The sequence below is a fragment of the Rhinopithecus roxellana genome, chromosome 3 (genome assembly GCF_007565055.1).
Source record: "Rhinopithecus roxellana isolate Shanxi Qingling chromosome 3, ASM756505v1, whole genome shotgun sequence".
Taxonomy (NCBI): domain Eukaryota; kingdom Metazoa; phylum Chordata; class Mammalia; order Primates; family Cercopithecidae; genus Rhinopithecus; species Rhinopithecus roxellana.
In genome coordinates this window covers 31,744,835-31,814,029 of record NC_044551.1, presented here as the reverse complement: position 1 = coordinate 31,814,029, position 69,195 = coordinate 31,744,835, and the positions used below count along the sequence as shown (strand labels likewise).

Genomic DNA, 69,195 nt, shown 5'->3' with positions numbered 1-69,195 from the left:
TGCTCCTGGCAGTAGGTCTGCTCCCCATCAATGTGGGGCACATCTTCTGCAAGAGCCCAGGTTTATGTCCAGTTGCCTCAGTGGTTCAGAGCAGTGATCTTCACACGAACCCTTGATGAATGACCAGATGACCCACTGGGAAACAACGAGAATTGAATATTTATTTGCACCTATTTTATCTGAAATATGGGAACATATATACGACTCATGATTAATATACAGCCTGACAATGGTACAGGTATCTATTTTATGCCTGGAGGTATCTATTTTATTTTGTATTGATTTATTTTTTTAGACAAAGTGTCACTCTGTAGCCCAGGCTGGAGTGCAGTGGCACAATCTCAGCTCACTTCAACCTCCACCTCCCGAATTCAAGTGATTCTCCTGCCTCAGCCTCCCAAGTAGCTGGGATTATAGGCATGCGCCTCCATACCTGGCTAATTTTTGTATTTTTTGTAGAGATGGGGTTTCAGCATGTTGACCAGGCTGGTCTCGAACTCCGGACCTCAAGTGATCTGCCCACCTTGGCTTCCCAACGTGCTGGGATTACAGGCATCAGCCACCGCGCCCAGCCGAGGTATCTATTTTATACCTGGAGGTGCTACACTAGAAACTATTTTACTGATAGGATGTTCAATCAAAAAGGTCTGGTCACTACCAGATGTGAGAAATGAGTTGCTGAGCCCCAGCACGTGCACTGCTGTTTGCGGCTCTTTCCTCTCCATGCACTTGCTTTCTTGCACCCTAGCTGCACCAGAAGGAGGGCAAAGTGAGAGAAAGCACAGGACCCTGACAAATCCACTCTTGCATAGAAGATGTGTGTCCAGGGGGTCACCCTCTCATCTGAGGGCTCGAAGGCTGTTTTATTACAGTCCTTTGGAGATCCTCAAGACCCAACCATCTTGATCCAGTTCTAAATTTTAAAAAGGAAAGATCATAGATGGAGTGTGATCTCCAGTTTTTCTTAGTAGTTATTGATAATTCAGAATTTGTTTTTCTTTTTCTTTTTTTTTTTTTTTTTGAGACAGAGTCTCGCTCTGTTGCCAAGGCTGGAGCGCAGTGGCCAGATCTCAGCTCGCTGCAAGCTCCCTCTCCCAGGTTTGTGCCATTCTCCTGCCTCAGCCTCCAGAGTAGCTGGGACTACAGGCGTCTGCCACCCCGCCCGGCTAGGTTTTTGTATTTTTTAGTAGAGACGGGGTTTCACCGTGTTAGCCAGGATGGTCTCGATCTCTTGACCTCGTGATCCGCCCGTCTCGGCCTCCCAAAGTGCTGGGATTACAGGCTTGAGCCACCGCGCCCGGCCCAGAATTTGTTTTTCTAATAAAATGGTTTACAAGGGCAGGCACTACGGCTCATGCCTATTATAATCCCAGCATTTTGGAAGGCCGAAATGAGAGGATCGGAAGTGAAGAGGATGGAAGCAGGAGGATTGCTCAAGCCCAGAAGGTCAAGACCAGCCTGGGCAACAAAGTGAGACTCCATGTCTATAAAAAAATACAAAAAAAAAATTAGCCAGGTGTGGTGGCATAGGCCTGCAGTACCAACTACTCGGGAGGCTGAGCTGGGAGGATCATTTGAGCCCTGGAAGGTCGAGGCTGCAGTGAGCCATGTTGGTGGCACTGCACTCCAGCCTGGGCAACAGAGAAAGACCCTGTCTCAAAAAAAAAAAAAAGGTTTACTGTAGTTCATTTTTCTTAGACAAGACCTACTTAATAATATTCAAAGTGGCAGACACAGAGATTTGCAATGACAATTTGTAGATTATAATGCTGTTACAATACCAGTGACCCAGTGATCAAATGAAACAAAAGTAGAATGAGAATAGTTTATTTTGGGCCAGGTGCGGTGGCTCACACCTGTAATCCCAGCACTTTGGGAGGCTGAGGTGGGTGGATCACGAGTTCTGGAGTTCGAAACCAGCCTGGCCAACGTGGTGAAACCCCGTCTCTACCAAAAATACAAAAATTAGCCAGGTGTGGTGGTGCACGCCTGTAGTCCTAGCTACTCAGGAGGCTGAGGCAGGAGAATCGCTTCAACCCGGGAGGTGGAGCTTGCAGTGAGTGGAGATCGCACCACTGCACTCCAGCCTGGGCGACAGAGTGAGACTCTGTCTCAAAAAAAAAAAAAGGTTTATTTTAAACCTTGTGGTACTTAGAGAAAACTGTGACAATGAGAAATAGAAGCTTTTGTGAAGACTTTGAAAGGGCCTTCTCGTCTCTTTTGAGGACATGAAAGATGTACAGAACTAGCTTTTTCTTGTCCAAGTTCACTGCAAAACTCACAGCTCTTCTCGTCCTAATGCTAGAGAATCACTAGTACACTCCTTTGACTTAGATCCTTGATTAGTATCCATTTTGGGTTGGTGAACAAGGAAAGAACAACTACAGTCGTCCTCGGTATCTGTTGGGGATTGGTTCCAGGTCCCCAGTAGATACCACAATCCACAGATGCCCAAGGCCCGGATATAAAATGGTGCAGGATCTGCACATAACCTGTGTGTCTCCTCCCATACACTTTATTATTTATTTATTTATTTTTGAGATGGAGTCTTGCTTTGTCACCGAGGCTGGAGTGCAGTGGTGCAATCTCAGGCTCACTGCAACCTCCACCTCCCAGGTTCAAGTGATTCTCCTGCCTCCGTCTCCTGAGTAGCTGAGATTACAGGCACGCACCACCATGTCCAGCTAATTTTTGCACTTTTAGTAGAGACGGGGTTTCACCATGTTGGCCAGGCTGGTCTCGAACTCCTGACCTCAAGCGATCCGCCCCCCTCGGCCTCCTAAAGTGCTGGGATTACAGGTATGAGCTACCACATCCGGCCTGTTATTTATTTTTTATTTATGTATTTTCCTCAGAGATTCCTGTTCTGAAACTCCCATATATTTACGTCATCTCTAGATTATTTATAATATCTAATATAATGCAAATGCTATGTAAATAGTTGTACCGTATTTTTATTTATACCATTTTTGTTGTTGCAATTTTTTTTTCTGAATATTTTCCATCAGCTTTTGGTTAAATCTGAGGTTACGGAACCCACAGATACAGAGGGCTGAGTGTATTTATTTGAAGTGACAGTAACTTTATTCACCAAAGTAGTTCATTTATTCATATAGGGATCTGCTTATATTTAATCTTTTCTTGTCTCATTTGAAAAGAATGTTCTTAATCCACCTCTGAGACATAATTCAGCTTGTGCTCAGAATTGCATACAAATATCGGTTCCTAAGGGTAAAAAAGAAAAAAGTGCCAATAAGCCCACCAGATAAGGGACCCATTCATACGTTGCTGGAACGCTGTTTAGTTCCCAATGAAGAGATGAAGGGGGTCTTTTCTGATGTTTCCCTTTGAGATCCAGGAGAAACGATATTTTCCTACATATTCGAGCAGCACCCACAGGTCAGATTTATCGCCTAGGCTAGGCTGCTCTACCAAAGAACTTAGCATCCATGGGGCAATGTAGAAATTTATGAATATTTTAAGTTCCATCAACACATCACAAAGGTGCTGAAACAGATTGGGAATACATAAAACATAGCTGTTACCACTTGCGGAGCATGACAGTGATGGGAAAGAAGTAACAGAATGAGAAATAGCTCTCTGCAGTTTTGCACCTACCTGAACACACACTAACAGCAAAACGCACACACATTTGTTTTATAGGCAGACTGTAAGCAACTAATAATAATGAAAACAACGGTGACATCATAATGCTATCAACCATTTCCCTTCAGTCTCTCTCTTTCCTGCCACTCTCACCATACCCGGCATCCCTGTATCTCTCCCCTCACTGCCTTCTGCATCCACCCACTCGAAAAGGACACAAGGTGGAAAACAACCGGTAAAACTGGAAAGAAGAGCTTTCGGTCGTTCGAGACCCTGCTGTTCATCTGCAAAAGTCACTTTCCTTGGAGAGACCTTCCCTGATGACTTACAAAGAGCTACCCCAGACACTCTCTATCACATTCTCCTGTTTTTTTTTTTTTGTTTGTTTGTTTGTTTGTTTTCTTTCTTTCTTTCTTTCTTTTTGAGATGAAGTTTCACTCTTGTTGCCCACGCTGGAGTGCAATGGTGAGCTCTTGGCTCCCTGCAACCTCCATCTCCTGGGTTCAAGCGATTCTCCTGCCTCAGCCTCCCAAGCAGCTGGGACTACAGGCACCCACCACCACACCCAGCTAATTTTTGTGTTTTTAGTAGAGACGGGTTTCACCATGTTGGCCAGGCTGATCTTGAACTGACCTCGTGATGTGCCCACCTCTGTCTCCCAAAGTGCTGGGATTACAGGCATGAGCCACTGCACCTGGCCTCCTCTTTTTTTTTTTTTTTTTTCATGGCGCTTTGCATCATCTAAATTCTTATTTATATTTTCTAAGTGGATGGTCCGTCTCCCCCAGTAGAATGTAAATGCCATGAGAGCGGGAACTTGTCTGTCCCGTTCACCCAGTTTGTCCAGGCTAGAACACTGCCTGGTCCTAGAAGGAGCTTAGCAAATCAATGTTGACGGGATAAATACCGTGGAATATGCAAAACATAGGGAAAATAAGAGCAGAAAAAAATTACAACATTTAGAATTGGAAGGAACCCAAGAAGAGCTGTTTGGTAGATTCTGATGTTTGCAAGGATATTCAAAGAGACACTACAGGCAATCCACAACAGTGTCTAGTAAGTAGATAATAAACACTCAATAAATGGTGGCTAGTATTTTATTTTATTTTTTGAGTTAGGAATCTTGCTGTGTCACCCAGACTGGAGTGCACTGGTGTGCTGACAGCTCACTGCAGCCTTGAACTCCTGGGCTCAAGCAATCCTCACACCTCAGCCTCCCAAATAGCTGAGACTGCAGGTGCCCATCACAGTGTTCAGATGGTTTTTTTTTTAACTTTTTGTAGAGATGGGGATCTCACTATGTTGTCCAGGTTAGTCTTGAACTCCTGGCCTCAAGTGATCCTCCCACCTCAACCTCCCAAAGCACTGGAATTATGGGCATGAGCCTCTACACCCGGCTGGTTATTATGTTTCAAAAAATTTATTATGTGGCCACGTGCAGTGGCTCGTGCCCGTATTTCCAGCACTTTGGGAGGCCAAGGCAGGCAGATCACCTGAGGTCAGGGGTTCAAGACCAGCCTGGCCAACATGGTGAAACCCCGTCTCTATTAAAAACACAAAAATTAGCTAGGTGTGGTGGCACATGCCTGTAATTCCAGCTACTCAGGAGGCTGAGGCAGGAGAATTGCTTGAATCTGCAAGGCGGAGGTTGGAGATTGTGCCAGTGCACTCCAGCCTGGGCGACGAGTGAGATTCTGTCTAAAAAAAAAAAAAAAGAAATTATTATTCTGAGCCAGAAAAATGACCTGGCCTCAGAATTTGACAGTGTTCTTTCCCAACTCAACACAAGGATTTGGTTCGTCTTACTTAACCCTGATCCCAGTAATAAAATTCTACTCTGAGCCTGAAAGCCGCCCCAGTCCCACCCCCAGCAATAGTCCCAGCAGCTCTGTGCATTAGCAATACAGGGCTAGTGCTGCGATTCACAGTCTCCTTTGAGAATATTGGGTGGAAAATCCCTGCAGTGTTGGCCCTGGCTGTCTTTGTTCGCACTGTTTGCTTTGAAGACCTTAACTTGGTGCTGAGAAATCAATAAGCAGTGATGCTGCTGCCCCATTATGTGTCTCCTTCTGAGTCTCCTGTGGGAGGCTCACCTTACTCCAACACACTGATAAGTAGTGAAGTGCCCAACTCTGTCTGCAAATTAGGGCTCTTGTAAGTAATCAAGGAAGACCAAGTTTTGCTTGCTGTGGATTTTCCATCCAGAGTGTCATTAGGTAAAACGAAAGTACACATTACAGGTTTGGGTAATGAACGAGCCTCAAGTTAGCTTTGCCGTGATAGGGTTATCAGTCATTACAAAATTATTATTTAGGAAAGCACTTTTTACAGGAGATTTTCATTTAATTTTTGCCCCTTGATGTTTGTATATAAAAATGACTAATCCATTAGACGTTGCTATTGTATTTGTGCATCTATCACTACTGGGCCTTTTTTTTTGGTAATTGGTTTATTAATTATAGCATCTTAATGATCTGTTTAAAATAAATAAACCATTTGCACCATTTCAAAGGTATTTTGTGAGGCTCAGCTGATATTAAAATAGCACCAGCCTTATGTGCTTTTTCAGCAAGTGACCTAATTAGTTAATAAAGTAATTGAATATTAAAAAGGATGTTGCAAGTGATTAAAATTTAAGAGCCTTCAGAATGTTATTAAAGCTATAAATCATACATCACTGTTTTAATTTGCATAGCTACAGAATCACTAATGGCCCCACGTGTACACGGGGCTTGGCAATTAGTCCTTTAACAAAATGTTGGTGATGTCGAGGTACCAAATTCTTTCAACCTCTTTTGATAGCTAAATAGAAATCTGCTTTTGCCAAATTACATATCTAACTGTTGAAATTGCTTCTTGCTCCCTTCGACAGGTATGTACATTCATTCACCCAACAACAAGTTTCTGTGAAAACCTTTCGTGCTCAAGTGACTGTGCTAGGTATCGGGTAGAACAGTGAGAAAGACACAATCCTTGTGGAGGTTGCATTTTGGAACTGGTTGGGCAGAGACACTAGTCGTGTAGTCCCCAAATTCATGCATAATTACAAAGAAGGTGATGAGGGGTTGTGAAAAAAAGTGTCAGATTCTTCAAGAGGATTTTTCTGGGAAAATATGACCTTGTCTGATAGATTAGGAACCGAACACTTAATTTCAGTCGAGGGGACTGGGACTTTACACAGTAGAGGACTCTTGTTCAAGCAGGAAATGCTTGATGAATCTGTCAAGAAGGTGTAGGAAGGACTGGCTGGAGTAGTTTCTTACCAACAGCCATCATGCCTTCCCGCCTACGGGATTCCCAATTTTGTTTGGGTATAGGGCATGGCTAGGGCAGGGCTATGCCTAGGGAATGTAGGCTGAGGCCCAGGGATGAATGACGAATGCTCTAACCAGTTATTTTAATCCCATTCCTCTTTGCCTGTGGCTGCTTTAAGGTGGATGTATTCCGGGAAATCTAAGAGGCTTTGTGGAATAATTTCCCTTCCTGGTAAAAAAGAGATACACAGGGAGGACACTCCTTTCTTCCATACCTTTGGATGTTATCATGAGTGAAGGTGATGACTGGAGCTATGGCAGCCTTATTGAGACCATGAAGGGGAAGACAAAACAAGCAAACAAAATGCCACACACAGCCGGGTGCGGTGGCTACACCTGTAATCCCAGCACTTTGTGAGGCCGAAGCAGGCAGATTGCTTGAGTCCAGGACTTCAAGGCCAGCCTGGCAACATGGCAAGACCCCTGACTCTACAAAAAAATACAAAAATTAGCCAGGCATGGTGGTGTATGCTTATAGTAGCAGCTACTTGGGAGGCTGAGGCAGGAGGATCACTGGTGCCTAAGAGGCAGAGGCTGCAGTGAGCCGTGATTCCACCACTGCACTGCAGCCTGGGTGACAGAGCAAGACTCTGTCTAAAAAAAGAACAAGAAAACAACCCCCACCCTCCTCACCCCCCGCCACACACACACATTCCTTAAACCTGAGCCTTGATATTGTTTGGTTGCTGAACCAACTATGACAACTTTGGATGTCTTAATGTATGAAATAGTAAGTTTTAGTTGGGTACTCTGTTTCTTAAAGCCTAAAGCATCTCAACTGAACCAGAGAGGTCAAAAATGAAGACTCTAACTTCTTCTTCAAGTCACTTTAAAAAAAAAAGACTCTAGAAGCTGAAAGACAAATTAAGAGGCTCATATAATTGTCCAGGTGAGCAGTAGTAAAATAATAAATTATGGTGGGGTGGGACAGGAGGAATGGAAAGTCAAGTCAAGAGCAGAGCTAAGGCATCGTGGACACAGAATCAACAGAATTTGCCGCTTTAGCTATCAGGGTACCAGGCAATAGCAACTCTCATTCACTGAGTATTTCCTACATGCCAAGCATCATTCTGAGTGCTTTCCAATTCAGTGTCTCATGGAATCATTTCAACAGCTCTATAAAGTATTACTCATTGTCACCATGATTGAATTCTGTTTTTGTCGTGGCTTGATTTCCCACATCAAACTCCAGTAGCCTCTCCTACCACCAGTGGGCACAAGCAGACGAGTTTCTCCAGTCTTCAGACTTCCTGAGACAGCTGCTGGCTATAGTACTGCTGTCAACATTTTTTGCTTCACATGGAAAATAATAACATTTTAAGTCACACACTGGAATAAATTGAAGAGGACTTGGGGTATCTATATGGGACTTGGCAAAAGCCTTCACTATATAAGAAAATAAAGCTCAAAATGTAAAGAACACATTAAACACTAAAGTTTTACAAAATCCCCCCAAAATAACCTCTTCAATTTTTAATAAGAAATTTGCATTTACTTTTATTTAATTTATTATTATTATTTTTGAGACGGAGTCTTGCTCCGTTGTCAGGATGGAGTGCAGTGGTGTGATCTCGGCTCATTGCAACCTCCGCCTCCCGGGTTCAAGCGATTCTCCTGCCTCAGCCTCCCGAGTAGCTGGGAATATAGGCGCGCGCTACCACGCCCAGCTAAGTTTTTGTATTTTTAGTGGAGACGGGGTTTTACCATGTTAGCCAGGATAGGCTCAATCTCCTGACCTTGGAATCCGCCCACCTCGGCCTCCCAAAGTTTTGGGATTACAGGCGTGAGCTACCACACCCGGCTTGCATTTGCTTTTATGAACATAGCTTTTTTTTTTTTTTTTTTTTTCTTTTTAAGACGGAGTCTTGCTCTGTCACCAAGGCTGGAGTGAGTGGCATGATCTCAACTCACTGCAACCTCTGCCTCCCAGGTTCAAGTGATTCTCCTGCCTCAGCCTCCAGAGTAGCTGGGACTATGGGCACGCGCACCACCATGCCTGGCTAATTTTTGTGTTTTTAGTAGGGACAGGGTTTCACCATGTTGGCCAGGCTGGTCTCGAACTCTTGACCTCAAGTGATCCACCTGCCTCGGCCTCCCAAAGTGCTGGGATTACAGGCGTGAGCCACCGCGCCAGCACATAGCTTTTTAATATCTGATTTTATGTTTAAAACAGCAATTCCTAATCAGACTTCTTTTAATCCCATCAAGACTTTTTAACAATGGTCTCTTCAAGCTCTTGGTAGTCACCACTAAGATAAACTTTGTTCATACATGTAAGTCATGTAAAAAAAGTAAAACATTTTTTGAAATCATCCCAAATTTTACAACATCTGAGTCATATTTTAAGAAACAAATAGTTTTCTTTTCTTTCATTGACAACTGCAGTGTTGAAATTCCTGCAATCATGTGAATGACTTTCAAATCGAATGGAACTTTCTGAAAGCATTTCAAAATCATGACAATGCTTTAATGTGTAGACCACTCACACATAGTTACTAAGCATAGCCAGTTTGGATACCACAGAAAGGGCACGCCAGTCACAAACAGCTGAAAGACTCTGATATATGTGGTGACAGGTTCAATGCTGTGCCTGCCAAGAAGTGTCCCCATCCCTGGCACTGTTGAACTTCCGACTGGTTCCACGTTGGCCTAACGCTGTGCTTCTTGTAGGGCCAGCTTCACTGACTTGCAACCTAGACAGTTGCACAGGACCCTGTGCTTGGAAAGACCCTATGCTTAGTTTAATGTTCTGATGCCACCATCTTGAAATTCTTAATAATTTTTGAACAAGAGGCCCTGCATTTTCCTTTTTCACTGGGCTCTGCAGTTTATGTAGCTGATGCCCAGCATCTTGGACAACTGGAATACGAACTCCTTCAGTAGCTACCCTGCGCCCTCGCTCATGATGGGCAGTGGCATGTGCTACCACAAGTGAAGCAACTTCTTAGCCGCTGCATTCAACTCATTGACATGGAGCGTAACAATGGGGATGTCATCAGGCTCTGCAGGTTCCATGTTCACAGGACCGTGGGCCACAACTTTGTACCTTCCTCCATTTGGCCACCTTCAAGGGACCCTGATGTAGCTGTTGATTCTTGTGGCTAGAAATAACTGACCCAGAGGTTCCAGCTGCCCCAAGAGGCGAGACATCAATATCATACCCCATGGTGCACCGACTTGCCATTTGGACCATCCCGTGTAGGATGCATCCCCAAGCATGTTACTTAAGATCTCTGTGACCTGAGATAGGTCTACTGAGTCCTTGCTACAGTGTGTTTCAAAATGAAGACTAAGTATTGGATTTTGAATACCTACTCCACCCAAGAGAGGCTGGATATGAGACATGATCCCTGAGGGTTCTAGCTGAGGACTGAAATGAAAGGTAATGCTGGAAGGAAATGTTTAGAATCCTTCTGGGTTCTTCCTCTGGCATGTGGGGGGTTAAAACAGTTTCTTTTAAATATTTGTTTGAGTTGGAATCTCTTATTCGTAGTTTGGTGTTATAACTTCACTTTGGTCTCTATTATACACAGACATATATATATGTATATTTTCAACCTACATTATTTAAATACAAGCAAAAACAGTTCCAAGCCAGTGAAGACAAATGACTCCCAGCACAGGGGAGGGCAGCTTCTGCCAAAATACTTTGCATGGAGCAACAGATGTGCTCAGATTGGCTCTGGGGACAGGCAAGGAGATGGGGGCAAGAGGACTTGGCTGAGGCATAATTGGACCTGACAACGGTAGATAAGAGGCTGTAGCACTGGACCCCAGATTCTTCCCCCCAGAATACCCAATTAGCTCATCACTTTCTGCCTTCAGAGGCAAAGATCAGAAGTATGCATCAGTCTTAGCACAAAGCCATACCAAGAGAACCCTCATAGATTATTTTTCAATCAATCAACACTATGTTTCTACTATTTTACATACATTCATACACAACGCTCCCTGATTACACAATCTTACTGTTCCAGCAACTATCGTGCAAGAGAACTTTGTAGATGTTAACATCATGGAGTCCTTTGCCTGGTCTTCACTGTGTGTGTCTGTGTGTGTATGTGTGCTTATGTGTGTGGGCATGTGTATGTGTGAGTGTGCGTATGTATGTGCTTGTACATATGTATGTGTGCATATGTATTGCGTGTGTGCTTGTGTGTACGTGTGTATGTGCGTGTGTGTGCATGCGTATGTATGTGTGCACATGTGCATTCATGCGTGCAATCCTTTACGGAAGCTCTTGCGGTTAGTCATCGGGTTCATGAGCAAAGGAAGAAAAGCTATGACTACTTTCCCACCTCTTAACATTCTGATTTTCTAGTCTATGTAAGTCCTTCTGGCACTTATAAAATAGCCTGGCCCTCTTGCTACCAATTAGTGGCTTTTCAAGGATGATGAGAAAGCTATAAAAGTGGGATAATAAGAGGAGTGGCTGCAGTGGGAATCATAAGATAGTGGAGACACAAGAAGGAAAGTGGAGCTATTCACCTTCTGGCCTTTGTACTTCCCAGACCACTTTGTGTTTTTTGCCAAATGTTCTGTCTTATGGAATATTCGATCCCAGATCTTTATGGGAGGCAAAGCTCCTGGCAGGGTTCGTCTCTGGGCCTGGGGTAGGGAGGGGAGGACCCTTGGGACCTCACATGCAGACTGTGGCTCAGCTCCAAATGAGGCTGCACACCAGTCACACACACGCAGAGAGGACTGAACGCTGTCCATTGTTCCAGCTGGATTTTAAAAATACACCAGAACTTTTACAACTCTGCTTTGACGTGTCTTCATTTTTTAATGTATTGGAAATCTGAAATAATGGAAGTGGCTAGGCTGTCTCTCAACCTCGTGTCTGTGTTTTCAAGTTTATTCATCTTCCAGGGCACATTTTCATAATGGGATTGGATGTAACATGCCCAGTTAATTAGGGAATACATTTTTATTACCAACACCACTCTTGGTTATATCTTGATCTCCATAAGGAACTGGCTGACCAGGGGAGATGAGCGTCAACTGGCTTATGACTGAAGGAGAACAAAGATGTTGTGCAGTCAACATCTGCTTTGCATGTTTGTGCTTTGTTTATCATAAAACATATGATAATGATAGGATGTGTAAGAAGCACCGTGTTAATGAGTGCCAGTGGAGGGTGTGAACAAAAGCCATGGATGTTGAGCAAAAGCGAGAGATAAATTAAACCCTGGATTTTGTTCAGAGTTTAGTTTTTATAGCTACACATTTATGGCTAGTAGAAAGGTTCTTGGTATTGAAATTGCTTTAAGAATAATAATTTCATCGCTTCAAGTGTGAAACTTCCCAGTCACTGATCCCAGCTCTTCCCACTAAAGCAAGTGTTTTATAATATTGTTTTTGTGGATGGTACCATTTTATTGCCAGTGTGAATAGTATGTAACATATGCAGATTATATACATGCAACATTTATTAACACGCACTGCATTGATCACAGTGGCCCAGAAACTGTTTGCAGATGGCACAAAGACATTTTAATTTCAATAGTTATATATTTATTTTAACGTGGACTTTCATTTAGGGGAAGTTTCCCAATTTTCCATTGGCGGTAGTGATGTACAGCTTCCCTGTGAGGCAGCAGCCTTACACGTGTGGCACTGGTTACTTTGAAAAGTGAGTCACTTTTAAAATTGGTAACTTTTTAAGAGTGAGTCAATTTATAGAATTTATTGAACAATCTTGAATATATAAAAATGCACTGGTCTGCTTAGGATAAGGCAAAAATCATGAAGGTGCTCTGTCAATGACCCAAGTTTTGGAACAATGGGCTATGTAATAAGAAGATATAGGCTTTGTGTTGGGTTTGTGATAGTGATGATAGCTACACTAAGCCATCCTAGTGACCACTGCCACATGTGTAAGGCTGCTGCCTGATGCCCCGGGAGCGTGCCTTCCATGAGACACTAATTGGCCCACACAGGAGAGAAACCATGACCTTGTCCTCATTAGCCACATGCTCAGACCAGCTGAGCTAGCTCACTCTGGGTCACTGGGGTCCCATGTAGGAAATTACCATTCCAGTGCCCTGTGACCCCCTCATAACCCCGACTAATGAATGTCCTGTGGAGCCTAACGTCATTCCTGGGGGAAACACTCAGCTCTCCCAGCAGTGGAGAAGTTGGTAACATTCTGAAGTTTTAACCCAGGGAGAGCCAATTGAGGAAACATGGAGAACTCAGGAAGCCTAGAAACAATCTTTCAAACACCTGCCTGCTGGGAAAAAGGGAGGAAAACATCCAGCTCTGTCCATCTGTTTGCCAGGTCTGGTCTCAGGACACAGAATAGAAGCACAGGGAAGTTAAGAAAGCCGTGAGCATGGCACAGCGTATTCATCAAGCATAAATGATATTAGGTGATTGCTGTATGGGCTGAGTACTTTATACCAACAAATCTATGAAGAAGGTGGTACTATCCCTATATTAGGGATCAGGAGTTTCCTGAGGTAGTAAGTGAAAGAGCTCGGGATCCTCCCAGGATTCCCATCCTTTGGAAATTAATACAAGTTGAAGGGCAATTTTACAAGCTGGACAGACAGCTTGCCAAATGCCTCCTTTAGCTCTTAGGAGAAAGATACAGTCGTTCAAGTAATTTTTTTTTTTTTTCTGTAGCTTTAGGCACTTCCATAGTTTAGCCTTGAGAAGAGTTTCTTTAATTAGACTATTTTGTAGTCAAGGCTGGGACAAAGCATCCTTCCCAAGTGTTGGGGAAGATTGGAAAGGGATGGTGAGTGCATTTCTCAATGCATACTGAAGAGCTGGGGAGACCACCAGTCACTTCATCTTCTTTTCAACAAGACTATGGGATCAATACCCCTTCCAGGACCAAACTAACAAGTGTGCAAAGACCTCCTAGCACTCACTTGGCAGCCACTCTTCTGAGAGCCACAGCTGGCCTGCTGCCCCTGGGGGTGCTCACCTCCCTGGTTCTATCAAGAAACCAGGAAGCCCCGGGTGCACGTGCCCACTCCCAGCCAAAGAGCAGCGTGAATTAGAAGGGACTAGACACTTGTAGTAAACCACCACGCCGCATTTTATTTTCCGAGACAGTCTTGCTCTGTCGCCCAGGGTGGAGTGCAGTGGGACGATCTCGGCTCACTGCAACCTCCGCCTCCCACATTCAAGCAACTCTCCTGCCTCAGCCTCCCGAGTAGCTGGGATTACAGGCATGCATCACCACGCCAGGCTATTTTTTTGGGGGGGTATTTTTTAGTAGAGACGGGGTTTCACCATGTTGGCCAGGCTGGTCTTGAACTCTTGACTTTGTGGTCTGCTCGCCTTGGCCTCTCAAAGCGCTGGGATTACAGGCATGAGCCACTGCGCCCAGCCACGCTGCATTTTAATTCAGCTTTCTGATTAGTTTAGGGAGATGGCTCAGCTTACTCTCAAAATTTTCTGGCTAATGTCTGAGAAATCTAATATTTTAAATGTGCAATTGGCTGGCAATAAACTTAAGAGTCAGTGAGACCTAGATAGACTGCTGAATTCACTATTTATTAGCAGAGAGATTTTAGCAAGTTACATAACCTCTCTGAGCTTTGGTTTCCTCACATATATCAAGGGGATAGAGTCTTCCTCTCATGGTGGTATCTCAACAAGCTAATGCATGTAATATGCTTAATGCAGGGCTGAAATGTTATAAACGGATTGTATCTCTTATTGCATGATCTGTTTTCTGCCCCTTCACACAGCATGACTAAGTGAAGTGTGGTGCAAGTTGCCAAGGATCAAAGTGGCTCTTTATTATAACCTTATTTTTAGTTAAACATTTGAAGACCAGTATCTATTTATTATCTCACATACTGTATTCCTCTACACCACAGGAATAGGCTGCTGATAAATTATGCCTGAGGTAGGGAGGGAAAGCCTTTTTGAGGGTCTTGGTGTGATGTGCCGGAAGTCTGACTAGCACTGCCCACCCCCCACTTCTGCCCCCCAGTATCTCAACCTAAAACAGGTTTTCCTGTTTATTATAAAATTCCCTCTGGCTCAAGAGCATATTTGCTTACGATCTTGGAGTGGAGGCTCAATTCTGGCCATAAAATCGTAAGGGAGCTGCAACCTTTCTCACAAATGAGCTTTCAGGCAACACTGGGTAGAACTGAATTGTTTCAAAGTGAGACAGTTGCTAAGAAACAAGGGTTTTAAGAGAGGCTTCCCAGGGCAATCCCTTGCCAGCAGGTGGGAAGAGGCTGGATGGAGTTGACGGTTTCTGAGATGAGGAGTCTCAGAACGGAAGAGTAGTGAGAGACCCCTTAAAACAGCAGACACTAAGAAATCCCTCTTTGCCACTCTTCCCCAAGCACATTAACTACCTGAACGCCATCAGGCAGGCTTCCTGAGCTTCGAATTAGGTAAATTCAATATTGAAAAGAAACGTTTATATTGCCACTTGGGTTGATTATAGCTTGTTTTTCCTTAATGAACTCAGTCCTGACTGGTGAGCATTTAAGGATAAATTGTAGCAGTGACTGGAGACCTAGAGACTTAGGTCCTTCTGGGACCTCTAGGTAAGCAGTTTTCTTTAACCCACTGCCACCTAGTGGTAACTGAGCAGACTGAAAACTCTTCGTCTATAACTTAAGAACGGTTGGCATTTGTTTTCTGCTTGCCACTCCTATCTTGGAAGCACAGGGAGAGTGATCGATGTGTCTCTTTCCACTGGCCTCCGTCTCTGCCAACATTTAACTGTCACTGTACATTTACAATGTCAAGCTAGCTGACTCTTCTGTCATTATTTTGATTAATGAGGACATTCTCATTTAATCAGAAGTATCTGAGATTCAAAACAAACAAGCAAGGACCAGACACAGAGCACACGGGTCCTGCCTCCCTTTGCGCTGCAGCGGTTAGAAATTTCAAGTGTGTCAGCTGGGCTCAAGTTACTGGATCCTTTAAAGTGAGAAGCTGGGTCTTGACAGTTAACTTGAGGTTTCACCCTCTAAGAATAAGTGTGACTTTTACTGTCGTCCTTACCAGGCGATTCAGTTCTGGAAGCACACAGAAGAGATGGAGTAAGCAGTGCGGCACACCTGGGACAGCACACCTTCCCGTGCATGCACCGTGGAAAGCTGGTGGCAAATTCAAATATTTCTGGAAGAATGTGAAGATCGATTTGCCAAATGTGGTGAAACACCCAGAGGGGAGCAGGGTGAATGGTGATTTCCGCAGATCACCAACAGAATGAACCAGTGCTAGTGAGCTATTAGGTAGAATAAATTCACAGGGCAATGACCACTGCTTGCAGTTTAGAAGAGATCATTCAGAATGTGGGCCAAGTTCCTATCCTAAGCATGAACTTCAGGTACTTCAAAGAAAAAAGCTACCTCAAGAGTGGTGATTTATTTTTATTTTATTTATTTTTATTTTTTGAGATGGAGCCTTGTTCTATTGTCCAGGCTGGAGTGCAGTGGTGCGATCTCAGCTCACTGCAACCTTTGCCTTCCGGGTTCAAGTGATTCTCCTGCCTCAGCCTCCTGAGTAGCTGGGACTACAGGTGCGCACCACCACGCCTGGCTAATTTTGTTTTTGTTTCTTTCTTTTCTTTTCTTTTCAACAGAGTGTTGCTCTGTGGCCCAACCTGGGGTGCAGTGGTGTGATCTCAGCTCACTGCAACTTCCACCTCCCGGGTTCAGGCGATTCTCCTGCTTCGGCCTTCCGAGCAGCCAGGATTACTTCGCCACCACACTTGGTTACTTTTTGTATTTTTAGTAGAGACAGGGTTTCACCATGTTGGCCAGGCTGTTCTCGAACTCCCAACCTCAGGTGATCCACCTGCCTCGGCCTCCCAAAGTGCTGGGATTATAGGCGTGATCCACCGTTCCCGGCAAGAGTGGTGATTTAGATGTGTGGGCTTTGGTAAAGAAAAGGTACAAGGTTACAATAATGCAAACGCAGAAGGCTTGAGATGTTTTCACTTTCTAGATAGGTGTCTTCACTTGGTAACAGACTCCCCTGCCTCCTCTCTGCCACCCCCCAAAATCAGCAGACAAAGCAGCCAGGATATGAATACAGTTTATTACAGTTTTCAGACTCCCATACGACACATATCTAAAGCTGAACATTGCAAACTGACGTTACTAGCAGCAATTCTCCCTAGACAGGAAGGGTTTCAGTTAATTTAGCGATTAGGAGTAAAGACAAACTTACAAATCATGTTTTTCTTGTAGCAGCTGGTATATGAGCAGTGAAAGTATACATAGGTAGAGTCATTCAGGTTTAGCCTTGTCTAAAAAAAAACATTAATAAGTTATGGTGCAGAGGAGTATCCCCAGGGTTGCCAAAGAGAAGGCTGATGTCTTTAGATGTCAGTATGAAACAAGCAAATCACTTTCAAGACATGGCTTACTATTTGCTTTACTGTCAGGACAACAGAAAAAGAAGTGGACAGCTACCCTAGATTCTAGCTCACACATAATTCAGCCAGATAATCATCATTTAAATAATACCCCTTGAAATTTCTCAGACTTTTCACAGCTCTAAAAACACAACAACAGACATAACATCACACATTTGTTCCAAAGGACTAAAAAATCAAAAGCAATTGCAAAGTATTGGGAATCACTTTTATGGCTTTCCTAAGGGACAGTCCCCATCTTTCCCGGGAGTGTTTTTAAAGAAGCACTAACTCTGGTAGGTTATCACACTATTTTTTATTCTAAATAAATAAAAGACTAACTGAAGGTCTCAGGTGTACTTATTTTTCTTCCCCCAGATCTTCGAACCATCCAAAACCATTTATTGACAGAGAGCTTTCATTTTTATTAGAGCAGTGCAAGATAACGTACAAACATTTGAAAAATACTCAAAATACTGAGAGTGAAGGAGGCCCAACCCTTCCTCAGAGCCCAGAAAACCGACAGGAACCCCAAAGGCTTATCTTAAATCCATCAACTCAATTTGCCAGAAAGTACTGACAGACCACCCACCTTTGCAACACAGGCCCAGGATTCCTGCATTTACAACCACTAAGAAAAGCCTTCTGGGAGAAGAAAAGCACAGACTGGTGAACATAAGTTACTGAAAAAGGGTTGACTGCATTCTATATCTGGCACAGGAAAAGAAAAATTCAAACAGCTGTGAAACCATTATATTTACACCATGATACTCTTACATGAACCTTGACTTCCCTACAGCAAGTTTCATTCATAAAAAATACATAAAAGATTGGAAAGCTTTGGGGTAGCACCAGTGACAGCTAGCTGTCATTGAATAGTTTTAATTTTTTCCTAGAGGCAAAATTTAGAGAAAATTTAAAGAACCAATTTATAGAACTGATTCTATTTCATGATTTTGCCTTTGTCAGCTGCTATGGAAATGGTGCAAGCAGAAATATAAATATCCATTCTGCAGCAAGTAAGTTTCTATTTCTTTTTTCTCAAAGGGTAGAAGTGGTACATCTCAATTTTTGTAAGGCTTCTGAAGATTAAGGGCAGCTCATCGCTCATGACTTGACAATCTCTAAAGGAGCTCGTGGACTTTTTCACCACGAGGATAGACGGAGCCACTCCTATCCACAACTCATAGCAAGGATCTCTACGCATCTAGATTTTAACGCCAACGGTTTCTTGGCTTCCTGACTTGACATGCACCATGCACAATGCACAAACAGCAAGGTACTGACTGGTCTAAAGCCACTCTCCCCGGACACTGCTAACTCTGGCTAATCATCTCACAGACATCCTGCCTCTGATCATAAGATGGTCCCTGGAAGGAAGCATAAACACTTTCCAAATACTAGAGCAGACAGCCCAAAGTACAAGTTCTACTAATGGGAGAGTAAAAGACTCACTTCTGTATACAAATAATGGCAAATGAAATTGTTATGAGCATAAAACCGTATCTCCCCTTTCTTAATCACTTGTTATTATCCAACAAAGGTAGATACTTTTGAGAAGACCTCACCAACTACTTAAGTATGCCTTGTGAATTGTCTTGAAAACATATTCCCACGTTTAAAGACTGAATGCCAAAGTTGAATGTTCAAAAATAAATACTATTCTTACCAAGTTTCCCAAGCCCAAATCCCTGGAGAATACGAGAAACCAGTTTTGTTGGTTTCTAGTATTTCAGTATTCAGTATTTCGGCTGCATTGAGCTCCCCTCAGGTGAGCTGGTGGGAGTTCGCAGACTCCACCGTTACTTTCCTCATTTTCTTTCCTTCTCCTGAGGAAGCCTTCAGTTACTTCCATAGCAACTTGTGATAATGTCCTAAATGATCACATTTTTTGAGTAGCACATATACTATTGGGACCTATTTTTTCTTTCTTTTAAACAATATCTTCAATAATAAAAGGGGGCTGGGCGGGGTAGCTCACGCCTGTAATCCCAGCACTTTGGGAGGCTGAGGTGGGCGGATCACCTGATATCAGGAGTTCGAGACCAGCCTGGCTAACATGGTGAAACCCCTTCTCTACTAAAAATACAAAAAATTAGTCAGCCATGGTGGCTGACCCAGTTACTCAGGAGGCTGAGGCAGGAGAATCGCTTGAACCTGGGAGGCAGAGGTTGCAGTGAGCCAAGATCGTGCCACTGCACTTCACCCTGGGCAACAAGAGCGAAACTCTGTCACCAAAAAAAAAAAAAAAAAAAAAAAAGGAAAGAAAGAAAGAGAGAAAGAGAGAAGGAGAAAGAGAGAAAGAGAGAAAGAAAAGGCAGTAATCTGTAAAAATGAACTTTTGTTAAAAAGTAATTATCATGCTTTATATAAAACAGCACATTTACTAGATAGAATTCATTCCAGAACCACTATCCAGACCAAACAAATGGGAACATATAGCACATAAAATAGATCATACACAGTTCAAACATAATTTTCATAGCCATAATTGTCATGTTGGGCAAAAAATGGTAAATCAACACTTATATGGCTATATGAAAATTATATGTAAACATAAAAACGGCATATGTTTAAATCAGGTTAGATTTAACTAGGCAGTGGAATGAACGAAAACTGATTATATTCCTTTTGAGTCCAAATTTCTACCTTATTGGGAAAGTAGAGTACATCATTCTAGCTGAGGGAGACGGCAGGCAGATGAGGATAGCCACACAGGTATATGCAGTGTTGCCTGATGATTAAACAAGACAACTATTTTGGGAACTGAGATTTCAGATACACTATTTAGAATTTAGACTGGCAGCTTCCAAAGATTACTGTTCACTTGAGTTTGTAACCTGGAACCTCCATAAACTTTAGTGCATCTGAACTGGCTCTAGAGTATACTTTACAATGCATTTAAAAATAAAAACAAGTAAACAAACAACAAACTTCCACAGATTGCCCTTTTGGGATGTGTCATTTTTAGACGCTCATTCTCCATTTGGTGCTACATATAAACCCCTTGAAAAGTGTAGGGGATTCTTTCTGATAACAATCAGAAAAGGGTGAGGTCTGGGATACAACCGGAGCAGCAAAAAAAAGTTACTCTCCTCTTCCTGAAGATACTCTTCTGAGAACTTCCACTGTCCCTTAGGTGGAAGGAACAGAATATGGAACAGTTCCAGAAGATATCGTTGCCTTCTGAAGATAGTTACAACAGGATCATAACTATGACCCCTAAGATTATTTTGTTTTTTGAGACGGAGTCTCGCTCTGTCGCCCAGGCTGGAGTGCAGTGGCACCATCTCGGCTCACTGCAACCTCTGCCTCCCGGGTTCACGCCATTCTCCTGCCTCAGCCTCCTGAGTAGCTGGGACTATAGGCGCCCGCCACCACGCCCAGCTAATTTTTGTATTTTTAGTAGAGACGGGGTTTCACCATGTTAGCCAGGATGCCCTCGAATTCCTGACCTCGTGATCCGCCCGTCTCGGCCTCCCACAGTGCTGGGATTACAGGTGTGAGCCACTGCGCCCAGCTAAGATTACTTTTTTAGGTAGCACCTGCCTTGCTTATAAGACACAGAATTCTTACAAAGCTATGAAACAGAGTCAGGAAAAATTACTCATGGCACTTAAACATGTTTAGAGACTGTAAAATGCCTTTCTTTATTTTTTGTCTCAATGCCCCTGTGAGGTAGGCGTCTGTGGGGAAAAAGCTGAGGCACAGAGGGGTTAAATCTGCTCACCTTTCATTGCATGATGAGCCAGTGGTCCAGCTAGCAGAAGGACCAGGTGTCCCAGCTCCCTAAACTTTATTCACCCTGCTTCTCAGAAGGCTTATTTATGTTACACAACAAATACAGCAGGGGAAAGTTTTCTTTTCATACATTTTAACTAGTTGGCTCTTATTCCCACCTTGAACATGAGTTATCTCAGATAAAACCAAATAAAAACAAAACAAAAAAATCAATATTGCCTAACAGTCTGTGTCAAGATGCAGCCTATTCTGCACTAGTGATTGAAAAAGCACAGAATATGATTCAAGTAGAAGTATTTGCGGGTGCTATGGTGTTCCTGTTACTCAAGCCAGGCTGTGAGTAAAGTGTCCCTTTAGGCACCACCCACTGTACTTTGTAAGAACTTCTTTGGCCTGACACAAGGGAATACATCTACCACCCCTGTTTCATGGTGAACATTCTGAAAGATATTCTACACATGCTGGCCCTGCCTGGAAAGCGGACTCTCAGCCATGTGATGTGTATTACTGAGTTCATGAAGAACTCTTTGAAGCTGGACATGAAGGTCACAGTCTCCTGACATAAAGTTCACAGGACAGTTCACACTACGGACAGCGGGGCAATACCACAGGGTACATGCACTAGCACCATGCCACAGAAGTCAAAGAGAAGGACAAGAAGCCACCACACAAGCATCTTAAGAGTCCCATCTGGTATGCCATTTGCAGAGGCCACCTCTGGTAAGGGGAAGACTGAAGAGGTCCTGTATTCCTTTGCATAAGAAGAAGGATCAAAACAGAACACTCATTGTTGGCTGCTATGAGCATACCACCTATCCAAATTCCACCCCTATATAAGTTGGTAACTTTCCTAGATCTTGTAGATATTCAAAGACAATATATTTCATTTCTGCATCAAGAGAGAATCATGTCAGGCAAAATTCAAAAGTTAGTTACAAGATATGAATGCAGGGCTCCAAGGCAATTTACACTGCTACTCTTGGAATCGAATTCATGAGTACTCAGGACACTAGATTTTAGACATGCAATACTTCTTTTTGAGACTTTTCTTTCCCCTATAGTCTCTAAAAAGTAAATTCCACTCATATTGTGACCCCTAAGTCTAATGGAAGATCAGATATTTGGTTTCAGGGTCTGAAGTAAATCATGATACCAAATCAGATGCATGTATCTATGTATGCTTTTTGCCTTGATATTAATGCAAATGCCCGCCCTCCCAAGGCCTGTCCTCCCCTTGAGCTCATCTTCCAGGGGGCTGAGCCTGCTCTGTCCTCTGCTTATGCAGGACCAGAGGGAATCATTCCAACTCAGAGTTTCACTGGGATACTAGGATACAGCATAGCAGCAATTCATGCATTTTATTTCTAAAAACCAAAGCCCAGGCTGAGCTGGTCACTGTGCAAGATGAACCAGCAGGACATTCTCGCCTCGAATGAAAATCTGATTTATGTGTCGAGTGAATACCTGCTGGTAATCCACTTTGGGCTTTCGCTTTTTCTTACGGGACTGGCCTCTGGAAAGGGTGGTAGCCCTGGAAACAGTACCTCCCACACTGGAGCCTTCTGTCCGTGTAGTCCTCCCTGACAGCTCTGACCTGGACTCCTCCCTTGCAGAGGCCTGCAGGGAAGAAGGGACAGAGCGGGAACGCTTGTGTGAGCCCCGGTCAGTGTCTCCTCTTCCCCACACTGAAGCCAACTTCCAAGTGGATGTCTGTGAGTATCTAGACAGAGTGGAATCTTCAACTGCAGACTTAGAATCTGCTTCCTTCTTGGAGGAATCTTGAAGTTTCAGTCGATCAAATAGCTATAAAGAAAACAATGATAAATATCAGCCTTCTCTTTAGCCTTCATCACCCTTTCAACATACAGAAAAAGACCAAATTCTTTAATTATGTTCTGTGGACTCCTTGCTTTGCAAGTTTTTAAAAGTTAGTAATAAATCTCCTTTCTTTTTTTTGGAGACAGAGTCTCACTCTGTCACCCAGGCTGGAGTGCAGTGGCATGATCTCAGCTCAGTGCAACCTCCGCCTCCCAGGTTCAAGCGATTCTCCTGCCTCAGCCTCCCAAGTAGCTGGGATTACAGGCGCCTGTCACCCTGCCCGACTAATTTTTGTATTTTTAGTAGAGACGGGGTTTCACCGTGTTAGCCAGGATGGTCTCCATCTCCTGACCTCATGATTCACCTGCCTTAGCCTCCCAAAGTGCTGGGATTACAGGTATGAGCCACCACGCCTGGCCATAAACTTCCTATTTCTAACTATAGTGCAGATAATACATATGTCAAGAGAAAAGGCTTATTTCTGTGGTATAAAGCTCAAAGACTTTCAAGTGTTGTAAGAGACAACTTGCTCCTCAAATAATATGCAGGTTACAAGCACAGACTCACTTGAGGTTCACTGGAAGCATGAAAAGACAAACTAAGGAAGACCTTGGTACAGGCACAACTGGTTTATAGCAACAGAGATTTCTCTCTAGGAAATCCTAGTCACTGGGCTCAGGGATCTTAATTCCTAAGCTGGAAAGCATGATGGCTCCTCAGGAGGTCAGGGGGAAACTGCCTACCCTAGTGAGAGTCAGTGAAGAATCCCGTTCATATGCTTTGCCTAGGACAGGTTTTCGGTAGGTCTCGTCCACATCAGTAAGTGCCTAAAAGAACAGCCCAAAAGGAAAAACATTAGACAGAATTAAAAATTTTTTTGTATAGCTTTTTCAGGGAAAAAAAGGCAGAATAACATCTATTCAGAGCAGAACTACACTTAACAGGTGACTCAGCTCCTAGGCAGAAGAAAATGGTGACACCTGGTACCTTCTGTGTAGTATTTTTAAGCTGCTATCACCATATAAGATGGATTTCACCTACAGATGGTAAGGGTCTTTATGACTGCATGGTAGAAGGTCTTAAATTTCAGTGTGCAAGAATATCTAGGAGGTTTATTAAAATATGAACCCAAAGCTATTCTGCTGGAGATTCTGTTTTGGCAGGTCTGGGATGAAGCCCAGGAACCTTTTGTTTCAGCCAGAACCCCAGGTGATTCTGATGCAGGATGGCTTTAGACCCCACTTTGAGGAACACTACTGCTTCTTTACCCTCTTCAGTTTCTACGTCTTATGAAAGCAATTAACAGAAATTAACTAGGGTTACGCACAGACTTGCTGGTGAGTTCTCATCACCGAGAGCAACCTCACAGGACAGCTGTTAGGACCAAATGAGATGTGTAAGACTAATTCCTTTGAAAAGTGTAAATCACCCTACAAATACAAGTTGACAGTACTGTTATAATCACCACTATCGCCTAATACATTCTCTTCAATTCTTTCCTTCAAAGGTAAAATTATCATAATAAAACATTTTTCCCTACATTTTGGAAATGAGAAAACTGAGGCTCAGAGAAATCATCTTGCTTACAGTCACACAGTTACCAAGTGGTGAAGCTAGGATTCAAATTCCATAATGGTTGAAAACATGGTTTTAGGAGTTAGAAAGACCGAGGAAAAAGTTTGACACTTCCACGTACTAACGGTGTGATCTGTGAGCAATATTCCAATCTCTCTAGACTCAATTTCTTCATTTGTGAAATGGAACAACTCATTCATTGAGGTAACATATGAAGCCCTCAGTATAGTATCTGGCACACAGCAGGAACTCAATATATGTTAGCAGCTACTGTTCTTTTCCAGGAGGATGCATGGATGGGGATGAAGCACAGGGAAAAGGAAAGTTGGAGACAGAAGACCAAATGGAAAAGAAACACCAGAAAACTCTGGTGGTTTTTTTTTTTTTTTTTTTTTTGACAGAGTCTTGCTGTGTCACCCAGGCTGGAGTGTAGTGGCACGATCTTGGCTCACTGCAGCCTCCGCCTCCCAGCTTCAAGCGATTCTCCTGCCTCAGCCTCCTGAGTAGCTGGGATTACAGGCGCATGCCAACAAGCCTGGCTAATTTTGTATTTTTAGTAGAGATGGAGTTTCCCTATGTTGACCAGGCTAGTCTCGAACTCCTGACCTCAGGTGATCTGCCTGCCTCGGCCTTCGAAAGTGCTGGGATTACAGGCGTGAGCCACCGCACATGGCCTGGTGGTTCTTAACCACCTCAAATTATAGTTGTGCTATTACATATCGCTTCTCTCCTACAAATGTCTAGAAAAAAAGACAGTAAGCCTCTAGAAGGCTAGGAAGTGTGGCACACTCCCTCATTATAAAACCACCATGCAGCCGGGCGCGATGGCTCATGCCTGTAATCCCAGCACTTTGGGAAGCTGAGACAGGCAGATCACCCGAGGTCTGGAGTTCAAGACCAGCTTGGCCAACATGGTGAAACCCCATCTCTACTAAAAATACAAAAATCAGCTGGGCATGGTGGCAGGCGCCTGTAATCCCAGCTACTCAGGAGGCAGAGGTTGCAGTGAGCCGAGATTGCGCCATTGCACTCCAGCCTGGGCGACAAGAGTGAAACTCTGTCTCAAAAAAAAAAAAAAAGACATCATGCAAAATGCTTTGTTTATTGATGTCTGCTTCACCTCTATCCTTATTTACCTTCCCATGTACTGTAGAGTGCAAGTTCCTTTCTGAAGCTTTTGTACCTAGCATGGGGTTCAGCCAAAGTGGGAAGTCAATAAATGTTTTTAAATTAATGAAAGAATGGTTGGTAGAAAATCAACTAAAAATTACTAAACCAATAAAATAACTGGTCCTTAAGGCTGGGTTTCTCAACCTTGGCACTAATGACTTTTCAGACTGGATAATTATTAGTTGTTGAGGGACTATCAACAACAAGCCTGTACTGCAGACTGTTCAGCAGCAACCCTGGCCTCTACCTATTAGATGCCAGTAGTATCCCCTCCTACAGTGGTGACAATAAAATGTCTCCAAATATTGACAAATGTTCCCGGGAGTGAAGGAAGAACAAAATCACCTTGGTTAAGAGCCACTGCCTTAAGGAGAAGGAAGCAATAAAAAGACCTTTTTTGATGTTGCCCAAAAGCATGCAAAAATTTTAATTCTTCTGAGAAGTTATTTTTTGGGTTTTGCTTAATGCAGTTACTCAGGTCCTTTAAATATATAGAATATGTAATCCGTAGGAGGCTCTCCAGCCCTGTGAGAAAGGCTTAATTACCATATTCCAGAACTTGTCAAATGCAACAAGGAAGCCTGTACAGACGCCCCGAAGTCCCTTGAAAGTGCGGATGTGAACATTCACCTTCACCCCCTCGCGGATACAGCGATGGAGTTCACCCAGAGGGCTGCCTTCGTGCACTGAAACAAGAGAAGATCAGGACAGTTTTAACATCTGCCCTCATTCCCAGAATTAAGCCAAGACCACCCAACTTCAGCCAGCAACATGAGGCCCATGGTAGAGTGACAATCTCACTATTGGAACAGGGAGGTCCAATGGGCAACATGGCTCGTGCGGTCAACACACACTGACACGAGACTAGATTCCAACAGAATGAGGATAAACCACATGTACTGATATCAGCCAAATGTTTCACTACCAGTGTATCTTTTATTCTACGATGTCGCTGATTCTAAGATGAACTATCACTTAAAAACTTCTTGGGTGGGCCGGGTGCAGTGGCTCACACCTGTACTCCCAGCACTTTGGGAGTCCGAGGTGGGCAGATCACCTGAGGTCAGGAGTTCGAGATCAGCCTGGCCAACATGGTGAAACCCCGTTTCCACTAAAAATACAACAATTAGCCAGGCATGGTGGCCCATACCTGTAATCCCAGCTACTCAGGAGGCTGAGGCAGGAGAATGGCTTGAACCCAGAGGTGGAGGTTGCAGTGAGCCGAGATCCTGCCACGGCACTCCAGCCTGGGCAGCAGAGTAAGACTGTCATAAAAAAAAAAAAAAAAAAAAAAAAAAAAAAAAAAAAAAATGGCCAGGCACGGTGGCTCACACTTGTAATCCCAGCACTTTGGGAGGCTGAGGCGGGCAGATCACAAGGTCAGGAGTTTGACACCAGCCTGGCCAACATGGTGAAACCTGTTTCTACTAAAAATACAAAAAATTAGCTGAGAGTGGTGGCCCATGCCTGTAATCCCAGCTACTCAGGAGGCTTGAACCCAGGAGGTGGAGGTTGTAGTGAGCCGAAATCATGCCAATGCACTCCAGCCTGGGTGACAGAGCAAGACTCCGTCTCGAGAAAAACACACACACAAAATGTATGTATCAACAGCGAGATCCTTCTCAATTCTGTGCCTTAAGAAAATTCATGAACACATACCCAGCTTGAGTCTTCCAAAAAACCAAAAGCTTTGTTTACATGTTCAAAGGAAACAAAGTGCACTCTGCCCTTAAACACGTGCAATCCTGTCAGAAAGAAAGGCCTCTGACGCCACCAAAGCTACTCCATGCACAAGCTCTCTGGAGTCACTAGTGTTTCTGGGAGGAAAAGCACTGGTTGTAGCCCAAGCCCTGATGGTGTAAAAGACACCTGCTGAGTATCCGGCTCCTATGACACTACTAATAAGCATCACATGAAAAGAGCAGGATAAAGATTTATGGGAAGAATATTGGGACTATAAATTTCAGCTTTTATTATGAAGGATTCTCTTCTCAGAGCGTGGGAGCAAAGATGAATTTTATTTTTATTATTTCATGTTAAATCAGCTCTCACAATATGCTGGCTATGGTATATAAAACCTCCCCAAAGAAAACCATACACATTCTTCTTTTTTTCCTGAGACTATGTCACCCAGGCTGGAGTGCAATGGCACAATCACAGCTCACTGCAGCCTTGACCTCCTCGGCTCAAGCGCTTCCCCTACCTCAGCCTACTGAGTAGGTGGGACTACAGGCACGCACTACGCCCCCCCAATCTCTCTTTCTCGTGCATACACAGTCTCAGTCTTTCCCAAGTTTGCAAGGCAAAATTCTGTAGAAAGTTTATTTGTTTTTGGTCAGGTCTTAGAAGTCTAGATATATAGAGATTTGGCATTGACAGTAAACAAATGAAAAATCTCTCCTGCTTTGTTTCTAGTGGCATAAAGAACAACAGCCCTGCACTTCAGTTTGGATAACTGAATTGGTTCCTCCTGAAGCCATCTTATCCCTCTGTCATAGATTGGCTTATAAATGATGGCTGTGATAAATTAATAAAAGATTCTTAGAAGAAAATGACTTAACTAGCAGGAGGAGTTTATCTCAGATTACAGGTTTGGGAATAAGTCAGAGTTGGAAGCAACATGAAACAGTGACCTTGGAAAAGACCATGAGAATTTTGGTCTGACCATCACCATTTACCTCTCTTCTAGCAGTATTTTAAAGTCCTTTGTACATTTGCTAGCTAAGGGTGTGTGTGTGTGTGCATATGTGTTATAGGCCGTATTAAATCAAGCATTGTAAACAACTTTCAGGTCATTATAACTAGTTGCGTGACCCTGGTGAATAACTTTTTCTTTAAGGTCCAAATTTCCTCATTCATAAAATGAGGTTAAGATAGTTAACTTGTAGATTTATTTCAGGACTAAGTCCCAATAATTCAATTTCTTAGAAACTGATCACATGCCTGCATTATTTCCTTTTCTACACATACATATATACTGCCCCCTGCCCTACAGATGTATGTGTTTACACAAAGAGTGGAAAGACTATTCTTTTTCTAACTTGGAAAAAAACAGGGACATTACTGCTTTCCCACACCTCCAAAACAGAGAGAAAGGGCAATCAGGTATCTTAGCAACAGTCTCTTATTCTAATTAAATAGATAGCAAATTCAGGTCTTTCAATTGGTCTTTCTCAAATGTGTAGCTTTAATTTTTTTCTTCCAAAGATTTAATAAGGTGTAATTCTAGGAAGCATTGCTCTCCTTGTATCCTTGTGTGATCAAAAGTACAACACTAGCACCACCTATCAGAGAAAACCGCCAAGGCAAAAATGAGCTCCCCATTCTGAATCAGAGTGCACCTTCTCTTTCCAGCCGTCTCTGTGGCAAGCTCCAAATGGATGTGTCAGATTTCTATGACAAAATATGACAAAAAAGCATACGCCTTATCTTTGGAGAAAGTTACTCTTCCAATCCCCTTCTCTACTGCCATACCCTTCCACATCCAGGTCATTTTCAGCTCTACTCTTCCTTCTCCTGCTACATGTAAATTATACATTTAAATTTAAATTTATAAATTTAAAATAACTGTTCTCAATCATGCCCTTCTTTAAAGACCTAAAACTTACCTCTTACAGGAACTCTTGTTTTCCTTAGAAATATTTAATAGGAATGTAGGAAGAGAAGCCATGTCTGTGTCTCAGGTGGCGGCAAAACAAGATGGTGGATCCCCGTGCCATGACCCCCAGATGCAGGGCTTATACACTATAGGGAAAGGGTGATTCTGAAGGGATGTGTACGACAATTGAAGTAAGATAACATCAAGGTTGTTCTCATGTAAGGACAGGAGCTACAGTAAGTACATGCTCTTACTCAAGGAACAACAGTAAATTTGAAATCTTAGAGGCCTTCCCAGAATTGGGTTTAATCAGAAGTCAACACGGTGGATTAGCATTCAAGATGGAGTTGCTTTAGCCTCCACAACCACCTATTCAAAGGAAATTTAAGGACAAATCTGTATCTACACATATATCTCCAAATATACAAAGTTATTAGCTCATTAGGGCACAGGCAGCTCCCCAGATTCCATAACCTATTAAGGGCCCAGAGAAATGAAACCACAAACTGTAACAGTCACCTTATGAGTCTGCAACAGAAAAATATTTTTTCTTTTCTCTGAAAATAGTTTTAGTTGCCATTCTATAGAAGGGTGCCATGACAGATTTAAAGCACAATGTTTGAATCAGTTACCTGGCAAAGGCACACCAGTGTCTTCCCTATTGTGATGCTATGTCAAACTGGCCTAAACACACACACACACACACACACAGAGCAGTGTGGTGCAGAAATCATCTGAGGCTATTCTTTAGTTGCACTGGAGACAGCTGCAATGAGCTGAGAAAAGTGACAAGGCTGAATTTTAAGCTTGGCCTTTTTTGAAGCCTAAGTACCCCTGTTCTCGGTTTTATGTAAGTCATACTCATGCACTTTTGGCAACCTCTGTGTAACAGAGATGCTGTTCAAATTTGAGAGTTCACTTTACTGCTGTATGCAGGGCTCAGATGTTCTTGATTTTGTTTATTTTCTTGCTCTTTATTTGCAGGTAGTGAAATCAAAATTATCCAAAGAATATCACTTTATTAAAATGAAAACATCAAGACACCATATTGTGGGAAATTATTTCAGCAATCAAAGTAAACTACAACAACAGGACTCGAACAAATTTCCAATCGTGATATTATGTCAGAGGCCCAATAAATCAGGTTTGTTTTGAAATCCTTCTCAGCAGGATGTGTGTGAGTAAAAGGACTGTGTAGGCTCCCTGCAGGAGAACTGAATTTGGAACTGGAGACAAGCCATTCACCTAGACAGTGGTCTAGAAGCCAAACCCTGCATGTCACATGCATTTTGGATTGACCACACACACTTGTTCACACCGGCACATGCTGCACACCAACACACTTGTAGCTAAAACAAAGTAATGATAACACTTTTTCTTACAGCTTTATAATGTCAAGATGTTAGCTTGAACACACCAGTTCGTTTCACAGTGACAGATATACCTAGAAAAAGCTTGCTTGAAGCATAATTATAAACCAGAACCACTGTGGATCAGGTATGGTGCTGCGATACTAAGGAGAAATATAGACACTAGAATTATGTGGAAAAGAGGATGATAATGCTCTTTAGTCTTGTCTTACCATTCTCTATAGGCACCTCAATATTAAAAAGGAGGAAAAGCAATTACATTCCACTTGCAAGTAGAGCTTGTGCTTGAGTTCTTTACATGGAGAAAATGTGGTATCAATGATGGCTTAGGCTTAATGATTATGAAAAACCTTTCCTCCTATGCTTTTTTTTTTCTTTAGTATTCCCAGTATTGCAACAGCCTCCTATACTTTTATTATTACTTTTGAGACCTCTTATCACCTCTGTAGACATCCCTATGATGTCCCTATGATCTCGGCTCACTGCAGCTTCCACCTCCAGGGTTCAAGCGATTCTTGTGCCTCATCCTCCTGAGCAGCTGGAACTAGAGGCGGATGCTGCCACGCCCAACTAATTTTTGTATTTTTAGTAGAGACAGGGTTTGACCATGTTGGCCAGGCTCGTCTTGAACACCTGGCCTCAAGAGATCCGCCCGCCTCGGCCTCCCAAAGTGCTGGGATTACAGGTGTGAGCCACTGTGCCTAGCTACTTTTAAAATTTTATTACTGCAAGGAAAAGAATAGGACTGCTCCACAAGGGAATTCAAAGAGATTCTATGACAGAGATACAAAGTGAAACATTTTACGGTTAAAACACCATTATACTTAATTTTGCACTCCTTCCACACTGTCCTGTCTGTGAACTTGGATGGGTAACTTGGATCTGAATTGAAGAAATACAGCATTTTAAAGTCAGCAACAAAATGTAGCTCCTCCTGTATTCTTCATTATGTTTCATTGATGATATGACCTAACAAAGCTTCTGTTTGCTGTTACAGCCTGATGTAACTTACATTTTATGTACATTTTTGCAAAGAATTAAGCATTCTCAAATGCATAGGCATTTTTTTCCAGAAAGCATTTGTATATGTCCACAAATAGTTTTCTCTTACTGGTATCTATATTTTGATTTTTCTGAACAACTGTATCCAATCAGAGTTTAGAGTAGGCATACATATTTTTAATTAAAACTGTGGCATACATATAAAATATACCTAGTTCTTTTCTTTTTCCCTTCCAACTTTTGTTTTTGGATCAGAAGGTACATGAAAAGTTTGCTGCATGTGTAAATCGTGTGTCACTGGGGTTTGGCGCACAAATTATTTTGTCACCCAGGTAGTGACCATAGTACCCGATAGGTAGTTTTCTGATTCTCACCCCTCTCCCACCCTTCACCCTCAAGTAGGAACTCTTTCTTGAATAAATCCAATCCTCACCCATGTTTCTGTTGTTTTCTTGCTTTCTGAAGGTCAACTCTGTGTGACGTCAACACCTGTCTCTCATGTACACCCAACTGTCTGCAGTGCCATGGTGAAAATTTTCAGTATGTAGGGCACATTCTCTGAGATCTTAATTCCAGGGGTATACTTAATCACAAGAAGTTGACAAAGCTGGTCTTCACACACTGTCATATCATTACAGTAAAGTGCTCTACAGGGAAAGCCAAAACCACCCACCACATAGCAATACACAGGAATATTCCTTTCCCTTGATAATCTTGGTAGCAACGCAATAACTGGTAAAATAGAAATAAATGTTGCAATGAGACTTGGAGTGCATTTCAACTACCTAATGGTGGCAAATTGCATAGGCAAATTAAGGTCCCCCAAACTGCTCTCGTTTTGGGAACATGCATACTGTCTTTGTGTTACAGCCGGGCAAGCAAGCCCGGGTAAATCCTAGCTTGGGCAGGGATGCTGTGGCATGGTAAGACATCCAGCAAAGGCACATATAACAGCACACAGCGTTTCAGGATGTTTCTCTCTTAATAAACAAATTTCTAGGAAGGAAGAAAATCAGTCCCTTGCTTGGCACACCTCTCCATCCAAAAGGCAGTGACTTAATAAGGTAACAATTTAATTATCAGGATACAGATGCTTTGAATGGCTAAGTAGGTCATTGTGTTCACAGGGCAGATGTCAGAATTGCTTGCCAGATGACAAAAGAGATAACCCTAGGCTGTTTTTATTCCATTTACACAAGACCTAACTCACACATTAGAGCCTCTGCTGTTTACAGCTTTACTCTAAGGATCTATTAGGAGGCTCCAAGAAATTCCCTTGTGCCATTTACACCTTTAGAACTTAAAATAATCTGCACATATGGTAATATGAGCCTGACAGACACAGTCCTGCACCCAGACAGGCAGAGTGGCTGTAAAACAGCGTCTGTTTTAGTGGCATTCTGTGCCTGCTGCATTTCAGCACTTGTGACTTAGTAATGTGAACATATGTGTATTAAGACCCTGCAGCCCTTCTGCTTATCGCACTCAAGGAGGAGCTGTCAATGTACAGGGGTTATGGGATTATGCGCCTGTGCTATCTGAACAGATCTCCCCACACTCCATCCGATCATCCTCAAATCCCACTGACCAAATACTCTCCTTCCCCTAATATTGGCTGTGCTCTCCCTCCATGTCTCCTTTTCCGCCCCACCTTACCTATCGCTGTGGTCTCTAAGACCTCTCATCACCTCTGCAGACGTCCCCATGATGTCCCCCAAACTCTGTAGCCCCCGCCACCTCTCCAGGTCCTCCATCAATCCTGTAGACCCTCTCCGCAGGCTCATCACCTCTGACCCTTCCATGGGCCCCGATTACCTCTACAGACCTTTGCCACGGCTTCTTATCACCACTACAGCCTCACCACTCTCCCTCTGTTGCTCCTACAGCCCCTTTTCTTACTCAGAGGGACCCTCCCCACGCCGTCACTACCCACATTACTCAAGCAGTTCCACCCCACAGTCGCTGATGATCCCCGCAAATCTCCACCAAGGCGCTCCCACAATACGTGCAGACCCGCGCCCGGCCACCGCCGCCCCGCAGACGCCCCCTCGGCCGCCAGCTTCCGGACGGTGGCGGCCCCGCTTCCCGCCCGGCCCGCGGACTCACAGGGCATTCGCGTGAGCACGTTGCGTGGCGCCTTCCTGCTCCGACCGGGACCCCTCCGGCCCGCTCCTGCGGCTCCGTCCCCTTCCTCTTTGGCCACCATGAGACGGCGGAGACGCTGGATGCGCTCGGGGTCCGGCGCGGGCGCGTCCGGGCGGCGGCGAGTCCTGCCTGAGGGCCCGGGTGCGGAGGGAACCCCCGAGCCCGCGGCCGCGCCCCGAGCCCGCCCGCGCCCGCGCCCGCCGCCCCGGACCCCGGTCCTGAGGAAGCTCTCGTACTCCGCCACGTTGTTGAAGCAGGGGGCATTGGGGTAGGGGATGGGAGGCAGGCGGGGCGCGTACAGGGCCAGCAGCGGGTCGAAGCTGTCAGAGCTGACATCCAGCCGCGGGCTGGGCGGGCGCGCGGGACTCGCGGCGCGAGCCGACCTCGCCCCCCGCTCCCGCTCCTCCATGTTTGAAAGGCCCGCAAGCCGAGGCCCATGGGAAGAAGGAGTGGAGCCGCCAGAGGGCGGCACTGCGCAGCCGCGGCGCGGGGTTGCACTGCGCCGACGCGGCCGCCGGAGGGCAGCACCTGTCCTCGTTCCACCCGGGCCGGGGGGCGTGGTGCGCGGCTCCGACCAGCCCGGGCCTCGCACCGCCTCCGCCCACGGCTGACAGGTTAACGCTGTCGGCTGCTGCTTGACCTGCTCCAATGCAGTTTCCCGTCTATATCATTACCACTTAGGGTGTTTGTTAATACTCCGGGTTCCCCGGGAATGAGCTCGGGATCGCATCCTAGCTTGAGCTGGCAGGAAACGTCTGGAGGAAGGCAATGAATGTCTCAATTTGCTTCCATGCTGAGTACTACTGATGGGGTGGGAAGAATAGCCTACCTGGGCTCAAAGTATTTAGCGTCTTTCTCATCTGAAATATGATATAAATAGTACCTACCTTATAGAACTGACCTCAGGATAGGGAGATACTGCCTACAGAGCTCATAATAGATGCATGTCTGTCCTCCATTCCCTATACCCTGTGCACAAATTTGTTCTTAGTATCAAAGAAAATTCATTCTATCACTGTCTTTCTAAGCATTGGTAAGCAATTGGAAGAAACGAGGATCCAGCTCTTGGAGGAAACTATGGAAAATTCACAAGACCTGATCATACCACTTGCTACTTTATAGTCTCAGTTCGGCAAAATATTTTTTGGTTGATTTTAAAATGACAGTCTACACGGAAGGCCCAGATACAACCTTCTCATCCATCAGAGCCAAAATGTTTCCACTCACCTACAGGCCACACATCACTTGCCCATCACCACATTCTCGAACTGCCATCAACTAGTGTTCTCTGTACTAGTTGCTTTGTGTACATTTCAGTTTCCTTAAGACTCAGAGAGGATGTCTCCAAGAGAATACTGGAGAGTACCTTAGAGAACAAGATGAAAATTAATATACAACTGTGAAATATACCTTGGGATGAATGCATACTACTGCAAAGATAAAACTATCAAGCAGGCCGGGCGCGGTGGCTCACGCCCGTAATCCCGGCACTTTGGGAGGCCGAGGCAGGTGGATCACGAGGTCAGGAGTTCAAGACCAGCCTGGCCAAGATGGTGATACCCCGTCTCTACTAAAAATACAAAAAATTAGCCGGGCATGGTGGCACGCGCCTGTAATCCCGGCTACTCCGGAGGCTGAGGGAGAGAGTTGCTTAAACCTGGAGGAGCGGAGGTTGCAGTGAGCCGAGATTGCGCCACTGCACTCCAGCCTGGGTGACAGAGCAAGACTGTCTCAAAAAAAAAAAAAAAAAAAAAAAGAAAGAAAGAAAAGAAAAAAAAACCTCAAGCACTGGCTTCTAATTAGTAGCAGTAGCAGTACAGGTTTCTTTATGGCACAGGTTTTGAACCCAGCTTATCACTTTCTTCAGAACCCCCTGCCTAAATAAAAAACTCGAAGCTGCAGAACTGCTGGCAATTCAAGAAATGAGTGCTCATCTCCACATCATGTAACAAAACTGAGTGATAGCCTTTATAGTGTCATTTAAGACCCACAGAAAGCACGTTTCTCTAGGTGGTTTTCTTGAAAATTTGTACTCTAATGCCTACTTTTCTGTATTTTGATATAAAATGCTGTCAACTTACCATTAAGTTAAAATTGCCAATCAAGAGCTACATTATCTTACTTCCCAACCAGCCTATCACAGTATACCGATGGCCTTGCTGCCCAAGGTGCTGTATATTGACAACTATACATATCGGAAGCCTTTGGGGCTAAAAATCAGATTACTGGCTGGGTGCAGTGGTTCATGCCTGTAATCCCAGCACTTTGGGAGGCTGACGCAGGTGGATCACAAGGTCAGGAGTTCGAGACCAGCCTGGCCAATGTGGTGAAAACCCCCGTCTCTACTGAAAATACAAAAATTAGCCAGGCGTGGTGATGCGTGCCTGTAGTCCCAGCTACTCAGGAGGCTAAGGCAGGAGAATCACTTGAACCCGAGAGGCAAAGGTTGCAGTGAGCTGACAGAGCGAGACTCCAAAAAAAAAAAAAAAAAAAAAAATCAGATTGTTGAGCTTCAAACCTTCCTGAGGGCTGGGAGGAGCCAAAAATGTGCATTTTAAACAAGCATTCCAAGTAATTTTTTTTTTTTTTGCATCCAGAAGTTTGTGAACCACTGGTATGATGAGGATATGTGTATCCTGGGCTACCCGAAGATATATACAAAAGTTAGATTTCATATAGTCTATTTGTCTAAGAAAAATAAATGAAAAAGCAAGCCAAAGGAGTTGACATCTTTATTTCTTTCCTCAAAGAGATTTTAGCAATTACCAAACAAGAACCGTATCTCCTCTTTCTGTGGAGTGAGAACAGGAAGGGAAAAAATGGCATCAACAGATGGGTTGTCAATTAGTGAGGGATGAGGCCAGCAATCGCCCCTTCAAAAATACATTTTCTTCTTAGATGTAAATTCTGCAGTGCAAGACGAGGCACTGGGACATGGGTTGTCGCTTTTTTTTTTTTTTAAGATAGTTTTGCTCTGTCACCCAGGCTGGAGTGCAGTGGCATGATCTCAGCTCACTGCAAAATCCACCTACCAGGTTCAAGCAATTATCCTGCTCCAGCCTTCTGAGTAGCTGGTATTACAGGCACGTGCCACTACGCCCGGCTAATTTTTCTATTTTTAGTACAGACAGGGTTTTGCCATGTTGGACGTGGTGATCTACCCGCCTCAGCCTCCCAAAGTTCTTGGATTACAGGTGTGAGTCACCGTGCCCAGCCATGTCTTTTTTTTTTTTTTTTTTTTTTTTTGAGATGGAGTTTCGCTCTTGTTGCCCAGGCTGAAGTGCAACGGCACAATCTTGGCTTACCTCAACTTCCGCCTCCTGGGTTCAAATGATTCTCCCGCCTCAACCTCCCGAGTAACTGGAATTGCAGGCATGCGCCACCATGCCCAGCTAATTTTTTGTATTTTTAGTAGAGACGGGGTTTCTCCCCATTGGTCAGGCTGGTCTCGAACTCCCAACCTCAGGTGATCTGCCTGCCTGGGCCTCCCAAGGTGCTGGGATTACATACATGAGCCACCGCACCCAGCCTCGATTCTCAATAGGGCCAAATAATCCTTTCCCTCCAAAATATAAAACCAGGAAGAGAAAAATGTGAGTTCTCTCACCTATTCCCACTACCTTCCCCCTTCAGAGGCCAAGTTTGGCTGGATGTGATGATCCCTGCTGCTCTCTGCTGCTCCTCACCCATCCCCACTGACCCAACAGAAGGTGGCGCTACTAACATTATGACTCCTCTGACACCTGCTACCTGTCGATTAGCAGGAACACGTTTACCCCTCTGCTCTTGAAATCAAATGTCATTTTTCTGATTACATAGAGGCTGAGAATCTTTTTCAGGAAGTCTAATAGGAAAGTGACTTTTAAAACTGAAATATCTTGACTACATGGGGTAAATGTTTCTTCATCCTCATTCACTCATTCTTGTTTCTCTCATATATACACATACTTGTTTCTTCTTAGAAAGAGGTAAATGGCCTTGGAAACTATGCCCCTGGCTAGAAGATGATAATCATGCTGACAACTCCATTAAATCAATCCACAGAATGTGTACGCAAGGACACTGAAGCCACTACTCATTTGTTCAGCCAAAGTTGTCAACTTGGCGACTGGCACAAAGCCCCGAGTCTTCCCTGCAATTCCTGAATTCAGAGGCATCATGCAGGCATTAACCCATATTTATCTTGAGGCCTGCCAAAGATGAATGCAAGTAGATGGGTGGCAGAGGTGAGATTTTCAGTCAGTGGGTTTTCTGGTTAAGAACAGGTGGGCGAGAGTTTGGGCTCCTCTTCTTTCATAGGTGAAAAGAACCGACAGGTTTTTACAAGATTTATGTCACTATCTAAAAATGATTCATTCTCCAAGGCATGAAATAGTTCTTGCTTTATAAAAATAGTACTGCGATTAAAAAAAAAGCACTTCTGCCAAAGGAACCATGTTCCAACACTGCAAACAAGGTGTTCTGCTTAAACAGAACAAGATACACCACCCCCATCCATCCCTTCCTTCCCTGTTCCCCTCCCAACTTGAGCCGTGTAATTCGCACCAGTGTTCTGGGTGGTAGGGATACAGCCACCTAAGGCAAGGAGCCCTGGGAGGTGGGTGGGCTTGCATGGTTAAGCACACCAGAACTGAAGCGCAAAGGGTCAGCTGTCTTCATCTAGAATATCTGGATGTTCCTTCCAGAAAGCATCCCCAATGATATCGCAGTGCAAGGGCACTGGCTTCGTCCTGGTCCGGGTCACTGCCATCTTTCTTCCTCCCATTTCTGTTGGCAGCTTAATTTCTTTTGTCATCACTTCATTCACCTACAGGTAAAAATAAAGTAGTGACATTGTTAACTCAGGAGTGGGTTTGGGAGAGAAAAGATGTGGGGATAGTTAACTTTTTATCTTCATATACTTCTGACTGCCAGATTTGAGATATATATAGATATAAATATGTGTATATATATGCGCATATATGTGTGTGTATACACATATACATATAATCTCAGTATGCATGAAGTGCTTTATAATTAAAAATAGTCTTAAAAAGGTTATGTTACCCGAGCATGGTGGCTCACGCCTGTAATCTCAGCACTTTGGGAGGCTGAGGCATACAGATCATTTGAGGTCAGGAGTTCAAGATGAGCCTGGCCAACATGGTGAAACCTTGCCTCTACTAAAAATACAAAAATTAGCCAGAAATCACTTGAACCCAGGAGGCGAAAGTTGTAGTGAGCCGAGATGGCACCACCGTACTCCGGCCTGAGCAACAGAGCAAGACTCTGTCTAAAAAAAAAAAAAAAGTTATACTATAGTGAGGTGATCTTAGGAACAAAGAAAGGATTCCATGTTCCTCATTAGCAATAACTATAGAATTAAAGGTGTTTCTTACCTTCCACCTGCATTAAGAGGTATCCAAGTCTGTACCAAAGAACAAATGTTTTGAAAAACTCAAAGAGCTGGAGTTGCCAGTGGAATGACTAGCTCTCAAGGTACTCCTTGGTACTTGAAAACATTCATTTCAGGGAAAAAAAAAAAAAAAAAAAAAAAAAAACTTCACATGGAAGGAAATAAATTTAGAGAAATCATTATGCCTAACAGCTGGTACAGAGAGAAAATATTGGTAAAATTAAGGATATAGGTAAATGTACAGACTTATTACAGAATATTAAGTATGAATGTCAAAGAAATATCATGACATTTATGAAAACAACAAACTCTCATATACATCGTCTCTTAGTGCCTCATATTGTACTTGTCGTGGGATGGAGAGACCATTTAATGGTATTATCCAGTGTGAAAGCATTTTTTAAGTATTTTATGAATGTACAAATCCTCATACCTGTACTGTATCCTTTTAAAAGGATTTTATTGGATACAGGGAAAGCTTACAACACAGAAAAATAAAGGCACTAATTCTAAAATTCTGTAATTCTACTTATGTATGGGAGATTTTGGACCACTACTGACAAAATGTAATTAAAAATAAGAATCTATGGCCTCTCCTCTTGGAAAGGATCTGGTTTGCGTTAGCAACTGGAGTCACATCAGCATACAGGCAGCAAAGAGGGCACGGCTTGGAATGGGCACAGGCTCTCTTTTTTCCTGACTTCCATTTTTCTTTGAACATAACAGCATTACCTTCTGCCATATCAACACAGTCCCTTTCCTATACATCAGCGGCTCATTATTATAGTTGATGTTGAATTCAGAAAACAAAATCTCATTCTTGTCTGCTGCAAGAGTTCCCTGAGGAAATAAAAAGAGATATTAAAAGCTCTGCCTGTCTTCTTTCTCCCCTAATGCTACTATCCATTAGACCCACAACCTAAACTTCCACAATCAAGAAGTGGAAGGATTTTATCAAACATCTTATAGTTACTAGTGAATTTTCATCTTAAGGGCAATTATGATCTTATTTAGATAAAATTCTCTCCTATACCAAACACTGGCTTCACAAGTCAAGACTGAAAGGGAGTGGGGGGAAGTGATACTGAGTACATATTATGTATTTGGGCCAGTAAAACTTAGAAAGGTTATATAAATTGCCCAAGGTTAAAAGGTTGTCCTTGTTCTTCTACAAAGAATCAAAATCTGAACTTAACTCTTCCAAACCTGGATATACGTACCAGTATGCCTTTTTTTTGAGACAAAGTCTCGCTCTGTCACCCAGGCTGGAGTGCAGTGGCACAATCTCAGCTCACTGCAACCTCCACCTCCCAGGTTCAAGCGATTCTCATGCCTCAGCCTCCTGAGTCGATGGATTACAGGCGTGTGCCACCATACCCGGCTAATTTTTGTAGAGAAGCAGTCTCACTACATTGGCAAGGCTGGTCTCGAACTCCTGACATCAGGTGATCTGCCCACCTTGGCCTCCTCAAAGTGCTGGGATTACAGGCGTGAACCACCATGCCAGGCCCCAGTATTCCTATTATTGTTATATAAAAATCTCTATCATTACTATTATTAAAAATGACAACCGTTTACTGAGCAATTATAATGTACCAGGCATTGTATTAGTAACTGTTACAGCTGGGCACAGTGGCATGCACCTGTAATCCCAGCTACTTGGGAGGCTGAGGTGGGAGGACTGCTGGAGCCCAGGAGTTCAAGACCAGCCTGGGGAAAATAGCGAGAACCCATCTCAAAAAATAAATAAATAGATAAAATAAAATACATATAAAAGATCTGTTACAACACATTACCTCATTTCACAGTCATCCTACAAGTAGCACTGTTATAACAAAAACCAGTATTTATTAAGCACTTACAAGGTGCTTCATACTATCCTGTTTTACATGCATCATGCCATTTAATTCTCACCATAAACCTGCGAGGTAGAAACTACTATTTTCTACATTTTACCTATAAAGAACTGAGGCAGAGGATAAAATTACACAGAAGCATGATATGAGTAGTTGTCATGACATTTATGAAAGTAACAAACTCAGCACAAACTCTTCCCATACACAGAGGTCATAAACCCAAGAAACTACAGGTGCCCAGCAGGGAAAACTGCAATGAGGGAAGAGGCCTGGTGGGACTGACAAAAAGTCAGTGCTGGCCGGGTGTAGTGGCTCACACCTGTAATCCCAGCAATCTGGGAGGCCCAGGCAGGCAGATCACTTGAGGTCAGGAGTTTGAGACCAGCCTGGCCAACATGGTGAAACCCTGTCTCTACTAAAAATACAAAAATTAGCTGGCTGTGGTGGCGTGCACCTGTAATCCCAGCTACTCGGGAGGCTGAGGCACGAGAACCATTTGAGCACAGGAGGCAGAGGTTGCAGTGAGCTGAGATCACACCACTGTACTCCAGCCTGGGCAACAGAGTAAAACTGTGTCTCCAAAAAAAAAAAAAAAGTCGGTTCTGAAGACGGCAGTCATACAGTCATACAAGGCTCCAGGCAAGTGTTAGACGGGGGAATGCAGAGCCAGTGTCGTCAATTCCATTTCCAACAAGAACATAAAGGCTCAGGGAGAAGCAGTAATTCATCCAGGATTACAGATCAAGCAGGCAGCAGAACTGCTCCTATTATGATTTTTATATCCTTTCAAAACAAAGCTGTAAAGGGATCTTAAAAAAAAAAGAAAAAGCGTAAAGTTAACATAAAAAAAGTTATGGGAGAGCCTACAGCGAACTGTCCCCAGTTAAGTATTAATGTAGTTAGATCTTTATACCTGTAATCTTCCTTGGGCTTGTACTGGTGTTAGTCCAGATTGTTGTATAAGTGCCCAGAAAACTGTATTATAAAGATTATTGATGTGACCTGTGAGGAGAACAAAATAGTAACGTTTATATGCATAAAATATTTATTCAATATTCATTCTTCAAGGAATACTAAAGCCCTGACCCTCTCCTCTTTCAAAGTAAAGAGATCTCAGAGACATTTACTGACTTGCCCGAAGTCCTACGCAGGGAACATGGAGGGAAGGAGCAGGAGGAAAAAAACTTCATCCCTAACAACAGTTTTATTTGGTCATTTTAGATATACATTATACAAATCTGTTAACTTGTGTGTTAATCCTAGGAATACTTTAGAAGTTATTTGATTTATATTATTCCAATCTCTTTTCCAGTTATTTTGGAAAAATCAAACTAGAACAAGCAAGTAAAAGTCTCACAAACATCATCACAGTCACCATAAGGCAAGGGTCACAATTCAAATACCCACTGAGGCTGGCATGAACATAAATGTGTAAAGCAGTGGGTGACCCCAGAGGAACAACAGGGAATGGCAGAGACTATGGCACACTAGCATTTGTGTGTGCGTGTGCGTGTGTGTGTAAAGGTAGCGGCCACTGCACAGGCTCTGTCCAGTACTAAGAATGCAGATCCAGTATTGCCACATCTGATTTTTTTAAAAAATAGAGGTAAGGCGGCCGGGTGTGGTGGCTTGTGCCTATAATCCCAGCACTTTGGGAGGCCAAGGCGGGTGGATCACCTGAGGTCAGGAGTTCAAGACCAGCCTGACCAACATGGAGAAACCCCATTTCTACTAAAAAATACAAAATTAGCTGGGCATTGTGGCACATACCTGTAATCCCAGCTACTCAGGAGGCTGAGGCAGAAGAATCCTATGAACCCAGGAGGTGGAGGTTGCAGTGAGCCGAGATCACACCACTGCACTCCAGCCTGGGCAACAAGAGCGAAACTCTGTCTTAAAAAAAAAAAAAAAAAAAAAAAATAGAGATAACAAGTTTTTACATAAAATTTAATTTTTCAAATACTTTAATTGAAAAAATACATACTGCATTCTATACAAAGTATGTCAAAACAAAGTATATGTGAGCCAATCCTGTATGAGATCAACACCTGTACGGCATGGAATTGGTGGTTTAACTACACGTTTATTTGGTGCCACTCACAATCTGCTTGTCGCCAGCTGAGGTAGTCCTTTAAGGTCTGGTTGCTGGGATACACCACGACTCTTCCATCAAAGCCTGGGGGATACAGAAGGGGCTGGTCCTCAAAGTAATCCCGCCAATAAAACACATAGCTGGAGGCAAACTGGGAGGCCACATGAGTCATGAACTTACTTGAAAATGTAACGCACATTGGGTGGAACAAGAAAAAGAAAAATACATGGAATTAATTCAACACCCTGAGAAGACCTGTGGGTACCACAGAGAGATAACACAAACTGCCCAGAAAGCCAGGAGATAAAATGCATTTGGCTAAGAAACACCATTTCAATACCTTGGTTTTGTGTTTTGTTTTGTTTTTTTTCTTTTTTTGGGACAGAGTCTTGCTCTGTTGCCTGGGCTGGAGTGCAATGGTGCCATCTTGGCTCACTGCAACCTCCACCTCCTGGGTTCAAGTGATTCTACTGCCTCAGACTCCTGAGTAGCTGGGATTACAGGCGCAGGCCACTACGCCCAGCTAATTTTTGTATTTTTAGTAGAGATGGGGTTTCACCACGTTGGCCAAGCTGGTCTCAAACTTCTGACCTCAAGTCATCTGCCTGCCTCGGCCTCCCAAAGTGCAGGGATTACAGGCGTGAGTCATCATACCCGGCCAGTTACATATTTTAAATGCAGCCTGTCTCTCCTTCCAGTTCTATTCAGTAATCTACTGATACTAAATTTTTCCCTATAGGATGTGATATGAATTTATGATTCAAGGGGTCTTTTTTATTTTTATTTTATTTTTTAAAAGATGGAATCTCTCCGTCCCCCAGGCTGGGGTGCATTGGCACAATCATAGCACACTGCTGCCTCAAATTCCTTGGCTCAAGGGAACCTTCTGCCTTAACCTCTTGAGTAGCTGGGAATATAAGCACATGCCACTGAGCCTGGCTAATTTTTAAATTTTTTTGTAGAGATGAGGTCTCACCATCTTGCCCAGGCTGTCTCAACCTTCTGGGCTCAAGTAATCCTCTCCCTCGCCCTCTCAAAGTGTTCGGATTACAGGTGTGAACTACCATGCCTGACCTGTTTGTATTTACAGTCATGGAAGGAGGGAAACCATTGTTGTAAAAAAAATGCCAATTCAGGCTGGGGATGGTGGCTCACGTTTGTAATGCTAGCACTTCAAGAGGCCAAGGCAGGAGAATTGCTTGAGGCCAGGAGTTTGAGACCAGCCTGGGCAACACAGAGAGATCCCACCTCTATTAAAAAAAGAAAGAAAAACCAATTCATTGTATGATTTATTTCCCATATAGTGTTTCAAAATACTGCCAAATCAAATATCAGATTTATCTATTTTATAATGAGATCCCCCTTAAGGAACAGTGTAATGCAATGCATGTAGAGACTATCACTGGCTAAAGCCAACCTATGAATTGTGAATATTACATTCTTATGGTCTCTGTTTCTAATCTTAATGTTCAATGCCAAGTCAGTCTAGAAACTAACCTTATGGGGCATGTGGGGGAAGAATCAGATAAAGAGTCACACAGAATGCTCGGCTATCAGATGGAAGTACAACAATCTAAACAGGAAATATATATGCACTCTGCAGTTACAAATACTGCAGACATCATCTGTAGCCTGTAAGTCTGCGATTAAGATAAACAAAACCAAATGCTGGTAGGAAATATTCTGAAGAAAGGAGGAAGGTCATGGAATTACCTGGCTCTTCTTTTAAACCAATTGGTTTTCCGCTTGAACACAAAGCTGTACTCATCACTCTGTCCATATGCAATCACAATATCCTCTAGTTCTTCCATCACAGTCTGGGCACATTTGGTCATCAGGTGGAGAGCACGGCTGTCATTAGGTTTTGCAAAGTTGTGCTTCTCAGCAAACCTTCGTAGGGGGAAGAGAAAAGGGAAGAAAGCATGGATGGAAGCGTGTCATTAACAAGCTCTGTTGCTAGATAACAGAGGCTGTTTGGAGGAAGATAATGTTAACAGCACTGTGAACCCAAATGCTTAACTAGCCACAACCTGATCCATTTCCTTAAAAACTTAGTTTTTTTCCTGCCCTGAAATTGAGAAAAACAGACATAAATGCTAAGCCTCAACTCTCCTTTCTATGAAATGGGAATAAAAGAATATTTACCTCATTGAGTTGTCCTGAAGATTAGGGGGAAGATAAAAGCAATCATACCTAGCTCCTAGTAATTGCTCAATAAATGTTAGTTATAATGATCATTAATAATGCAGCCCTTTTTAAAAATTAAATTCCCATCTTTCTGTTATATTTCTTTCTCCCCCTCCCTCTTCTTCTGAGACAGGGTCTTGCTCTGTCACCCAAGCTGGAGTGCAATGGTCCGATCACCGCTCACTGCAGCCTTGACCTCCCAGGCTCAAGCAATCCTCCCACCTCAGCCTCCCGAGTAGCTGGGACTATAGGTGTGCACCACTGCACCCGGCAAATTATAATTTTTTTTTCTTTTTCTTTCTTTCTCTCTTGCTTTTTTCTCTCTCTCTGTTTTTGTAGTGGCGGAGTTTCAGAAACAACAACAACAACAAAAACCTGGTCTTCAACTCCTGGCCTTTAGTGATCCTCCTGCCTTCCGCGCCCAGCCTTCTCTTTTTTTCTGACTCTCTGTTGAAAATAGTCCATGTGGCCTGTTACTGATAATGAAGCACAGACATAAGTATTGCCCACAAGCAAGGCTTACACAGACTTCTGAACAGTCAACATTCAAAGATATCTAACAGAAGGCTAGGCGATTGGCTTAAGAGCTTAAATACCGTGCATGAGAGTGACTTTTAACAACATGTCCTTGCTAACAGGTCTCTGTTCACTTAACACGGGCACTCCAAGCCAGATCCTCATCAGGGGGGCACGTCGCCCATTCATTAAGCTAACAGCCAGCGTTCAAGCACTGTCCTAGCCAACACGCAGGGCGGGGCGATGCTCCATGCTGCGCACTCATTGGCTACCGCGTTACCCCGGTAACCGTGGCTGGGGCGGCCGGGAGGATTTGGAAGAGTAGAAGCCGGATTTCCCAGAAGCGCTGGCGCACCGCGACGCCCCGGGCCGGGCCGAGCTCGCTCACCGATGGAAATTTCTGCCGTCCAGCCGCACTACCACCCAGCAGTGGGCCAGGCAGGTGTCGTCAGCCTCGAAGTCCCTCACGTACTCGAACTTGCTTTTTGCCATGGTGGCCCCCAGTCTCAGGCACCGTCTCAGAGTGATGGAAGTGGTGGCCAAGTAATCGTGAACCTTAATTTTACAGGCTGCCCACATTCTCCACGCGGAAGGGAAAGAGCCAGATAGCCCCGCCCCGGAAGTGTTCTCTTCGCGGCCGCTCTAGCCGTAAGGCGGTCATAGTCTCTCTCGCCTCTCCCTGTAGTTCTTAACCTCCCCGGGGAAGAGGATGGAGGTTTAGGTTCCTCCTTTAGCACTTCCCACGCCTGCTTCTTCCTCCTCCCGTCCTGCGGCAAATCATTTTCACGAGGTTTTTAAAAATTATTTTTTATCTGCTGGTCTTGACTCACTAGCGAAAGCAATCAGTGTCCCCGTTAGTGCCCAGATCAAAATCATACCCCTACCTAAGAAAAAAAAAAAAGTTCTTTTTCTGACGTTTGAAGGTGTAGCTGTGATATATCCCCTTTTATTAGTGGCATTTATTAACTCGTTCTAGAAAATCTGGAATACACCAAAAGTACAGTTAAGAAAATTAACACTTTGTTTCTCCATCTTCCCCCTCAAAGCATTGTGGATGATTCCTTTCAGTCTTTTTTCTTTTTGTGTATGTAGGTTTACATACGAAATGCACAAGATTGGAATTATTCGCCTATACAATGTTTATATATTTTCCACTCAGCTTGAGCATTTGCCAATATCAATTATTCCAAAGTGTGATTTTTAAAAGAAAAATGAACTCAATATTCCAACATATGGGTATACTACATTTATTCAACTTTTTCACCATTAAATAATCACAGAACCAGTGTTTGATATCTTGTTGCTGGTGGATAATAGTAACAATAACATCCTAATATTTGTGTCATATTTTGTGATTTACAAAGCACTTCCAAATTCATTACCTACTTGCTTTTTTTTTTTTTTTCATCCTCAAGAAAGATATTCAGGCCAGCCGCAGTGGCTCACGCCTGTAATCCCAGCACTTTGGGAGGCAGAGGCAGGAGGATTGCTTGAGCTCAGGAGATTCATACCAACCTTGGCAACGTAGCAAGACCCCTGTTCCTACAAAAAATAAAAAAATGATCCAGGCGTGGTAGCCCATGCTGGTAGTCCTACCCAGGGGAAGATGAGGTGGAAAGATACTTGAGGCCCGGACTTCAAGACTGCAGTGACCCATGATTAGCCACAGCACTCCAGCCTGGGCGACAGAGCAAGAATCTGACTCTAAAGAAAAATTAAAATATTCAAACAATATAAATCCTTTTATATGTAGTGAAAAGTCTCTCACTGATTCCTAACAACATACTTTAGGCAGTAACTGTTACCAGTTTTTTGTGTATCCATGCAGGGATCTATATCAGTATGGGTGTATATCCTCTTTTTTTTTTTTTTTTTTTTTTTTTGAGGCGGAGTCTCGCTCTGTCACCCGGACTGGAGTGCAGTGGCCAGATCTCAGCTCACTGCAAGCTCCGCCTCCCGGGTTTTGCGCCATTCTCCCGCCTCAGCCTTCCGAGTAGCTGGGACCACAGGCGCCCGCCACCTCACCCGGCTAGTTTTTGTATTTTTAGTAGAGACGGGGTTTCACCGTGTTAGCCAGGATGGTCTCGATCTCCTGACCTCGTGATCCGCCCGTCTCGGCCTCCCAAAGTGCTGGGATTACAGGCTTGAGCCACCGCGCCCGGCCGGGGTGTATATCCTCTTAATAGTACCACAAATGGTAGTCATCATCTCCGTTGATGCTCACAGTAACATCAGAGGGATGCAAGAGAGGAACTGGGATTTCACCTTTACAAAGGGGAAATCTGAGACTCAAAGAGAAAAAAGTAATTTACATAAGGTCACATATGTGGCAGGACCAAGACAAATTATGACATCCTGCATCTTTTCTTTGTTTCTCTTGCTGTGAAGTCAGTTTTCTGTAGGTGATCATTCCTCGCCTTTTACTTCCACAAACTCCTCTCTCCAAGCTGACCAGGAGACAACCAAATCTTACCTCCTCTAGGAGCCCTACTTTCATTAGGTAAATTTTTCAAAATTACTTAATCAATATGAATTCATGATTTTTAATTTTTTTATTTGTATGTTTTTGAGACAGAATCTGACTGTCACCCAGGCTGAACTACAATGGCATGATCTCAGCTCACTGCAGCCTAGACTTTTTGGGTTCAGGTGAACCTCCCATCTCCCTTCCTAGTAGCTTGGACTAGAGGTGCATGCCACCACGCCCACCTAATTTTTGTATTTTTTTTTTGTAGAAATGGGGTTTCCCCATCCACACCCCACAGTGGGAGATGAGACTCGCATCAGGGATGGACTGATTATAAAATAAGCCAACTGGCTTTGGGTTGCTTTGCAGTGAAATGCATAGTAGAAGCACTACACCGTCTTCTCCCATAGCATCTATATGTTTGTTACATAAATTAAGCATTAAAATAAAAGCATAGCAAGGAGGTCTTAAGATGCTAATCTGCCCTTTAGTAAAAGGGTTATAAAAAGTTTGTAAAGTTTTCACCTTGTGGTCAAATTGGTTAGGATTAAATGGAATAATCTATAAGGTTTCATGTAAATGAATTGGGGTTAACATTAATAAACTAATGCAAGGGTAAAATTTTGCTTTGAACAAAATTTTCACGTCATAGTATAGGCTAATGAAAGGTTTTTGCCTTTTGAGTCATCATTTTGGCAAAATAATTTATGGCAATCTGGAAATTGTTCTTCCTGATGCCTGGCTTTTTGACTGGTTCAGAGGACTCCAAAACATTTAGAAAAGAGGTAAATAGGATCATTTGACATGTTTAGTCACATGAGATTGCCAAAATGATGTCCAATCTTCTTTAAGTTATATTTTCATGAATAATACTAATATATGTTACAAAATTGTATGGGATTTCTAAAATTCTAATGTCTAAGTATATGCTATCAATCATAGTTAAAGGTAAAGTTATTGTAAACCATGAAGATAAATAAACTGTCAGTCATATTTTTAACCATAAAAATGGTTAAATTTGTCATTCACAGACAATTTATCTTTCACAAATGGAAATTTGTCATTCACAGACAATTGTTGTCTTGCTTTGTTCCTTCTCACAAGATGGTTTATAATCAAGCTATATAAAGAATTTTAACAGGTGTTCTCAAATGCACTTTTTTAATAGCTTTAAAAATTGTAACATTGAAATAAAGAACATAGGGACTCATAAAGAACTGACATGTTGACAAATATCAAGCAAAATCAAAGTTAACTAAGTGGACTACACTCAGAAAGTTAAAGCAATCTTTTTAACTTTTGCTTGGAATATTGCTGATCTTTGTTTTGATGTTCAGAGTCAAGGAAAGTTATTTTAAACTATTTATGGCCTTTAATAATTGGGTAAGTTATACTCTTGTGAAGAAAATTTGGAGCATGTTTATTTTTCTCTGCCTGGTTCCTCTAGAATTTGAAAACTATCTGTGAGTACTCTTAACTTAGGGCAATATAGTTGTTTACCTCAGTGCAATAAGAATCCATTTTTCTTTGTCAACAGGACAAAATTGGAAAAACTGGTTATTTTACCAGGAATTTGACTGAAAGGGTGTGTTTCCCTTTAAGGAATCAAGCTTGACATGCAAAGCCAATAAAAGCCCCTTGGGGAGAACTGGCCTCATACCTTGCCTATACAGTCCCCCACAGGGTTCCTAACCTGTGGTTAGTAAAGAATGTCACTTTCTAACCAGTCTGGAAGCTCTGAGTTTATCTTGGGACCTCAAGAGGAGAGATCACCCAACTCACAGATATTGGGGGATAAAAACCCATGGCTGGGATCGACTTTAAAAGTCTTATCTGAAGGCCGGGCACAGTGGCTCACGCTTGTAATTCCAGCACTTTGGGAAGCTGAGGCGGGTAGATCACTTGAGGTCAGGAGTTCAAGACCAGCCTGGCGAATATGGTGAAACCCCGTCTCTAGTAAAAATACAAAAAGTAGCCAGGCATGGTGGCAGGCGACTGTAGTCCCAGCTACATGGGAGGCTGAGGCAGAAGAATCGCTTGAACCCAGGAGGCGGAGGTTATAGTGAGCTGAGATTGTGCCACTGCACTCCAGCCTGGGTGACAGAACGAGACTCCATCTCAAAAAAAAAAAAAAGGTCTTACCTAAAATTCCTTGGGAAACGGAGTTTCATCAAAGCCAATCCAAAAGGCCTATGTCAAAATAACCTGCTGCACTTTATGCAAATAATCAGGCCAAGTATATGACTAAAGTTTATTCATAGTTAGTTTTTACCAAAAATGAGGACTGGAGAGAAAAATTTTGCTCCAAAGCTTATCATACATTTGTCATTAAATCCTAATCTCATTATTGTTATTAAGCTTTTTGCCTATGTTTTAGACTAACCCTGCTTATTCTTGTGAATCAAGTGGTAATCTTCTGCAGCTTGGAAAAAAAAAGGGGGGGATGGGTAACATAAAAATGTGAATCAATATGCTAGTTCTGGGCACTTATTTTGCAAATTGTGCCAGGTAATGAAAGTGAGTAACGTACCTATAACATGGAGGTTTCTTTGTTGGGAAAATAAAACCAAGGAACTTCATAGACCCCCAAAGGGGAATTCTATATCTTGGCAAGTAAAATTTTAGATGGAAATTACCTGCCACACCACACTTGTGGGAATTGCTGTCCTCTCTCTACTATTTGCAATAGAGTTATACGTGGTAGCACCTTCTTTTTTTTTTTTTTTTAATTTTAACTGATCATTCTGATAGATTTTTAAAAAAATTATTATTATACGTTAAGTTCTAGGGTACATGTGCACAATGTGCAGGTTTGTTACTATACATGTGCCATGTTGGTGTGCTGCATCCATCAACTCATCATTTACATTAGGTATTTCTCCTAATGCTATCCCTTCCCCAGCTCCCCACCCGCCAACAGGTCCTGGTGTGTGGTGTTCCCCACCCTGTGTCCAAGTGTTCTCATTGTTCAGTTCCCACGTATGAGTAAGAACATATGGTATTTGGTTTTCTGTCCTTGTGTTAGTTTGCTGAGAATGATGGTTTCATCCATGTCCCTGCAAAGGACATGAACTCATCTTTTTTATGGCTGCACAGTATTCCATGGTGTAAATGTGCCACATTTTCTTAATCCAGGCTATCATTGATGGACATTTGCGTTGGTTTCAAGTCTTTGCTATGTGAATAGTGCCACAATAAACATACATGTGCATGTGTCTTTATAGTAGCATGATTTATAATCCTTTGGGTGGATATCCAGTAATGGGATCTCTGGGTCAAATGGTATTTCTAGTTCTAGATCCTTGAGGAATCGCCACACTGTCTTCCACAATGGTTGAGCTAATTTACACTCCCACCAATAGTGTAAAAGCCTTCCTGTTTTTCCACATTCTCTCTAGCATCTGTTGTTTCCTGACTTTTTAATGATCACCATTCTAACTGGCGTGAGATGTATCTCATTGTGGTTTTGATTTACGTTTCTCTGATGACCAGTGATAATGAGCATTTTTTCATGTGTCTGTTGGCTGCATGAATGTCTTCTTTTGAGAACTGTCTGTTCATATCCTTTGCCCACTTTTTGATGAGGTTGTTTGTTTAAGTTCTTTGTAGATTCTGGATATTATCCCTTTGTCAGATGGGGAGATTGCAAAATTTTTGTCGTATTCTGTAGATTGTCTGTTCACTCTGATGGCAGTTTCTTTTGCTGTGCAAAAGCTCTTTCGTTTAATTAGATCCCATTTGTCAATTTTGGCTTTTGTTGCCATTGCTTTTGGTGTTTTAGTCATGAAATCCTTGCCCATGACTATGCCCTGAATGGTATTGCCTAGGTTTTCTTCTAGGGTTTTTATGGTTTTAGATCTAACATTTAAGTCTTTAATCTACCTTGAATTAATTTTTCCATAAAGTGTAAGGAAGGGATCCAGTTTTGGCTTTCTACATATCACTAACCAGTTTTCCCAGCACGATTCATTAAATAGGGAATCCTTTCCACATTTCTTGTTTCTGGTCAGGTTTGTCAAAGATCAGATGGTTGTAGATGTGTGGTGTTATTTCTGAGGCCTCTGTTCTGTTCCATTGGTCTATATATCTGTTTTGGTACCAGTACCATGCTGTTTTGGTTACTGTAGCCTTGTAGTGTAGTTTGAAGTCAGGTAGCATGACGCCTCCAGCTTTGTTCGTTTTGCTTAGGATTGTCTTGGCTATGCGGGCTCTTTTTTGGTTCCATATGAACTTTAAAGTAGTTTTTTCCAATTCTGTGAAGAAAGTCATTGGTAGCTTGATGGGGATGGCATTGAATCTATAAATTCCCTTGGGCAGTATGGCCATTTTCACAATATTGATTCTTCCTATCCAGGAGTATGGAATGTTCTTCCATTTGGTTGTGTCCTCTTTTATCTCGCTGAGCAGTGATTTGTAGTTCTCCTTGAAGAGGTCCTTCACATCCCTTGTAAGTTGGATTCCTAGGTATCTTATTCTCTTTGTAGCAATTGTGAATGGGAGTTCACTCATGAGCTGGCTCTCTGTTTGTTATTGGTGTATAGGAATGCTTGTGATTTTTACACATTGATTTTGTATCCTGAGACTTTGCTGAAGTTGCTTCCCAGCTTAAGGAGATTTTGGGCTGAGACGATGGGGTTTTCTAAATATACAGTCATGTCGTCTGAAAACAGGGACAATTTGACTTCCTCTTTTCCTGATTGAATACCTTTATTTCTTTCTCTTGTCTGATTGCCCTGGCCCGAACTTCCAACACTATGTTGAATAGGAGTGGTGAGAGAGGTTATCCTTGTCTTGTACCAGTTTTCAAAGGGAATGCTTCCAGTTTTTGCCCACTCAGTATGATATTGGCTGTGGGTTTGTCATAAATAACTTATTATTTTGAGATACGTTCCATTAATACCTAATTTATTGAGAGCTTTTTAGCATGAAGGGCTGTTGAATTTTGTTGAAGGCCTCTTCTGCGTCTATTGAGATAATCATGTGGTTTTTGTCATTGGTTCTGTTTATATGATGGATTACGTTTATTGATTTGCATATGTTGAACCAGCCTTGCATCCCAGGAATGAAGCCAACTTGATTGTGGTGGATAAGCTTCTTGATGTGCTGCTGGATTTGGTTTGCCAGTATTTTATTGAGGATTTTTGCATTGATGTTCATCAGGTATATTGGCCTAAAATTCTCTTTTTTTGTTGTGTCTCTGCCAGGCTTTGGTATCAGGATGATGATGGCCTCACAAAATGAGTTAGGGAGGATTCCCTCTTTTTCTGTTGATCAGAATAGTTTCAGAAGGATTGGTAGCAGCTCCTCTTTGTACCTCTAGTAGAATTCAGCTCTGAATCCGTCTGGTCCTGGACTTTTTTTGGTTGGTAGGCTATTAATTATTGCCTCAATTTCAGAGCCTGTTATTGGTCTATTCAGAGATTCAACTTCTTCCTGGTTTAGTCTTGGGAGGGTGTATGTGTCCAGGAATTTATCTATTTCTTCTAGGTTTTCTAGTTTATTTGAGTAGAGGTGTTTATAGTATTCTCTGATGATAGCTTGTATTTCTGTGGGATCAGTGGTGATATCCCCTTTATCATTTTTTATTGCATCTATTTTATTCTTCTCTCTTTTTTCTTTATTAGTCTTGCTAGTAGTCTATCAATTTTGTGAATCTTTTAAAAAAACCAGCTCCTGGATTCATCGATTTTTTTGAAGGGTTTTTTGTGTCTCTGTCTCCTTCAGTTCTGCTCTGATCTTAGTTATTTCTTGCCTTCTGCTAGTTTTTGAATGTATTTGCTCTTGCTTCTCTAGTTCTTTTAATTATGATTTAAGGGTGTCAATTTTTGATCTTTCCTGCTTTCTCTTATGGGCATTTTGTGCTATAAGTTTCCCTCTACACACTGCTTTGTGTCCCAGAGATTCTGGTACGTTTTGTCTGTATTCTCACTGGCCTCAAAGAACATCTTTATTTCTGCCTTCATTTCGTTATTTATCCAGTAGTCATTCAGGAGCAGGTTGTTCAGTTTGCATGTAGTTGAGTGGTTTTGAGTGAGTTTCTTAATCCTGAGTTCTAATGTGATTGTACTGTGGTCTGAGAGACAGTTTGTTGTGATTTCTGTTCTTTTACATTGGCTGAGGAGTGCTTTACTTCCAATTATGTGGTCAATTTTAGAATAAGTGTAATGTGGTGCTGAGAACAATGTATATTCTGTTGATTTGGGGTGGAGAGTTCTGTAGATGTCTATTAGGTCGGCTTGGTGCAGAGTTGAGTTCAAGTCCTGGATATCCTTGTTAACCTTCTGTCTCGTTGATCTGTTTAATATTGGCAGTGGGGTGTTAAAATCTCCCATTATTATTGTGTGGGAGTCTAAGTCTGTTTGTAGGTCTCTAAGGACTTGCTTTATGAATCTGGGTGCTCCTGCATTGGGTGCGTATATATTTGGGATAGTTAGCTTTTCTTGTTGAATTGATCCCTTTACCATTATGTAATGGCCTTCTTTGCCTCTTTTGATCTTTGTTGGTTTAAAGTCTGTTTTATCAGAGGCTAGGTTTACAACCCCTGCTGTTTTTTTCACTTTCCATTTGCTTGGTAGATCATCCTCCATCCCTTTATTTTGAGCCTCTTTGTGTCTCTGCACATGAGATGGGTCTCTTGAATATAGCACACTGATGGGTCTTGACTCTTCCTTCAGTTTGCCAGTTTGTGTCTTTTAATTGGGGCATTTTGCCTGTTTACATTTAAGGTTAATATTGTTATGTGTGGGCCGGGCATGTTGGCTCACGCCTGTAATCCCAGCACTTTGGCAGATCACAAGGTCAGGAGATCAAGAGCATCCTGGCTAAAATGGTGAAACCCTGTCTCTACCAAAAACACAAAAAAATTAGCCAGGTGTGGTGGTGGGCGCCTGTATTCCCAGCTACTCAGGAGGCTGAGGCAGGAGCATGGTGTGCACCCAGGAAGCAGAGCTTTCATGAGCTGAGATTGTGCCACTGCACTCCAGCCTGGGTGACAGAGCGAGACTCCTTCTAAAAATATATATATATATATATATATATATGTGTGTGTGTGTGTGTGTGTATGTGTGTGTATGTGTGTGTGTGTATATATATATGTGTATATAGTTATGTGTGAATTTGATCCTGTCATTATGATGTTAGCTAGTTATTTTGCCCATTAATTGATGCAGTTTTTTCATAGCATCGAAGGTCTTTACAATTTGGCATATTTTTGCAGTGGCTGGTACCGGTTGCTTCTTTCTATGTTTAGTGCTTCCTTCAGGAGCTCTTGTAAAGCAGGCCTGCTGGTGACAAAATTTCTCAGCATTTGCTTGTCTGTAAAGGATTTTATTTCTCCTTCACTTATGAAGCCTTAGTTTGGCTGGATATGAAATTCTGGGTTGAAAATTCTTTTCTTTAAAAATGTTGAATATTGGCCCCCATTCTTTTCTGGCTTGTAGGGTTTCTGCCAAGGGTTCCACTGTTACTCTGCTTGGCTTCCCTTTGTGGGTAACCCAGCCTTTCTCTCTGGCTGCCTTTAACATTTCTTCCTTCATTTCAACCTTGGGGAATCTGACAATTATGTGTCTTTGGGTTGCTCTTCTCAAGGAGTATCTTTGTGCTGTTCTCTGTATTTCCTGAATTTGAATGTTGGCCTCCTTTGCTAGGTTGGGGAAGTTATCCTGGATAATATCCTGAAGAGTGTTTTCCAACTTGGTTCCATTCTCCCCATCACTTTCAGGTACACCAATTAAACATAGATTTGGTCTTTTCACATAGTCCCACATTTCTTGGAGGCTTTGTTCATTTCTTTTTACTCCTCTTTCTCTAATCTTGTCTGCTCACTTTATTTCATTAATTTGATCTTCAATCACTGATACGTTTTCTTCCACTTGATCAAATCAGCTATTGAAGCTTGTGCATGCATCACGAAGTTCTTGTGCCATGGTTTTCAGCTCCATCAGCTCATTTAAGGTGGTCTTTACACTGTTTATTCTAGTTAGCCATTTGTCTAACCTTTTTTCAAGGTTTTTAGCTTCCTTGCAATGGGTTAGAACATGCTCCTTTAGCTCAGAGTAGTTTGTTATTACTGACCTTCTGAAGCCTACTTCCGTCAAGTCATCAAAGTCATTCTCTATCCAGCTTTGTTCTGTTGCTGGTGAGGAGCTGCAGTCCTTTGGAGGAGAAGAGGCACTCTGGCTTTTAGAATTTTCAGCTTTTTTGCTCTGGTTTCTCCCCATCTTTGTGGTTTTATCTACCTTTCGTCTTTGATGTTGGTGACCTACAAATGGAGTTTTGGTGTAGATGTCCTTTTTGTTGACATTGATGCTATTCCTTTCTGTTTGTTAGTTTTCCTTCTGATGGTTAGGTCACTCAACTGCAGGTCTGTTGGATTTTGCTGGAGGTCCACTCCAGTCCTGTTTGCCTAGGTATCACCAGCAGAGGCTGCAGAACAGCAAATATTGCTGCCTGATCCTTCCCCTGGAAGCTTCATCCCAGAGGGTCACCCGCCTGTATGAGGAGTCTGTTGGCCCCTACTGGGAGGTTTCTCCCAGTTAGGCTACACGGGGGTCAGGGACCCACTCAAGGAGGCAGTCTGTCTGTTCTCAGAGCTCAAACATTTTAGTGGGAGAACCACTGCTCTCTTTAGAGCTGTCAGACAGGAACATTTAAGTCTGCAGAAGTTTCTGCTGCCTTTTTTTCAGCTATGCCCTGCCCACAGAGGTGGAGTCTATAGAGGCAGTAGGCCTTGCTGAGCTGTGGTGGGCTCCACCCAGTTTGAGCTTCCCAGCGACTTTGTTTACCTATTCAAGCCTCAGCAATTGCAGACGCCCTTCCCTCTGCCAGGCTGCAGCCTGGCAGGTCAATCTCAGACTGCTGCACTAGCAGTGAGCAAGGCTCCATGGGCATGGGACCCACTGAGGCAGGCATGGGAGAGAATCTCCTGGTCTGCCAGCTGCTAAGACCGTGGGAAGAGCCCAGTATTTGGGCGGGAGTGTCCTGTTTTTCCAGGTACAGTCTGGTATGGCTTCACTTGGCTAGGAAAGGGAAATCCCCCAATCCCTTGTGCTTCCTGGGTGAGGTGATGCCCTGCCCTGCTTTGGCTCACCCTCCATGGGCTGCACCCACTGTCCAACAAGTCCCAAAGAGATGAGCCACGTACCTCAGTTGGAAATGCAGAAATCAACTGTCTTCCATGTCAATCACGCTGGGAGCTGCAGACCAGAGCTGTTGCTATTCAGCCATCTTGGAACAGACCTCCCATGGTAGCACCTTTTAACTGAAATATTGGACAGGGAGTTTCCATTGCTGTAGTATTTTGCTTAATTATTATCTTTGTAGCAGGGATAATAGTTGACAAAAAGGAAGCATGAAAGTTTCACCATTACAGAGTCTGCTAGGACTTTTTATTGGGTTTAGTAATGCAGTTTTAAATCGAACATGCTGCTTTTGGATTAACACCTCTAATAAAGTAGAGGAAAATCTACAGATACTTAAAAGTCAAATCAGCCAGGCACGGCGGCTCATGCCTGTAATCCCAGCACTTTGGGAGGCTGAGGCAAGCAGATGACCTGAGGTCAGGAGTTTGAGACCAGCCTGACCAACATGGCAAAACCCCATCTCCACTAAAAGTACAAAAAATTAGCTGGGCATGATGGCACACACCTGTAATCCCAGCTACTCAGGAGGTTGAGGCAGGAGAATTGCTTGAACCCGGGAGGTGGAGGTTGCAGTGAGCTGAGATCATGCACTCCAGTCTGGGTAAGTGAAGCAATTGCACTCCAGTCTGGGTAAGTGAAGCAATTGCACTCCAGTCTGGGTAAGAAGAGTGAAACTCCATCTCAGAAAAAAAAAAAGAAAAATCAAATCATAATTGTTGACAGGCTCAGGAACAATGACAGCTTCAGCTCCGAGTGGCTACAATCCCTGTTTAATAAATTCCAGTCTTCTTTATGGAATTGATTAACCCCCTTTTTAAGCACTCTCTTGCTATATGTCTGTATTGATATTTGGAGCCTATATACTCAATACTATAACTCAAATTGTTTCTTCTCACCTAGAAGCAATCAAACTCCAAATGGTGCTGTAAACTGAAACACACATGGAGATACCATCCTTCAGAGGCCCCTTAGATCCACCCCAGGAGGAGCGCTAGCTGCTGTTCCCCATTTGACTCCCCTTTTCAGCAGGAAGTAGCCAGAAAGAATGTTCACCCAAAACCCTCTAACAGCAGTTAGTGTGGCATCTCCACAGGGGGAATGTTGTAGAAGAGAAGTCCTTGGGAAGTTTTTGTTTTTTAAAGCATCTCCGGAAAAGTTTCTTGTAAGCCCCTCTTAGAGCCAGCCAAGCAACCTTTGATATGCAAATACCGACCATTAGGAAGTGGGCCCACCCAAACATGGAGATTCCTGTGGCCTTCCTGCCCTTTCCCCACATGTTCCTGGCAACATGGCCGCCCCCACATATCCCCAGGAGTGTAGAACATCATGGCACCCTACATTTGCATATTAAAAGCTAGCGTGGGAGGGCCAACTTTTTCACAAGCTACATGAATGTCATGCCTAGTCAAACCAATCCCCTGAGCCCTATGCAAATCAAACACCACCTCCTCCAGCCTCTGCATGTATACCTGGCTGGTATCCCTGCCAGGTGGGGACATCCTCTTTTGGCTTTGGAGTCCCTTCACTGTGTCTCTGCATGGGGGAGCTTCTTCCGTCTTCTCCCTTCCTTCTGGCCTATTAAACTCTCTGCTCCTTAGAAGCAAAAGAAAAAAACAGGGTTTCCCCATGTTTTTGACAGTCGAAGACAGGCTAGTCTTCGACTTGTAGCCTCAAGCTATCCACATGCCAAAGTGCTGGAATTACAGGTGTGAGCCACTGTGCCCGGCCCTGAATTCATGATTTTTAAAAATCTATTTTCCAGGTCCAGTGCGGTGGCTCACACCTGTAACCCCAGCACTTTGGGAGGCCAAGGCCAACAGATTGCTTGAGGCCAGGAAATTGAAACCACCCTGGCCAATGTGGTGACACTATGACTGAGCTTAAAATACAAAAATTAGCCTGGCATGGTGGGGCATGCTTGTAAATCCCAGCTGCTTGGGAGACCGAGGCATGAGAATCGGTTGAACCAGGGAGGCAGAGGTTGCAGTGAGCTGAGATCTCACCGCTGCTCTTCAACCTGGACAAGGGATCCAGATAATGTCTCAAAAAAATAAAGTGTATTTCCCAGCTCTGTCCACTGGGTGGAGATGAAATGACACTTCAGAAGCAATAAGCATCCAGATCTTAACTTCTAATTACCATTCCCCATGAAAATAAAAATGAACTCTTTGAAGAAATTGCTGCCTCCATATTGTGGCAGAGAAAATTCTGGGCGAGCCTAGGACATTGTGTTGTCCCAGAAAGGAAGGAAATGCTCAGACTAATGAGTGTATCTCAAAAAAGATGAGCCAGCTTGAAGGGGTTCCCACTGGCCAAATATGAGATAATTTGAGCATTGATAAAAATAGTAACTACAATTGATTGCAGTACATCAGATAAATAAAAATCCGCCAAGTCCATAACAATACTCAGAAAAAAAATCTCATTTGCCACCATTGGAGATGATTATTACACTAAGTTCTTATTGTAAAAACTGGTGAATAAGGGGAAAGAATTAGGCAATTTCCTTCCTTCCTTCCTTCCTTCCCTCCCTTCCTCCCTCCCTCCCTCCCTCCCTCCCTTCGTCCTTCCTCCCTCCCTCCCTCCCTCCCTCCCACCCTTCCTTCCTTCCTTCCTTCCTTCCTTCCTTCCTTCCTTCCTTCCTTCCTTCCTTCCTTCCTTCCTTCCTTCCTTTTTTCTTTTTCAGACAGGGTCTCGCTCAGTTGCCCAGGCTGGAGTGTAGTGGCACAATCTCGGCTCACTGCAACCTCTGTGTCCTGGGTTCAAGTGATTCTCCTGCCTCAGCCTCCTGAGTAGCTGGGATTACAGGCCCTCTCCACCACAACTGGCTAATTTTTGTATGTTTTTCGTAAAGATAAGGGTTTTACCATTTTGGTGAGGCTGGTCTCAAACTCCTGACATCAAGTGATTCAACTGCCTTGGCCTCCCAAAGTGCTGGGATTACAGGCATGAGCCACCAAGCCTGGCCAGCCAGCATGCTTGGCCTACCTTTCCTTTTTATGGAGAATTATAGTTAATCCTCAATTGATTAAGGAAACTCTACATAAGCGTACTGGCAGCTGGGTGTGATGGCGGGAGGCCGAGGCAGGTGGATCACCTGAGGTCAGGAGTTAAAGATCAGCCTGGCCAACATGGCAAAACCTCATCTCTACTAAAAATACAAAAATTAGCCAGTTGTGGTGGCACGCGCCTATAATCCCAGCTACTTGGGAGGCTGAGGCAGGAGAATCACTTGAACCTGGGAGATGGACATTGCAGTGAGCTGAGATCCCGCCATTACACTCTAGCCTGGGTGAAAGAGTGAAACTCCATCTCAAAAACAAACAAAAAACAAAAGAAAACAAAAAAGAATGCTGGCTAGTTTAAAATGCAGAATGATAGACTTAGAAAGTCAGCTTTTTGTAAATATTATGAAATAATTGATTCAAGCAAGGATCACTAATGGATGCCAAAAGCAGCACTTAAAAAATTTATGGGAAACAGGACGTTCCCAAAATGTTATGACATTGCCCCACAGATTATTTGCTAATTTACAGAGAGAAAAACATACAGTTACAAGGAGAGGTCTGTCACTACTTTAAGCTGGTTGTCAAATTTAGTATCACAAACAGTGATGTAACCTAAGTCTGCAGAACACCTGATGTCCTGCCGTATGGCAGGTACAGAATCATGGGTTAAGACTGATCTAATCATTAGATCAATGAGTCACAACCTTCTCCCCACATTGAAATAAATTCAGGGCATTTTAAAGCTCCCCATTCCCAGGCTACACCCAAGCTAATTAAATTAGGACCTCTGCAGGGGGGATCTAGGCATTAGTGTTTTGTTCAAGATCCCAAAGTGATGTCAAGATACAACCAAGATCAAGAAGTACTGGCTTAGAGGAAGATGTTAAAACACACCAAAAGGGCTAGGCACAGTGTCTCATGCCTGTAATCCCAACACTTTGGGAGCCGAAGGTGGGTGGATCACCTGAGGTCAGGAGTTCAAGACCAGCCTGGCCAACGTGGTGAAACCCCGTCTGTACTAAAAATACGAAAATTAGCTGGGAGTGGTGGCAGGTGCCTGTAATCTTAGCTACTCGGAAGGCTGAGGCAGGAGAATCGTTTGAACCCGGGAGGCAGAGGTTGCAGTGAGACAAGATAGCGCCATTGCACTCTAGCCTGGGTGACAAGAGTGAAACTCCGTCTTAAAAAAACAAAACAAAAAACACACACCAAAAGAACATAATCAGGCATATTCAGAATGCGGGATATTATGTAAGATCACTGTCTTGGCTTCTTCAAAAAGTAAATTTTATCAAGAAGAACAATATATTTGAACATATGTCCTAGGAGAAAAAAAAGAAGAAAATGAAAAAGGAGGAGAAACAAGGAAGGAAAGAAAAGGTAAGTGCAGAGCTTGGCACGGTGACTCACGTCTGTAATCCTAGCACTTCGAGAGGCCAAGTCGGGCGGATCACTTGAGGTCAGGGGTTGGAGACGAGCCTGGCCATCATGGGGAAACCCTGTCTCCACTAAAAATATAAAAATTAGCCAGCATGGTGGCTCATGTCTGTAATCCCAGCTACTCAAGAGGCTAAGGGAGCAGAATTGCTTGAACCTGGGAGGCAGAGTTTGCAGCAAGCCAAGATTGTGCCACTGCACTCCAGCCTGGCCAAGAGAGCAAGACTGTCTCCCCCTACACAAAAAAAAAAAAAGAAAGAAAGAAAGAAAAGGTAAGTGGGGATTGTTCCAGAATAAGAGATTTAAGAGACATAACAACCAAATACAATGCAAAACTCTTGACTGGATACTGGCCTAAAAACCATTAAAAACAGCTCTAAATTCACTGGAGAAATCTGCAATTACAAACAACCCTAGGTTTTAGTGGTTTGTAAAACAAAAGTTTATTTCCCGTTCAAGTCACTTGTACTGCCAGTTGACTATGGTTATATTCCTGATAGCTGTTTTGATCCCTGTGTCTTATCCCAAAACCCAGGAAATGATTAGAAAAGCTTCTACACAGCACAGTGTGCATCTTGCTGCTCACAGTATGTTTGCTGAAGCAATATGGCCAAGTGCTAAGATTACAGGGCAGGAGTATGTCATCTTCCCATAGAGAAGAGGAAAGTGAATAATTTTGAGTAATAATATGATCTATTGCCACTCTCTACTAGTGGATACTAGGGAATTGTTAATTTTACAGGTATGATAATGTAATGTGTAAAAGACTAATCTTAGGAGACACATTAAGAAGTATGTAGGGGGCCGGGCGCGGTGGCTCAAGCCTGTAATCCCAGCACTTTGGGAGGCCGAGACGGGCGGATCACGAGGTCAGGAGATCGAGACCATCCTGACGAACACGGTGAAACCCCGTCTCTACTAAAAATACAAAAAAAAACTAGCCGGGCGAGGTGGCGGGCCCCTGTAGTCCCAGCTACTCGGGAGGCTGAGGCAGGAGAATGGCGTAAACCCGGGAGGCGGAGCTTGCAGTGAGCTGAGATCCGGCCACTGCACTCCAGCCCGGGCGACAGAGCGAGACTCCGCCTCAAAAAAAAAAAAAAAAAAAAAAAAAAAAAAAAAAAAAAAAGAAGTATGTAGGGATGAGATAGTAACAGTAAAAGAGTAGATTGGTAGTAAAAGCAAAAGTGGCAAAATGTTAACAACTATTGAATCTAGTGGTGGTTTTATGGATATTCATTATATATGTTTTTTAACTTTTCTACATGTTATGGATGGAATTGTGACTCCCCTAATATATGTTGAAGTCCTAACCCATATACCTGTGGATGTCAGTTTATGTGGAAGTAGGGTCTTTGCCCTCTTGGCCACTGTAAGCAATTAAAATGGGGTCATTAGGGTGGGCCTTTAGTCCAATATGACTGCTTTTCTTTTTTTCTTTTTTTTTGAGATGGAGTCTCGCTCTGTCACCCAGGCTGGAGTGCAGTGGCCGGATCTCAGCTCACTGCAAGCTCCGCCTCCTGGGTTTACGCCATTCTCCTGCCTTAGCCTCCGGAGTAGCTGGGACTACAGGCACCTGCCACCTCGCCTGGCTAGTTTTATTGTATTTTTTAGTAGAGACGGGGTTTCACCGTGTTAGCCAGGATGGTCTCGATCTCCTGACCTCGTGATCCGCCCGTCTCGGTCTCCCAAAGTGCTGGGATTACAGGCTTGAGCCACCGCGCCCGGCCATAGACTGGTTTTCTTATAAGAAAACAGAGACACACACAGAGAGGAAGAATGGCACCTGAAGAAGGAAGCAGAGATTGGAGTGATGCATCTACAAGCCAAGAAAGGTCAAGGATTGTCCTTGACAAGGCTGAGGCAGGAGAATCGCTTGAGCTTGGGAGGTAGAGGTTGCAGTAAGCCGAGATGGTGCCACGACATTCCAGCCTAGGTGACAGGGTAAGTCTCTGTCTGAAAATAATAATAATAATAATAGTAATTGAGATCACAGATTTGGACTACAGAAACTGAGCTTTAAATTATCAAAGTGATAGGAAGATTAGGAAATCTGCCAAATGTTGGTAAGGGATGAACCAGAATGATTTGACAGGGCATACTTGAATGAACTGATAGAAGAAACATAGTAGATCAATATTGAACTAAGATGAATCAAGAAACTGGCTACAATAAAGATAACTGCCACTTTTTTTGAGCACTCACAAATTGCCATGTAATGCTGCGTAAACCTTGTATAGGTGATCCTTTTTCATCCTCAGAATAATCCGTTTTACAAATGAGAAAACAAACAGAGGCTTATAGGGAGTAAAAGTCTGCACTTTTAGCCACAACACTCTCCTGCTTCATAAAATACTTAGCACATACCATATCCCTGGTGCTGTGCTAAGCACTCAGGATACATTATCTAGACCCATCCTCTCAGCCGTCTTGTTGAGAGACATTATTCTCCTTACTTATCAGATACCTACAAGAGATACAATAACTTCCTGCAATACTACATACGGGGAACCAGGGAGGCTGGGAGACTCATCCAGGTCACTGTCTTTAGAGATGAATTCTACCTAGATCCTACCTACTCTCAGGGTCCTGACAGCTGGAGAAGATGAGATGACTATACTGCAAGGGAAAACATGGTGGGTGTCATAGAGTTCCCACAGAGAAAGCACCATGAGAATCCCCAGGAAGAATGTTACTGAAGGGGAAAAGTAAACCCTAAATTTCGTTGAAACTCACAAACCGTTTTGTAAAATTCTGCACACAGGGAATTTAAAATGGTGTAGCTGCTATGGAAAACAGTTTAGCAGCTCCTCAAAAAATTAAATATAGGGCTGAGCATGGTGGCTCACACCTGTAATTCCAGGGCTTTGGGAGGCCGTGTGTGGAAGATTACTTGAGCCCAGGAATTCAAGACCAGCCTGGGTAACACAGCAAGACCGCATCTCTAAACAAAAACAACCGCTGGGCGCGGTGGCTCATGCCTATAATCCCAGCACTTTGGGAGTTCCAGGTGGGCGGATCACGAGGTCTAGAGTTGAGACCAGCCTGACGAACATAGTGAAACCCCATCTCTACTAAAAATACAAAAATTAGCTGGGTGCGGTGGCTCCCACCTGTAATCCCAGCTATTCGGGAGGCTGGGGCAGGAGAATCGCTTGAACCCGGGGAGGCAGAGGTGGCAGTGAACCAAGATCGCACCACTGCACTCCAGCCTGGGCGACAGGGCAAGACTCCATCTCAAACAAACAAACAAACAAAAAATCGAATTACCATTGATCCTGCAATTTCACTTCTGGGTACACAGCCAAAAGAATTGAAAACAGAGTCTCAAAGAGATATTTGTACAGCCATGTTCATAGCAACTTTATCTACAATAGCTAAAATGAGGAAGGAGCCTAAGCGTCCATTAATGAATGAGTGAATAAGCAAGATGTGGTATGCGAACACAATGAAATATTATTCAGCCTTAACAAGGGATGAAATTCTGACACATGCTATAACATGAATGAATCTTGAGGGCATTATGTTCCGTGAAATGAGCCAGTCACAAAAAGACAAATGCTGTGTGATTGCACTCATATGAGGTGCCTACAGTAGTCAAATTCATAGAGGCAGAAAGTAGGAGGGTGGTTGCCAGGGGGATGAGGAGAAGGGAACAGGGAGTTGTTACTTGATGTGTACAGAGTTTCCATTTTATAAGGTGAAAAGGGTTCTGCAGATTGGTTCATAACAACGTGAATGTAGTTAACACTACTGGATTGTATACTCAAAATGGTTAAGATGGTAAGTTTTATATTCTGTGTATCTTAGCATAATTAAAAATAAATTAAAAATCTGCACACAACAGGTATTTGTGACCTAACTGGACACTGGCCTCTATTTTTATTTCTTAAATTTTCTATTACTTAGAAGATCACTTGCTCACTGCAGGCTGACACAAAGAAAAATAATTTCCTTTGGCATTAAAGTCATATTTCATTTGACCTGATGCTGACTCATTTGGTTTGTGCTAATAGCTGCATTATGTAAATGAAATTTACATAATGGATGGTGAGGAGGGGAAAGAAGAAGAAATAATTTGTCTCTAAAATTTCCTTTCTCCTCTGAACCACTCTAATCTAATTTCTGGCTTGGAGTAATGTATATGCTTCCAGGAATGACTGCCTAGGTCTGTCTTGGTTTTGAGGCAGATATAAGCATTAGGACATACCAGGATATACAAGGGTATAAAATTTAGAACTATTATTCCAGAATAAGTTTATGATTACAGGGAGTTATAATTCTTACATTTGTCCTGCATTTTTGAGGCATTGCTTACATAGGTCAGGGGGAAGGGATTTTATTTCTAAAGAGTCATTGATTGTGTGTCCTTAAAAGGGCATGTTCAAGTTAACTACTCACTCTTTCTCTACTTAACAGGGGTTCCAGAAGTCATGAGGATGTGGTTGATGGAGGGCTTGGAAAAAGACGTTAGGAAAAGAGAAAGAGGAAATTAAATGTATGTTGTGTAGTCCCACTTGACCTTGTTCCCTTTAATTCCACAAATGTACTCATTCATTCAACAAGTATTTCTTGATTTGTTTCTATGTACCACGCACCACGGCTATCATGCAACAGCAAACCAGACAGCCATGCTGCCTGCCCCGTGGGGTTCGCCGTCAGTTGGGAAAGACAGACCTGAGGACAGACAACTGAGTGAAGTGTTGTGAATCAGGCTGGAGGCCTGGGGCAGGGGGCGGGTGTGGCTGGGGATAGTCCGTGAAGTTTCCTCTGAGGAAGCAGTACTTACATTGAGACCCAACAATGAGATCACGAGACAGCTGGCTTACAGTTTCTGGAATCCTTGAATGTTAATGTTGGGTGAACGTTTTGCCACAACATTTTGCTTGTGTAAGACTTTGGAAAGGAACCCTGAGTAGTGTGAATTTCTATATCATGGGTCAGCCAATTAATAAACACTGATTGAGCCCCTTCAATGTGTGAGGGCACTGGACACTGTGTGAGGTGTCTGGGCCAAATGAGAATATTCTGATTTTTCAGATATCCAGGACTGATTGAATGGAAGAGCTAGACAAAAGAAAAAAAAAAAAAAGAACTTTGTGTCCATAGGTACTGACTAGGAGGATATAATTGATACTAATAATACCTTCTGGGCAAAAGAAACTTATTCCAAACCATATTCTCACACGTTATTCATTGTTTTCCTCTCTCAATGATTCTGTAGGGGAGGTAAGACAACAATTTTCTCCATTTTATAACAAAGGAAACAAATGTTGTGGGGATTAGTTAAGTGATTTGCCCAATGTCCAAAAACTTCCCAAACTAGGATTAGAACCCAGGCCTTCTGACACCAAGTCCAAGGTGCCCTCCACTCTGCCACCTTGCCTTTCCATGCTTGTAAGGAATGAAGTAAATAGCTGTTGTCTTTGCCTGCCCAGCATTTAATTTTTCTGACTGTGGACTAGGGAAGCCCAACTGTCCTTCCTCCACCTTCAGGCTATGTAGTCCAGGTAGAGATAATCCCTCCTCACCTCTTGCTCCAGGGTGAGCACACGGCCAAGACCACTGTCAAGTCCTAGTGTGAACTGGATAAAGATCCCTGTCTCCTGCCACACATAGTCCTGCACCAGGATAAAGGCTTGCTGAATGCGGCCCTCGCTGGATTTCAGCCCCTGCTTGTCCTTTTTGCAATGAACAACCTGCACAAATATCTGTGGCCTTACTAATGACTGAGACCTAGCCACTAAGGTTACGAGATGTGGATCTGACCCAAGCCAGGTCAGTGAGACAGTCTGGACCTTTGCTAGGATGACAGGAAAGACAGGCTCTCTTCCCATTAGAATTGTTACACTGGTGGCCATGTTGCCTTCAAGAAGGACCACCCAAGATTTCAGTTTACAGAAAGGAAAGAAAAATAGGACAGATGGAGACAAAAACTGTGATAATACTGAGCACCACACTTGCAGCCAGTGCTACCCCTAGACTCACAAGTTCCTGGAGAGGGGGACTTTGCTTAATATTTTTCAAAGCTGAATCCCTCATGCCTAGAACAGTGCCTGACACAAGGGAAGCAATCAATAAATATCTGTTGGATAACTGAGCTGATAAATTCCTTTTTTGGTTTTGTTTTTTGTATATGTAACTGGTTTGTTAGAAGTCTCAATTCATTGGGGAGTATAAATAAAAAGTAACTTTATTTTTCCCAGTAACTGTTCCCTCATGTTCTCCTTTCTTACTGTTTAACAATTTCCTTGGAGCATGGCTAGGCACGGTGGCTCACACCTGTAATCCCAACACTTTAGGAGGCTGAGGTGGACAGATTGCTTGAACCCAGGATTTTGAGACCAGCCTGGACAATGTGGCGAGAATCCTGTCTCTCCCTGCCGCCCCCACCCCCGCCCAAAAAAAAAAAACCCAATCACAAAACACAAACAAAACCCATCCCACAACTTCCCAGGTAGAAAAATGTTCTGCTATTTGTGTTCAAGATTGGTTAGCAGGCGCAGTGGCTCACGCCAGTAATCTCAGTGCTTTGGGAGGCAGAGACAGGTGGATCACTTGAGGCCAGAAGTTCAAGACCAGCCTGGCCAACATGATGAAACACTGTCTCCACTAAAAATACAAAAGTTAGCTGGGTGTGGTGGCACATGCCTGTAATCCTAACTACTCAGGAGGCTGAGGCAGAGGATTGCTTGCACCTGGGAGGCGGAGGCTGCAGTGAGCCGAGATTGCGCCACTGCACTCTAGCCTGGGCGACAGAGTAAAACTCAGTCAAAAAAAAAGAGAAAGAAAACAAAAGAATCTGGCTGTGGTTAGAATGGTAAACAAAGGTGAAGAAAACCTGGAGGTGGCTAGGCTACTGAGAATTTATTTTGATATTTCAGATGCAATGCTGATTAAAAGGAAGAGATGGATAAAGAAGAAAAAAGAAAGAGAAGAAAGACAGAAAGAAAGACAGAAAGACAAGAAAAAGAAAGAAAGAAAAAGAAAGAAAGAAAGAAAGAAAGAAAGAAAGAAAGAAAGAAAGAAAGAAAGAAAGAAAGAAAGAAAGAAAGAAAGAAAGGAGTGTAAATTTCACTGAAGTGTAAATTTCACCACATAGCTATGAGTTATAGGGCTGCATATGGAGTGGCCCATAATCATTTGGCCCTGAAAGGGTCATACATTGGTAGAGAGATTGATGCAGGCAGATATTTCAATTTAATTTTTTCCAGTGACTGGGCTGGCTTATCGAATAAAAGAATTTGAAATCTTCATGTCCATCTAAAAATGGAATCTGGAATGTGAATTGACTTTCTGATTTGGCTTATACTATTAGTCATTCCCATGCATTAAAAATTAAATGTAGAAGAAAATCCAATAAATAATTCATGATTTTTTTGCTTGGGAAGAATTGTTTCCTAATCT

General features: G+C 43.1%; 2 protein-coding genes across 7 annotated transcripts; both read right to left on the bottom strand.

Moving 5' to 3' along the window:
* Positions 1-16,489: 16,489 nt before the first annotated feature.
* Positions 16,490-34,152, bottom strand: LSM11 (LSM11, U7 small nuclear RNA associated). 4 transcript variants are annotated; one of them, XR_004056479.1, is made up of 6 exons: positions 33,655-34,117; positions 26,125-26,264; positions 23,577-23,660; positions 22,560-22,818; positions 17,088-17,166; positions 16,490-16,791 (listed from the first exon to the last, which is right to left on the bottom strand). XR_004056479.1 is itself a non-coding variant. In XM_030927938.1 (6 exons), exons 1-6 carry the CDS (start codon positions 34,100-34,102, stop codon positions 16,700-16,702), a joined length of 1,182 nt encoding a protein of 393 aa, XP_030783798.1. In that variant the 5' UTR covers positions 34,103-34,117; the 3' UTR covers positions 16,490-16,699. The 4 variants fall into 4 exon arrangements, 3 of the variants coding, with proteins under 3 accessions (XP_030783798.1, XP_030783800.1, XP_030783799.1); XM_030927938.1 differs by having other exon boundaries at positions 22,480-22,818; XM_030927940.1 differs by lacking the exon at positions 16,490-16,791 and having other exon boundaries at positions 16,937-17,166.
* Positions 34,153-36,409: 2,257 nt separating this feature from the next.
* On the bottom strand, positions 36,410-46,440 carry THG1L (tRNA-histidine guanylyltransferase 1 like). Of its 3 annotated transcripts, none has more exons than XM_030927929.1 (6): positions 46,128-46,346; positions 44,750-44,926; positions 43,046-43,120; positions 41,858-41,946; positions 39,821-39,928; positions 36,410-38,500 (listed from the first exon to the last, which is right to left on the bottom strand). In XM_030927929.1, the coding sequence occupies exons 2-6, from the start codon at positions 44,814-44,816 to the stop codon at positions 38,339-38,341; spliced, it is 501 nt and encodes a 166-aa protein (XP_030783789.1). In that variant the 5' UTR covers positions 44,817-44,926; positions 46,128-46,346; the 3' UTR covers positions 36,410-38,338. The 3 variants fall into 3 exon arrangements, with proteins under 3 accessions (XP_030783789.1, XP_030783788.1, XP_010361708.2); XM_030927928.1 differs by lacking the exon at positions 46,128-46,346 and adding an exon at positions 45,599-46,109 and having other exon boundaries at positions 43,046-43,215; XM_010363406.2 differs by having other exon boundaries at positions 36,412-38,500; positions 43,046-43,215; positions 46,128-46,440.
* Between the last annotated feature and the right edge of the window lie 22,755 nt (positions 46,441-69,195).

Coding starts and splice junctions, on each gene's coding strand:
- LSM11 (XM_030927938.1), bottom strand. CDS start 34,102: ATGGAGGAGCGGGAGCGGGGGGCGAGGTCGGCTCGCGCCGCGAGTCCC. Junction 23,661..26,124: donor TTGACAAGTTCTGGAATATG/GTAATTAAGCCT, acceptor CTGTTCTTTTAG/GCACTTACTGATGTGGACGA. Junction 16,792..17,087: donor CTACAAGAAAAACATGATTT/GTAAGTTTGTCT, acceptor TCTTTACCAAAG/CCCACACATCTAAATCACCA.
- THG1L (XM_010363406.2), bottom strand. CDS start 46,318: ATGTGGGCAGCCTGTAAAATTAAGGTTCACGATTACTTGGCCACCACT. Junction 43,216..44,749: donor TGGTTTAAAAGAAGAGCCAG/GTAATTCCATGA, acceptor TACATTTTCAAG/TAAGTTCATGACTCATGTGG. Junction 41,947..43,045: donor CAGCTGGCGACAAGCAGATT/GTGAGTGGCACC, acceptor TTCTCCTCACAG/GTCACATCAATAATCTTTAT.